Raw genomic sequence first — 71,349 nt, forward strand, 5'->3', positions numbered from 1 at the left:
AAGTGGAAGAGAATCTGCAATTCGAACTCATCGAGATCCAGTGTGGTGATTCTCTGAAGAATCAACATCAGCAGTTTTCCCTCCCCGAGTTCTACCGGAGCTTGAAAAGGAAGAGTTTCCTCTGATTAAAACGCCACGCAAAAAGAATTATCAGTCTATTTGGCTCAACATACATACATGAGCAAACATTTTCTCCGTTCACACTGAGCAAAAGCAGAATGAGAGCCAAAATGACCGACAGCCATCTCCATGATGTCCTTTGCATCTCAACCACTAAGTTTACTCCTGACCTGCCAGCCATCCTTCCTTCGGTCCAAAGCGAAGCATCTCTGCTGAGTGCAATGTCGCTCCCACTTTAGGTGAGAAAAAAAATATATTCCACAGTAGCCATGTGTTAATAAGCATACATGTGCAGATACACATGCGATGAATATAAATAATGCCATTCAATTCTGTGACTACTCTGCTTTTGCATTTTTCTTGTGAACACAGAATACACACCGCTGTGCACAGTGCACACACTGCACAAGCAAAGTCAGCTGATCTCATCTGATTTGCTCCTCGATCAAGTGACATTTTCCTGGATTTGTGGCACAACTGGCGTCGGATCAGCACCGCAGCTGGATGACTCGATTTACACACCCAGCACAGCTGATGCTCACCAGAATACGAAAATTATATGCGCTCCTGTTATTAAGTCCAGTTCAGTCTGGTAATGTTGATAAACAAACGTTACTAGGTGTGTTGCCAAGCCTAACAACTTAAATAACAAGCTTAAAATTTACCTGTCCAATTTTCCCCTTTATTTTTTTTCTCTGTACTGTGAATCTTCTGTCTAAGAAGAAATCTGAGACTGCTGTTCTGAGAATGAGATACCAAAGCTTTTTCTGAATAAATCAATAAAGTTTATGGAGTTTTTTTAAAAAATTACGGAAAGCTGTGATGAAGGCAGTTGTGTCTTTAATTATATTCAACAATACAGTATAGCATATTTCACCACTATTAACTGATTTTTCTAACTTTAATACACTAAAGTTAAGGCTGTATACCTAGTTTCAGTGGGCCAGCCCCTATGTATGTGGGCCTCAGTGAAAAAAGTTTGGACACCCCTGATTTAGAACATGCTACGCTAAAACTTTACTCTTCAGAATAAGACCTGCTAGAGCAGGGATGGGCAACTTAATTGATGGCGAGGGCCACACTTTGCTATCCGGTGCATCAGCGCGGGCTCCTGGGGAGTTGTTGGGGGGTGGGGGATTCTCGGGATTTGTCATTCTTTTTCGCCATGGCTGATGTCTCTCTCTCTCTTCCTCACTGGTGGAGGACCCGGCTGGAAAACCGACGGGCGTGCCATCTGGTGGCCAAAGTATTTCATTGCAACTGAATCTGTGCAGCAAAAAGCACATTTTTTTTTCTTTTTCAAAAATCTGAGGGCCGTATGGAGTGAGGGTGCCAGTTGCCCATCCCTGTGCCAGAATGTAAAAATTATAGACCGATAAGTTTGACATCATGTGACAGCAAAATTATGTCCAAAATTTTAGCAAATTGATTCGATAAGGTGATAACCTGCCTGATTCATCTCGACCAGATGCAGGACGAGCGGACGGGTCACTCCGAGGCTCGGGAGCGTGGGACCGTCTCGGCTGGTCAACGCCCCGGGGAGTCGACTTGTTCTGAGCGGACGCCGGGGAACTCCAGGAGGCTTGTCTGCGCTGCTCCGCTGGACGCCGACACTGCGGGGCCTCACGGCGGGGCTGCAGATGCTGCACGAGCTGTCGGGAACCTCGTGTGGCAGCCTCCAAGCGCTCGATGATGGCCTGGATGTCCGGACCGAAGAGGGAGGAGGTGGACAGGGGGAGCCCCAGGACTCCCCGCCGATCCCGCTCAGAGAGTGACGAGAGACCAAGCCACAGGTGCCTCATGGCGAGCTGTGCATTGGCCATGACGCGGCCCCCGTTGATGGCAGAGGCACGGCACATGCACATCAGGGCCTCGGCTGCATTCTGGATCTCCTCGATGTCTTCGGGAGATAACTGGGACTTCTCGTGGTTTTGTCGATCTTGTCGATGGAACTCAGAAGAAACGTCATGTTGTTCGCCAGGGCAAACGATTGATTGCCGCTAGCGTATGCTCTGTCCAGGAAGCTCGCCATGCGCCTGTCCCTTTCTGACGTCAGCATGGGCTTCCTGCCGGGCCAGGAGGAGGATTTTGGGAGGAGGCATAGTCTCATGGAGTCCTCAATCACAGGCACTCCGGTGACTGGCGGTCAGCCGTCCACGCAGCAATATTCCCGGTAGCCTTTCACCGCCCTCTTGGTGGTGAGCAGTGTACTCCAGTCCCACTGCACGTTTGCTTGGAAAGATGGCACGGTGGGACAAAGCACTACAGTCCATGACCTAGTGCGTGACTGGGTTGCCAGCCCGAGTGCGAAATCGCGCTGAACCGGGTCTGGAGGCTGCGGCAGCAGTGCGAGGCCGGTGCGCTCAGCAGCGGATGTGAAGAGCTCCGTGAGGTGCTCCACCGGCTCAAGGGAAGCGCTCTGGCGGCTGGCCCGGGAGAAAGTGGAGCGGGAGTCTTGCTGGGTTTATCTCCCCGACACCGAGATGCTGCTGCTGCTGCTGCTGCTGGTGACGCTCCTGGTCTCGGCCCAGTCGTACGGCGTGGGAGCAGGAACCTCTTTGGCGGCGCCATCATTCCCGGAAGGCGGGGATGCAGCGTCCATGAAAGCTGCTCGCCGCAGGGTCTCCTCTAACGGGAGGGCGAGGCAGGCAGGACAGGAAAAACCGTTGACGGTGATGCTGCCAGCTGAGGCAGATGAAGCAGCGCTCGTAGTGATCGTTCTCCTAGAGAACGGCGCCGCAGGAGCGGCAGGTGAAGGGCCCGATGCCCGATGGCGATCCGTCACGGGCCGGGTTGTCCATCCTGATCTTGAGCCACAGGTCTTGATCGTGAAGGTCTTGCAGGCTTCTGAAGGCTCAAGAGCTGAGTGAGAAGAAGGAAGATTAAGCGGCAGAGCCTGGTTTTATACCCTTTGAGAGGGGCGGGGTGCTGTGCCAGCACACGGGCAGGATTGGTGTGCAGGTTTCAGTTTGGTCTCAGGGGATTGGCTGGCACCAAAAAGGAATACCTATAGCAAAGCCCGTAGGCAGGCTAAGCATATCAAGATGTAGAAGTGGAGGTGTTGAAGAACCGTTCCTGCTATGGTTCTTCCGCAGTGTATTTTTCATGGGCTGGAGGAGTGGATCCTGGGCCCAAGTGCCAATCAGAGGCTGGGGCTGAGTGGTGCTTGGCTTGGTCGGTCAGTCTGCCATGTGCTTATGGTTGGAGGCCAGAATCCTGCTTCAGGCAGAAGGAACTGGTCGCTTTACCTGTGGAAGTCTGAAAGAACAGTTTGTGAGAGTAGAGGTGGTGCTCCTCTGGCCTGTTCTTATGGTCCTTGGTGGGTGCTTGGATCCTGGTATCCCCTTTCTGTTAGCCGTTAACAGTGCTGGCTAGCCGGCTAAGGGACCAGGGGAAGGTCCCGTCCTGCCTCCTCGAGGGCGGGCGAAAACTCTCTGCTGAAGAAACTTCCTCTTCGAAGGTTCGGTTCAATTCTGCCGAAGAGGGGGCCGAGGGAACCAGGGGACTGGGCAGTTTCTGTGAAACCTGACCTGTAGAGGTTTATGTCTTGTGAGAGATTGATATTACTTACGCTGGGTCTCTTCAGCAAAAAGATACTTCCACAGGCAGTGTTCAATTAATCCAGCCTCAATCCAACAAATCCACTCCGGACAAGATGAGGTAAAAAATATAAACTTTCCATTTATTTTGATTCCAAAAAATAGTTCCACAGACAGGAAAAGTGGCTGGTTAATACACTAATTGTATCTTTGCTGAAGCGCAGGTAAGAAAACTGTATGCTCCTCTCACTCTCTAGCACAGACAGACAAAACCCGGAAGCACCACAGTAAACATAAAAAAACCTGTCTCTGCATAAAAAACGTTAAAGAGAAACTATGCATTTCTGTCACTATTTTAACACACAATATGAATTCTCAAATCAACATATAACATGAAAATCAAATCATGGATTTACCAAACTGCTTCTTATTAAACTGCCACTACATACCCAGCCCCTAATTGTTTTCTAGGATAGAAACAATTACAACTTATCTGAACATCTTTCATCTGGGTATCACTCAGGTACGTAACAGTCCATCTCAAATTGCTTCTTGAAGTAAGCAGAGCTTCATTATTGGTCTAACAAGCTCCTTAGTCTTTGTTTTCACTCGAACCTTACAGACCATTCCATGCTTATCCTCCATAGTCTTGATGATCCTTCCCATCAGCCAGGATCCCCTCGGCGATGAGTCATCAACGAGTTTGACGAGGGTGAACAAAAATACCATCCACTTCCATTGTGTCCGTCCCGAAAACCTTCCCCGATTCGCCTCTGAATAAACAACAGCTCGCCCTCACAAAAAAAGTAAGTATGCTATTCGAAATGACTAAGGAATTGCGCTAAATGGGCCAATTTGCCAAAATGTTGAAGTATCGCTTTAAGCTTTTGTATCAAAAGCTTGTAATTTGCTTTGTAATTTGTTTCACATCCCTGAGGTTCTTGATCTGAAGCCTCCTGCCCCGATCTACTTGCAGTGAGTGGAGCAATGCTGAGCTGATTGAGAGAATCAATCTGTTCGTCCTATCCTTTTCTCTCATTCTATCCCCTCAGCCCAACCGGGACAGCAGAAAGCCGCCACCTCTGAACCTGGCTCTGCTCCTTTTAAAAAGGAAGTTTTTCCTTTCCACAGACGCTTCAGCTTTCTCATGTTGAACTGTTGGTTTTTCTCTGTAAATGTGCCGAGAAATTACTATATTGTCATTGACGCAATATGAATAAAGCAGAATTGAACTGGAAACAGACACTTCAGGACCAGATGGGTCTGCATGTGTGGTGTTACCCCAAAGCCAAGGAGCGACCGGGAAGCACCATGAAATTCCATCCTCCACTCCAGCAACACAGTCACACCAAAACGTTTTGAAAGATAACAAAGGGAATATTTTATTTACAACATAAATGATTGAACAAGGAGCAATTAAAGTGAAAGTGAGTGAAACTAAACAACCCAAAAATCCACACTATTCTTACGTGTCCAAAACTTACCTATCAAAAAAAACAAGAACAGAATCACACAGTCTGGCCTCCCTGACTAGCATAAATATGAGAAAACAATTAAACCCAAAAGGTAACAACAAACTCCAATATGTCACACTCTAATCCAAAGACACACAGAGCTCTGTGTTGTGCAGTTGTGGCTGCTTGCATGCAGTAAAGGATGGCCCACCCCTCTGAGTCTCTGGCATCTGGTAATGCCAGCAGTCCTCGGTCTCCTCCCAATCAGCCAGTCCCGTCTCTGGTACGGCACAGCACCATTTGCATGCAGAAATGGTGGGAAACAGAAGACAAACACAGCAAGGAAAAACTACGCAGATACACACACACACACACACATACACACACACACACACACACACAAAACAGACGACCGCAGTCGTAACAGTAGGGTTTGCATGTTCTTCCTGTGTGTGGGGGTTTCCTCCGATTTCCATCTGTATTAACATATTAACACAGGTTTTCTACCTTTTTCTGAACTCAGTGGAAAGAACTTGACTTTGTATGTGGAACTGGGTCTTCTTGGTCACAGCAAGATTTTTCAGTTTCAGATGTGAACTCTACGGTTTACCAATGTCCACAGTAACGTTCACATAAAGAGGAAGTCTGTCTAATGACAGAGTCTTATAGGAGCAGCTTGTCAGTCCGTCATTCCTCCAATTCTTCGGTGTTTGTCCTTTCAGCGTCTTCCTGGAAAGAAAACATGAAATTCACACCACAAATCAGAACATGATTATTAATCATCCTGTAACATTATGACAGACAGTATTATGTTATTCCTATCTTGACCTCTACTGACCTGTCTTTGTTAACTTCATTGCCCTTATCCCGCTTATGAAACACCATGGTATATCGGGCTACATCTTCAGGAGGCCGCACAATCGTCATCTTGTGCTGCCTAACTCTAAGTAAGACAGCGTCATCAACAAAGAAATATTAGGAAACGTCTACAACACTAAGGTCTTGTAATTTGTACTAAAATTGTGTCTCACCTGATACGCAGATCATCATCCTCGCAGCCCCAACCCCAGTATGAGTTTGAAAATCCATTCACTTGAAAAAACTGTTCTCTGGTCAAAGCTGTGACTCCTCCAAAGTAACTTGGGGACATCAACCTTACAGAGCAACCAGACAAACAAATGAATATACTTCTGATGTCAGATACAGAAGTGTGAAACACAGGGCTGTAGGATTTTAAAAGTCCTTCTTCCGCACTGCCATCAGTCTCCCAAACAGCTGACTGGAGTCACACACATTATGTCACCAATAAAGTGCTGATAACTTCCTTTTGTCCTGTTTTCATATTGCATGCAGTTTTTTTAAAAACCTTTTCTACATGTTCCTTGATTTACTATTTTAATGTTGACATTTTGTGGAGATAGCTAATAAGAATTTCATTGTGAAAGGAAACATGTTTTCTGAGGTACAGATGAAAGAAAACTTGGTCATTATATAATGTTTTCCTTCAGATCTTTCAAAGTGATGTGAGGCCTCAGGGGAGTGCCATGTGTTTATTCACTAAGGAAGTATGAAATTTAATCAGAGTTCCAGGATATAAGCATTAGTCGTGCACGTACTTATATCTTGTTGAGTTCCGGGCAACCATAAAGTGTTTGGGCTGGTCCTCGCAGACGTACAAGTTATGATCATTTTCTGGAATAAGGTCCACATCATGGAATATGAAGCAGTCCCAATTGTAGTCCTTCAACGCCTCCAAGTATCCAATGTTTAGTAACTTGGCGCGGTTAAAGGTTACATTGCCAGCCTGTGGAAAAAGAGAACAACAAAACCAAACATTTCCATTAGAGGTGTCCTCAGATAGTCGATGATTCGATGATTGGTTCGAAGGGGCCTGATTTGACAACCAATCACGCAGTCGAAGCATCGAAAAAATGTGGTTATTAAACGAGGACCATTCCATTACAGCTGTATGGGGGTGCTGAATGACTGATTTTACATAGAATTGCTTGTTTTTTTTTTCCAAATAAACATTATATAAAGCCTATTTGATATACATGTTAACCTATCTAATACACTGTGGAAAAATTTACTTAACTTGTAGTTTTATTCAATATCTATTTAGTGTTTGTGAATGAACCACCATGGTGAGTGTGGCACAATCCGATTTTGCGCACAGCTCCGTCACAGAGCTGCATCTCCGTGGTGATTTGGCTTAACTTTAAAAGGCTCACAATGTCGGAAAAAAAAGAAAAACAGAACTTCAGACCAAGTCAAAGATGATCCCAAAAAAGTCAAATGCAAATTGTGTCCTTTCATATCACTTCACAACATGGCTTTCCACCTTAAACGGGTAAGTAGCCAGATAATTGGGCTAATAAAAGACAGTTCTGTTACTCAATTCTCATTTTTAATGCTGACTTTTATTTCGTTTGATTGTAATATTTTAGGTTATTATTATATTATTATTTTTATTTATCTAAAAGGCTAATTCTATTTAATTTAGTGTTTGTTTTTGCATGGATGTTGCGCAGTGCAATTAAGCCTATTTCATTTAATTTGAGCAGATAATGTGAGAAATTGTTTTGCCAAAAAATATGAGCTTATCTGCAGAGATTATAGATACAAATAAATTACATGCTTTAGCCCGCTTTTTAGAAGAGGGTTTGGTTCTGGTCATTTGAACTATACTTCATTTGTCTGATGTTTTAGAGTTACCGACACTTTGTTCCAGTCTGTGTTTCAGTGTGTAGGAAAAAAATAAGTGTTGTTTTACCTGCGTTTTTTTTTTTTTCAATTTCAATTGTTTATAATTATTAGTGCAATCAATAGGCATAGGTGCCCAGATGTCCAGTGACGCCCAGTGTAGGCACGCCCCCCCCCCCCAAACAAGATGTAAGATTCGACTGTCAGTCGACTATTGGCAGGATCGAACGAATCAGATTCGACGATGGAAATTCTTAGTCGGGGACACCTCTAGTATGCATCATGTTGACGTTTATCTCCCTTGTCGTGTTCTGACTGGTGGAGCCTTGTGGTAATTTTTGTGTTCTGGTTGGCACTCATAACTGTCTATAAATGTGTGTAAATGTCATCCCACTGCTGAACAAATCTACCTTTGAGTTTTAATAAAGTAACCAGAACCTGAACCTGAACCTGAACCTGACACTCCGGTCCTCGAAGGCCAGCCTCCTGCATGTTTTAGGTCTCTCTCAGTTTGCAACCCAGCTGATTGCTATGAGGAACTCATTATTGGGCCTTTTCCAAGATTGAAGATGGCATCAATATGAGATTCAGGTGCGGTGAAGCAGAGAAACATTGAAAAACCAAACCTGTGCCCAAACCTGTTCTGTGAAAACCCTGCCCTAGCATGATTTAGCTCTCTTACTGCTTCAACACACCTCAGTTTCATGTCTGTGTAGGCACCAAGCACCTCGCACATGTACACATGTGGATCTGGTGGGTTTAGAGATGATTGTGTTGTAACTGACGCTGTATAAATAAAGCTGAACTGAATATATTTGCATTAGACACAATTACTTTGAGCGACAATCTTTCTAATAATTCAAATGGCAGAGATGAAAACATTCTACTGATGCAATACTTAATTTTTTTCATATAAGAAAAAATGAAAGCAAAGAAACATCAGAGAGATCAACCACTAAAGTATGTTTCAGCGGATTTCATTCAACACCAGTGTGTGATGTAGAAAATACCTGATTGATGACATAAATGGCGTAGTGTAGTTGCTGCCTCTGCAGAAATGGGTGCAAGTGATGCAGGAAGTAGACGAGATGTCTTTCCCGATTGCGAAATGGAATGAGGATCGCCACGCTCTGCCTCGCTGCACAGTCCGGGGGCTCGTACTCGCCCTCTCTCACTTTTTCATTTTCAGTCACCACATCGTTCAGAGTCAGAGAGGAATCAAAGGACAGGTTCTTGGCTCCCTCTGTGGAATTTACAGTTTTCATCAAAATATAATTAGGGACGCTCTATATTGTAATTCTAGTGGGTTTTTTTTTTTCTTCGTCATTAATATTCCAACACGTACAAAAAAAAAAAAAAAAAAAAAAAAACTAATTTGATCCTCTAAACATGCTCCAGATCTCACAAAATTTGACATGCACATTATGACTGGTGAAAATTTGACAGAAATGAAAAATGAGCCCCATCAATTCCAAAATGTGCTCTCCAGCACCACCTCGATACACTAAAATGGCCGCCACGGCCCGTGGGAATGTCAGAGAGATCAAACCAACACTCACCCGTTTGTCTCACCAAGACCCAAAAGCTCACGCACTGACACCCCTGACCTAAACCCAACAGGAAAGCTGTAATTTTCCTCTCAAAGTAAACGTTTGATTGAAATCTCTCTTTGTGAAAGGAATGATCTTCTCCGAACACCACGAGATGACAGAGGAGAAGCTGATCTACAAAAATAGAGAACAACTTTGTATTAAGTCACATTGTTCGGACTTTCTTAGCCGTCAAAGTTTGAGTTCTGAAATCTTGTCGCGCTCCTGCCCTCAAACACTATAATGGAAAGAAATTCCTTTTTGAAAGCATCTCGAGCAAGTGGCGAGTGTGGCTAAAATGTGACTCCTATCAACAAACCGAGCACACGTGAAGCGTCACAAGGTCCTTTCAAACAATATGATGTAAAATATGTAGGGAAAATTCGATGATATGTGTCTGTTTTGATGAGAGAAAAAAGCTGTGCCCTCCGCCAATTTTTGCTGTTGGTTATAATGGAGCTGTAGAATCTTGAGATCTTTGAGAAAATCTTGCGTTTTTCAAAAACTGCTGAGTGATGAACACTTTAAAATCACACTTGCCTCATAAAAAAAATTCACCTCATCAATTTACACTCTTTTGTAAGCTACAAAAGGACGTGTGAAGAAGAACATCAAGAAAGTTGCTTCTCAGATTTGACCCTTTGCAGTTAGTGCGAAAAGAGATAAAATACAGTTACAGCAATATTGTATGCAAATAGTACATTTGTCAGCTCCAACCTGTCATTTAGTGTGTACTTACGGAGAAGAGGAGAGACCTTGGGGCAATCGACCTTTTGTGGTGAAGTATTTAGGTCATCAGGTGCTCCTGTCATTGAATGGAGTTTTTCCCTCAGACCGTCTCCTTTAACAAGAGTTTGTGTCGTGGCAGAAGAAACTCGAATTGATTTCAAAGTTTCACCTGGAAAGGCTGTTATCCATGCGACGACCGACAGCGAGAGAATAAGCAGCACACAGTACTTTGTTCTCCACAAAATCTTGCAGGCAGATGAACAGAAGCCCATGGCTGTGCCACTTTATAGTAGAAGCTGTTGCTTATTGTTTAAGATAATTTTCTGGGCACATCAGCAAAAACACTAGCCGTCTGAGATTCACTGAGTTGTCATCTAATGTTGCTGGAAAATTCAAAAGCAGCTACTTAGTGGCGAAATTCCTTAACTGAATCCAGATGATCCTGATAATCCACTGTCAGGACATCCAGTCAAAAGTTTGAACTCTCCAGCAGCTGTGAAGAAAATGAGAGAAGTTGCCACCAAAAATGTACATAATAGGCAAGATTCAGGCTGTGGAAATGTATTTGTACAGCTGTGTACTGCCACAGTTTTAACATAGATAACAAGATGCAATAGGCAAGAAATGTACTGTAAAAATAAAATCTTTCCAATTCACCTGTCATTGAAGAAAGATTCCCTTTAAACAATCTGCCGTCTCCATCAGCAATGTCTTTGTCTACTTTTTTTCTTCCCAGATGAGATGTACAGACCGGTGTGGTGTAGTTATTCCTGAGAAAGGGTTTCTCCAGTCAGGGGAGCGCAGTGAAGGTGGAGAGACATCCCTGTGCTTCAGTTCATTAAAGTAAATCCAAAGTAAACAGATGCATTGTTGATGCTGTCATCATCTACGAGGTCAACAGCATGATCCACCCATCAAAAGAATTGCTTTCATTCTGTTGTACATTGTAAAGTCGTGCTGCCAACTGAATAGAAAATTCCAAGCAATGTTTTCCTTGTGTGTTAACACAGGTCCTTGCAGGGAAGAGGTCAAATTTGATAAACATCCACATGCAAAATCAAGATCATTGTGATGGTTTTCTGACTCCAATTAACTCTATTAAAGTTTACTTGACTTGAAATGTACAGTAATAGACAGATGATGCCTGGGTGGTGTTGTCTAGAACAGTTCCTGTCTGTTCGCCACCAGGGACCATGCATTGACACACATTTAATGAATACGAGGAGGTACCCAAAAAAAAAAAACGGAATTTGGTCAGAAAACAATAATAATAATGAGTTCCGACTTCTGGCCGTCAGATGTGCTGCAGGTAAGCCTCATGCACATCTGTGAGAAATCTGAGCTCCGAGAGTGACACTGACGCCTGTCAGGCGCTATTTATAGGAACAGAGTGCAGAGGCGATCTGCGATTTTTTCCAAAATGGCGACATTGACTGGGAAGCCAGAGCAGCGCGCAAACATTAAATTCTGCTTTTTGCTGGGAAAAAACAGCAGCAGAAACACTCACCTTGTATCAGCAAGCCTACAAGGATGATGCTCTGGGGAAGAATCAGGTCCATGAGTGGTTCGGGCGGTTTAAAAAGGGCCAGATGTCCGCGCGTCAGGTGCGCTCAGCCGTGAAAACAATGCTGAGCTGCTTCTTCGCTGTCCAGGGTATCGTCCACAGCAAGTTTGTCCCTCCAGGTCAGACTGTAAACCAGGACTACTGCATGGAAGTCCTCAGACGGCTCCGTGAGGATGTGAGGAGGAAGCGGCCCGCGGAGTGGCGGAGTGGAGCCCGGTTGATCCACCACCACAGTGCGCCGGCGGACACGGCGCTGCGCGTCAAGCAGTTTCTGGCGAAGAATGAGATGAATCTCCTCTCCCATCCGCCTTATTCGCCAGATGTAGCCTCGAGTGACTTTTTCTTGTTCCCCAAGTTGAAGAAGCAGCTGAAGGGACAGCGGTTTGTAGATGTGGAGGAGGTGACAGAAAAATCGCAGCCGGCAAAAAACGGCACTTTTACGCGCGGGTCTGACGACGCATTCGTGAAGTGGGAGACACGGCTGGAGCGCTGCATGAATGCAGATGGGGATTATTTTGAAGGCGACGGTGGTGTTTTATTTTGAAATGTCATAAATAAAAAGTTATAATCAAATTCCGGTTTTTTTTGGGTACACCCTCGTACTTCAGGTACTATGTATGGAAGCCCATATCCACCACTTGAAAAAGAAAAACATGCACATGGTGTGTCATTATGAGCTCGTAAGCCATAATTATGAGATACTAAGTCATAGTTATGAGATACTAAGTCAAAATTATGAGATAGTAAGTCATAATTATGAGATAGTAAGTCATAATTATGTGATAGTAAGTCAAAACACGCCCCACGCAGAAACCGCTTCACCAGCGGGTGACTGTGGCCTGAAAAGCGGCCGAAGCCCTCATGGCCCGCCGCAATGGCCGGTGCAAACACCGCGAGAGTGGATGTAGTGCGACCACTGTCCAGCAGAGCCTGCAGAAATTACAGCACCCCGCCGATAGCGCAGAAGACCAGGTCCCAACACTTCTCCAAGCACCATGACGCGAAGAGGTGCCACCGAGACCTGTAAGTCTTGACAGTAGAGGGGCCCTGGCGCTCCGGATGTTGGATACCACAGCCAGGGGGGAGATCTAGTCCCACTAGTCTCACCCTCTTAGCTTCCAGGCCAAGAATCTCCTGCACAGGATGGGACGAGACCGAAGGGCGCCCCCTGCCTGTAATAAGGCGTCGGGCCCGTCGGGGATCGGCCACAGATCCCCGACTGCCAACTGGACCAGGTCCGGGAACCACCTGGCACTTGGGGTGTCCAGGGCCACCACTATGACCTGGAGGCCCTGCATCCTCACCCTGCACAGCAAAGGGGTCAAGAGGCGGGTCGGAGGAAACGCATACAGGAGGCCTGGGGGCCAGACCCTGTGCGCGAAGGTGTCTACCCCAAGAGGGGGTTCGTCTGACGACCTGAGTGAGAAAACAAAGTGGGCACTGCATTCTCTGCACTGGCGAAAAGCTCTGCCACCGGGTGGCCAAACCTGTGCCAGAGTCGGGCTGCCACCCCCAGGCACAGGCCCCACTCGTTGTGGAGTGGGCCTCCAAGTGACATTCTGTACACCCCGGGCATGTGTCGTGCTTTGAGAGAGGACAGGTGCCGGTAGGCCCACAGCAGGGTCTCCACCGCCTTGCGATGTTGGGGGGTAGACCGTGTCCCCCCCTCCTTGTTCAGGTACGCCACCACTGTGGTGTTGTCCGTCCTGACGAGCACATGGCTGCCCCGCAGCCTGGCTTGGAAATGGAGCAGCACCCACTGCACCACGGTCATTTCCAGCACATTGATGTGAATGGGTGTGGAGTCCCAGGCACCGCCCACCGCAAGTTGGCCAGGGTGCCCCCCCCCCCATCCTGCGAGAGACGCATCCTTGAACACCTCGACGTGATGTGACACGTAGCACATGGGAACTCTTTGCAGAAGAAGAGCAGGATCCATCCAGAAGAGGAGATCCTGAGGCACCCAGGGCGGGATCGAGGCTTTTATGCATCTGTTCCATTTCCCCGAGAGGCGGAGGCGACTGAACCACCGTTGGAGCCTGTGCATGTGCAGAAGGCCCAAGCGAACCACAGAGTGGGCCGCTGCCATCAGTCCCAGGATGGTCCTGACCAGGTGGACCCGAACTGCGGGCACCGCGATCAGGGACCTCAGGGTTGACAGGAGAGAGACTCGCCTCTCTTCAGAGAGGTGGGCTGTCATGGTGAGAGTGTCCAGCTCCAAGCCCAGATAAGCCATCTACCGAGCTGGGATGAGCGCGCTCAAGTCTCAGTTCACCACGAACCCCAGGAGCTCGATGTGGTGCAGGACCAGGGCCGTGTGCTCCACTGCCTCCTGGTAAGAGGGCCCTAGTATCCACCAGTCGTCGATGTAGGTGAGGATCCTCAGACCACAGAGAGGCTCCAGCGGTCGCAGCGCGGCGAGACCGCCGTGGAGGGAGAGCCGGCATGGAAGCGGGGGCCCCGGGGGGCCTCCGACGGAGCAGTCACGGCGGTTGAGAAGCTGCAGCCAAGCTCCGTACTGCTCCGCGATGCGGGCGTGGTGAGGAGCTGTTGCTTACTGGGATCCTCGGGCATCGTCGCAAGTGCGCCGCTCACCTCGACACTCTGCTTTATGAGGCAGCGGGGTGGGGGGGCTCTGCCGGGCTCGACATGCTTCAGTCATGCAAGCACTGTGAGACAGGGAGGACTGTTGCTCTTTAGTGATGTAACGGGCCTGACGGCCTTTGATAACCACAGTTTTTACAACAGGTGCAGAGGGACAAGAAGACGGGGTGCTCTGCGACTCAGGAGCGTGGGTCCGTCTCGGAGCCCCGGGAGGATGAGAACTGGCGGTCAGCTGAGCGAGCCTGGTCAGGTGCCGCGGAATCCCAGGGGACAGACCTCCGTTGCTCTGCAGGACGCCGGCGCTGTGGATTCGGCGCATGGCGGAGCTGAAGGTGGAGGGGGAGCTGCTGTGAGCCTCGGGCCACCGCCTCCAGACGTTCGATGATCACCTGGATGTCTGGACTGAAGAGGGAAGAGGTAGAAAGGGGGATCCCCAGAATACCCTTCTGGTCCCGTTCTGCGAGGGAGGAGAGGCCAAGCCACAGATGTCTCATACCGAGCTGGGCGCTCGGTATGAATTATTGAATTTTCTATAGAACGTTAAAGTTTTCATAATGAGGGGGCATGGCTACTTGATTGACAAGTCTGTTCTGGAACGCTTGACAGATTATTCTAGCGGCTTTCAGCAGGTTTACATTAAGAAGTCTGACATTAAGATTATGTTCTCCTCTAATTATTATTTTCCACAGTGACTCAGTTTGTTGACTAGTTTTAGTTAGTTGTTGATTCATTGTAACCATGACTAGGTCCTGGATAAACTACTCAAAAAGATCCTCAAAGGATTTTATAATCCATTTTAAAATCAATTTTTTTTCTGTAATTTCTGCATTTATATATAGTATTAACAGTAAATATGATGTGTTGTGTTCACCAAAACAAATATTTTTTTCAGGAGGTGCTGTGTTTTGAACATGAAGTTTAGAAAACTTTAAGCAGCACCAGGTTTTGTTTTCCTGGCTCTCATCGGTGCTGCTTCTTTTTGGAGCCAGGCTGCTTTGTCCAGGTTTTAATGCAGCCTCAGGCTTGGGGCTTCACTCATTAACCACAGCCGAGCCGCAGCGTCACGGCTCGGTTCAGGAATCCACTGGCTGGAGGAGTTGCGGAGAGAAACCCAGATGGAGAGGAGCTCCACCGCTGGCTGTGCCTGGCGGCCGGGAGCGGGGAGCACCGCCCGCGGCCGGGGGGAAACACCACGGACAGCCAGGTAGCTAGCGGGTGGCTAGCGGGTGGCTAGCGGGTAGCTAGCGGGTAGCTAGCAGCCGGGACAAAACACCACGAACAGCCGTGGAGAAAGTGCCGCCTGTGAGAAACAGTGTGAGCAGCCAGGAGGGAGCACCGTGGGGCTGGCTGGCCGTGCTGGCTGGCCGGGGACAGAGCGCCGCTTGCGGCTGCTGTCAGCGCTGAGCGGCGGCCCGGCGCACTTCCCTCCATAAACCCTCCAGCCTGTGAATCCCCGAAGACAGCCAAGATATTGCTAGCTGCCAGCACGGTGGGGCGGTGGACAATCCCCGTGTTGCTTGTGATTCTGGTCAAATGCATAAACACTGTAAACGTTATTATTGACAAGTAAATGATCAGAAACACCATGGAAGCCGTTCACAGCAGAACGCCACAGTCCTGGGCTCTGTCAGCGCCGCCCCTTGTTGCTCTCCGGCCCCGCCCCCTCACGTTCTTTTTTCATCTGTGGCTCCAAATTTCCAACATGTCAGCCTCCGAGGGAGCCTCATTTGATGATAATAGAAACAAACGGGTGACGTCACTAATGTTACCTACTTGGCGCACAGGCTTGCGTCGCCCATCGCCTCCTCCCTCTCTCGGCCCCGACTCTCTCTCTCTCTCTCTCTCTCTCTCTCGCTCTCTACACCGCGCATGCGGACACCTATGGGCCGACCCGTCAGCGATCCGAACACTCACAAACACCCAAGTCTCCTTCATGAGTGACTCAGGATCGACTCCCCCTGTCGCTTTGGGTGGCCGCTTCGCCACACACACACACACACACACACACACACACACACACACACACACACACACACACACACACACACAAAAACCCACAGCTCGCATACACTCACCCGGGCAGAACCCGAGTTCTACCCCTCCTCTTCCTTCGGGAAGGAACACACACACATTGGATTGTGTTTTGTGACAATGTTCATGGTTGGACAGTCTGGGCTCGATCTCACATCTGCTCTGATAACTTGTGGCTCTTTGCCACTGGTGTTGCCTCGGCTCCGCCCCGCAGGTCTCACTTGGCGTCACTTCTGTCGGCCTTGGCCCTGCTCGTTTGCCATTATGCATGGTTCGCCTTCCAGGGGGTGGAGACAAGGTTGTGTCGATCAGCCGTGCGACACGAACCTGAGGTGGCGTCAATTATTATGCGACATTCGTGGGCCGCTCCCGTCTTTTACCGCCCAAAACCTTTTCATTTCACCGACAACAATGGACCAACTTGAGGCACTCATGTATCTGCTGCTCGGTTTCTGGCATTTTGTCAGGCACCGACGAAACGTGGTGAGAAATGGACACTCTCAAATGTCTTCACTGGTGAGGGAGCGGGCGAGGTTGCGGGCTGCGATAGCCAAGAGCCGCTGAACAGCGCCGTCGCATTTGAAGAAGCCTTGCGTGAGCTCATATTTGACGACCGCAGCAGAAGATCAAGGCAGTATCATCTCGTGGTGAGTTAGCTGCAGTAGCCGTGAATTAAATCTGAAACTCGTGGTTAGTGTAATGCACTGTATTGTTTTGTGTGTGTTTCAGCTCGTTCAGCTGCACAGACGAGCCATCGGTCTGGGCTTTCCCACGGTCCTCACAGTGGTGGGATGTTATAGTTCCGGGGTTCACGAGCGCACAGTGGCTGCAGAACTTCAGGATGTCCAAGGAGACGCTGGACTTCCTCTGCGCCACACTGCGCCCAGCCATGGAGCGCCAGAACACCACATTGTTGGAGTGTGTGCCTCTGAAGAAGCGAGTGGCCATCGCAGTGTGGAAGCTCGCCACAGGCTCTGAGTACAGGAGCATTGGGCACCTTTTCGGAGTCAGCATCACCACAGTGTGCAGGTGTGTGCAGGACTTTTGTGCTGCAGTCGAGGCACTTTTGATGCAGGCCCTAATCTGTTTCCCTGATGCTTTGAGGTTCCGGGAAATAGCAGCCTACATGGAAAACAGGTGGGGCCTCCCACTCTGTGTGGGTGCAGTCAATGGCTCCCACATCCCACAGGGTGTAACACATCAGACCGATGATCCTGGCATACTGTGGACCAGCTGGCCCAGCACTCCCAGGAACGCCTGGTGGAAAGTGGACTCATTGTCCAGCTGCCGTGTCCGCAACTCCATCTACCGTCGCTGCAACTCCAACTCCTCATGGCGCAGTGCTGCCTCCTGGTCCCATGCTGCCCTGTACTCCCGAAGCATGGACTCTACGTGGCGCTCCCTCTGAGCCACTGCGGTTTCCTCCATCGACGCTCAGCAGGTCCAGCACCGCGCGTGTGTCGTTGGACACCCAGTTCCCTCCTACCTAGACACAAGCGGAAGAAGGAAATAGGACACATAAACACATTAAGGGGAAAAGAATGTGAAGCTGGTGGCCATTTCTCACAGCTGCGGGAAAAAAAATGCAAGTGGTTCAATCAATCAATCAATCAATTTATTTTATGTATAGCCCGTATCACAACAACAGTTGCCTCAGAGGCTTCAAGATGTGACATTTGTCGGTAAAAAGTAAAAACAGTGAATAAGCATAATGGTAATATGTCAATATTTACAGTAACGAGACAGAACGAAGCAACCACCGCCTTCGACCCCTCACATCCGGCAAGAAAAACTCCAAAAACCCAGTGGGAAAGAAGAAATCTTGGGGAGAACCACAGTATGGAGGGATCCCTCTCCCAGGGACGGACAGCTTTGGCAACAGCTAGCATGAGACAATAAGAAGTAAAGCCTAGGACTATGTTGAGGACAGTCCGTTGGACGGTCCAGCACAAGAACCACGGATCCCAGCAGTAGAACCGAAGCCAGTCCACGGGCAGGACCGACAGGGGTGTCCTCCCGGTCCGGACGGAGCTTGTTCATAGGCCTTCGTAATAGTGGAGTCAGCAACTGAAACTGGAGAAGACTCCCCCTCGAAGGGGGGGACAACAGGTGAAAAGCAATGAACGGACTAAAGGGAATAACATTCAGACATTAGAGGAGGACAGGGCTCAGTGCACCGTACTTCCCACAGCATTCTAGCTCCTGGGGCAGCTTTGTGGATACTTAACTGTTTAAACTAGTATTTAGTTAGTATAGTTTAGTTTAGTTTAATTTAGTTTGGTTTAGTTTAATTTTGTTTAGTGTAATTTGGTTTGGTTTGGTTTAGTTTAGTTTAGTTTAGTTTAATTTAATTTAATTTAGTTTAGTTTAGTTTAGTTTTGTTTAGTTTAGTTTGGTTTACTGTAGTTTGGTTTGGTTTACTTTAGTTTGGTTTGGTTTGGTTTGTTTTAGTTTAGTTTAGTTTAGTTTAGTTTGGTTTGTTTTAGTTTAGTTTAGTTTAGTTTGGTTTACTTTAGTTTGGTTTGGTTTGTTTTAGTTTAGTTTAGTTTAGTTTAGTTTAGTTTAGTTTAGTTTAGTTTAGTTTAGTTTAGTTTAGTTTAGAATCCCTAGCTGACCTGATCATAGGCTGCATCGAAGAGAAACGTCTTGAGCCTAACCTTAAATGTGGAGACTGTGTCTGCCTCTTTGACACCACTTGGAAGCTGGTTCCATAAAAATGGTGCCTGATAGCTAAAGGCTCTTCCACCTAGTGTCCATTTAGAGACTCTAGGAGTCACCAGTAACCCTGCATTTTGAGAGCGAAGTGCTCTGATTGGTTGATAAGGCGTTAAAGCATCTTGGAGATAGGTTGGAGCCATCCCATTTAGGATTTTGTAAGTGAGGAGAAGGATTTTAAATCTAACTCTAAACTCGGCTGGAAGCCAGTGAAGAGATTTTAGAACGGGAGTAAGGATGGACTGTGTGTGTGTGTGTGTGTGTGTGTGTGTGTGTGTGTGTGTGTGTGTGTGTCTGTGTGTCTGTGTGTGTGTGTGTGTGTGTGTGTGTGTGTGTGTGCATGTGCGTGCGCGTGCTTGTTAGCGTGTGCGTGTGCGTGAGAGGGTGTGAGTGTGTTGGAATGTGAGTGTGTGTGTGTGTGCGTTTGGTTTAGGGATGAGTGGTTGTGTGTGTGCGTGTGTGCATGTGTGTGTGTCAGTATGAGTGAGTGGGTATGAGTGTTTGGTTGTGGCGGGGGGGGAGTGAGGCGGGAGAGGACAGGGGGTGGGAGGGGTGGGCCGGGCGGGGGACGGGCGGGGGGGTGGGTTCCGGTGGGGGTCGTGGGGTGGGGGGTGGGGTGGGGTGGGGTGGGTTGGGGGCGGGGGGGGGGGGGTGATGCCCTGGATCTCGGGGTGCGTGGCCGGAGCGCAGGGGGGTGTACTGGCCCGGGGTGGGTAGCCGCCCGTGTGGGCTGGTTCTCCCGGGTGGGTCATAGCCCTTCGCCTGGGTGGGGGGTTGGCTCCTGGGCTCTTGGGCCTTGGGCTCTCGGCCCTGCCCGCCCCGGGCGTCCGGCGCCCGGGGTGGACCGGCTCCTGCCGGTCATGGCTCCGCGGGGCCCGGGCCCCGGGACTGCCGGGGTCCCCGGCCGGGGCTTTCCTCTGCCCCGTTTCTGGACTGGAGCGTGGGCGTCTGCCTGGGGGGGCGGCTTGGATCCGGGCTCTGTGATGTCCGCCGGCTGTCTGGGCTCTGAGGGCCTCTCTGGCCTGCTTCTGGCCTTCTCAGAGGTCAGAGGTCATATATGCATGATCACTATCACCATCACTGTCACCATCATATTCACATGATCACGTTGATCTTTAATCACTCTTTACATACTGGGTTACCTTGTCTTCTTGTGGTGGTTAGACTAATGGTGATCTGTAGCAGACCTCTCTTGATGCACGCCCCTAGCTTACTACTAGTTACGACTAGCTATATTCAAAAAAAAAAAAAAAAAAAAAATACGGTTTGTGGTGTCCTTGCATTTCCCTCCTCCCCTACACCTCCTTTTATTTTTGTGGCCTGGTCTGTTCACTAATATGGTTTGGAAAAAAAGGGGGGGGGGAAAAAAAAAAAAAAAAAAAAAAAATGTATGTATGGTTCTGTAATTTTCTGTGTTGGTTGTCGGCTCTGTTTTGGTGTTGTCTAGATTGGGGGTTTGGGATTGTTCTAGGTTGCGTGTGGTGCGTCGACAACACTGTTTTGTATTGTGACTTTGTACATAGGTTGTGCCCCCCCCCCCCCCCCCCCCCCCCCCTTCCGTTCTCCCTCTCTTTATCTTCTCTCTTTCTGTCCCTGCTCTCTGAGCGTTTCCGTCCCGGTCCTGTCCGGTAGCCCATGCGGATGCCAGCTTTAATAAAGGCAGCAGCAGGAGGAGACTCAGTCTCATCCTGCTGCTAATATTAAAATCTGTTCGGATAGTAAAAGGCTACAATCATACAATATTGCACGCCCCAGCTACCGAACAGGACAAGGGAAAAAAAAAAAAAAAAAAAAAAAAAAAAAAAAAAAAAAAGAACGGGAGTAATGTGTTCACGTCTTCTAGTTCCAGTTAATAATCTGGCGGCTGCATTTGAACCAACCTGAAAGTTTTAATACACTTTTGGGCAGGCTGCGAGAAGGGAGTTTGCAGTAGTCCAATCTCGCAGAAACAAATGCATGGATGAGTTTTTCTGCATCGCTTCTAGGTAAAATGTTTCTTATTTTAGCTATGTTGCGCAAGTGGAAATATGCTGTTTTACAAGCCAGGTTGATGTGTGCTTTAAATGAGATATCCTGATCAAATAAGACCCCGAGGTTCCTCACAGTAGAGGAGGAGGATACACTGACGTTATCTAAGGTAATAATCTGTTTGGATAGACACTCTCTCAGTTTATGGGGGCCTAGTATAATGACCTCTGTTTGCCAGGATTCAGACGGAGATAGTTCGTAGTCATCCAGGTTTTAATTTCTCTGATACAGTCACTGAGTCTGTCTATTTGATAGTTTGATCAGGTTTCATAGATAAATACAGTTGTGTGTCATCTGCATAGCAAGAAATTGATATCGTGACTTCTAATTATGTTCCCTAAAGGAAGCATATATAACAGAAATAAAATTGGCCCGAGCACGGACCCTTGAGGAACCCCATAACTGACCTGGGAGCACGGTGAGGACTGTTGGTTAACGTGAACAAATTGGTACCTATTAGATAAATAGGATTTGAACCAGCAGAGGGCTTTTCCTCTGATGCCAACCTCACATTCTAACCTCTGCAGGAGAATATTGTGGTCGATTGTATCAAAAGCTGCACTGAGGTCTAGGAGAACCAGGATTGAGACTAGACCTCTGCGTCAGCCGCCAATAGCAAGTCTTAGTGACTTTAACTAACGCAGTCTCAGTGCTGTGATAAGCTCTAATCCTGACTGAAATTTCTCAAATAAACTAGTGTCCTGTAGGTGGCGGTAAGCGTTTAACCACAACTTTTTCCAGGACTTTTGAATAAAAGGCAGATTTGATATCGGGTCTGAGTTAGCTAGAATATCAGGATCGAGATTAGGTGTTTTTTCAGCAGTGGTTTGATTACTGCGAATTTAATGACTGTGGCACATAGCCATTTTCTAGAGAGGTATTTATTATAGTTATGATCGTTATTTAAGATAACTGGAAGGATATCTTTGAAAAGCTAGTTGGAATTGGATCTAGGAGACAGGTTGAGGTTTTAGAAGACATTACAATTGAAGTAATCTCAGCCCCATTTACTAATGAGAAACTATCTAGTATTTCAGGTATTTCAGGTGGAGGCAGTGGCTGGATTCCCTGAGCTTGATCTGAGGAAAGCGCTTCACTGATTTTACCTCTAATGGTTATGATTTTATCATTAAAGAATTTAAGAAAGTCATGGCAGTTTAAAGATTCTGGGATTACTGGTTCCACTACAGTATGACTGGTTGTCAGTCTGGCTACAGTGTTGAATAGAAACCGAGGGTTATTTTTGTTTATTTCTATTAAACGAGAGTAATATAATGTCTTGGCTTTAAAGAGAATTTGTTTATAGCTTAGCAAGCTACATTTCCAGGCCTTCAGAGATTGTTCTGATTTAGATTTACGCCACAGTCTTTCTAATTGCCGAGTTTTTTGTTTGAGAACACGGGTTTCAGAATTAAACCATGGAGCAACGCGCCTGGGTCGATTGGTTTTCAGCTGCAACGGGGCCACTACGTCAAGGGCAGATTTTAGTGAGTGCATAGCACTGTCAACAAACTGATCACTATTATCACCACTGGCCAATAAGCTCATTTCTGTGAGTTCACAAGATAATGGAGCAAATGCAGGCTGGATCAATTCTTTGTACCGAGCCACAGATTTTTCAGATAATGTCCGTATCAGCTGAATTTTATCTTTTTGAGCACAGTAGTCTTCAATCAAAACCTGAAAAGTAATTAAAAAATGGTCTGAGAGAATAGGGTTCTGAGGGAGAACATTTAGGTCACTGACTTCTATCCCATATGTTAAGACCAGATCCAGGGTGTGCTTGTGACTATGAGTGGATTCATCAACATTTTGAGTGAAACCGATACTATCTAATACTGCAATAAACGCATTACTCAAACTATCACCAGAATCATCCACATGGATGTTAAAGTCACCTATTATAAGGATCTTGTTATGAGTCAATACTATATTGCTTAAAAACTCTGAGAACTCAGTTAAAAAGTCAGAGTAAGGACCAGGAGGTCGATACACAATAATTAATAGCACAGCTTTTTGATTCTTCCAATTTGGACAAGTAAGCGTTAGTATTAAGCTTTCAAAAGAGTTGAATTAACATTAGTTTTGGGTTTAAGAAGAAGACTGGAGTGGGAAATCACTGCCACACCTCCACCTCGACCTGTTGATCTAGCTGTTTGGAAATTAACATAGGTGGAGGGGTACATTCATTGAGCCTCACATAATCATCTTGCTGGAGCCAAGTTTCTGTTAGAGCAAGGAGATCAATGTTATTGTCACCGATAAGGTCATTAACTAACAGAGATTTAGTGGAGATTGCTCTAATGTTTAGTAGACCACATTTTATGTATTTCCTACTGGAAAAGCTATTCTGTCTTGTACAGATGTTAAGCTTTTTACCCATTGACTTTTTTTTAATGCTTTGAGCACTTTGGACAGACTCAGTCTCTGTTAGCCTAGGTAAACCTCCATGCTTGACTTGTAAAAATCAAGCGGTGTGAGCACGTGTGCAGCAGTGTGTGTATACAGGTTTGGTTGTTGGTGGTTTTCCTGTGACTTTATTGTTATTGCGTGTACACTATGTATACACGTGTATGTGCGGGTGTGTATATGTATGCATGTGTGTGTATGTGTATATGTATGCAAGAAGGACATGTATATGAGGTTATCTGTACATTTATAAATGTTATAAGGATTTGTATATGAAGATCATAACTATCTATTACTGTTTATTGCATGCTGCTGGAAGGGGAGAATTCTCCAGTTTTTGGAAGTGAGAAAGTAAATCTATCTCTCTGTCCATGTGTAATATGCTCTTTATGTTTCTCATTTTGGTTATGTACTTTGTGTTGTATTTAAACCTGGAATGCAACTTATATATGAAGTGAGACTGGTTGATTGGTAGATTGATGATGAGTGCACATATGTGAATGATGTGGCCGAATGTACTTACTGCTGGTCTGATGCCCGTTGCGACTCGATGTCCGTGGCTCCGAGTCAGCCTCTGATGCCGCCGCTGTTACACCAGATAGGTCCGTGCCACCATCCGGGTCCTCTTCGGTCAGTGAAACATCAGGTGCAGCACTGGGTTCTTAAAGGGACAGAAAAACAAAATGTTAGGACAGGATTCATGCTCGTGCTTAAATACACACTTTACAAACCACGCACTCCATGCTGCACTCAAACATATGTGTATAGATTGCTATTGCTGTTACACAATGCGATTCATGTTGTGCCTTCGCAATTGTTTGTCTGCCATTACTGGATCTGTTAATTTTATGTAAAAAGCTGTGTGTATTTTCTAACCTTCCATCAGTTGAACCACCCCTCTGTGTCTTCGTCCGAGCTTCTGTACTAAATCTCTACAGCAGGGGTTGTCAGTTGCACTTGGCAGTGGGCCAATTTTTTGGGGGGGCACTTGAGTCATTGAATTGAATATAATGTTTTCATTCCAATCTAAACATTGAACGTTACAACAATGATGTCTTGTGTTTCTCACAGAATGCTGCCAATAACTGCTTCACTCAGTGGAGTAACAGAAAAAAATTAATGAGCAATGATTCAACTTATTAACAACACCAATAAGCTGGATAATGAAATACCTGACAACAACAGCCTGGAGTCACTGTGGCTGCTGTCTGTAATTACCAACGTGACAAACAAACCATCTTTAACGACAAGGGTGTGTGTGAAATGTGGGAAGTACAGCACAATAATCATTACAGCACAATAATCATGTCTGTATAGCTAACAATTTAGGACAACTTCAATATTGCAAATATAGGCTTTTCCTTTGAAACAAACATATACAGGTGCCGACTGTGTGTATTTAACACGAGAACTACCAGGTTTGAAACCGGGGTGAAAGCGGACCCAGCATCGTGCGCCACCTCTGGAAACGTAGCGTCAGTGGCTGCACCACGGCCTGAGGGGACGGCCCTCCCGTCCTCGGGAGACGAGGGCCCCACGGTGAAAGGGCTGTGAAGGGGGCGTCCCATGAAAGAGCGTGGGCGGCCCCGCTGGGGCCGTGAACCAGTGCTTTGATGGGGACAAACTCAGCGGCGGCATGAGCTCGGAGCTCCGCGAGTCACTGGCCGAGGCGTTGAAGCCAGAAGCGGGGCGCCAGTAGGCGGGAACCCGAGCTAGCACTGGACAGCTCCGCTTGGAGCTTTCATGAGCCATGGGCAGGACCTCCACTGCTTCAGTGTGATGCACGGCAGAAAAGCCAGCGGCTTACGCCCGATGATGCGCTCCATCTCCACGGCCGCGGCGCGGGAAGACAGTGGAGGAAGAGCCGGGGACGGCGCGGCACATCCCGGCGGCTCAGTCTGCGCCCCGCTCACCGGTCTCTGCTTTATCACATAGCGGGAGACAGGAGGGAAGAAACTCTGCCTCTTCTGACATGCCTCAATCATGCAGACGTGGGAAGAGGCGATTGTTGCTCTTTCAGAAATGTAACGGGCCGGTCAGCCTTTATTGAAAAGTTTAGCAACAGATGCAGGACGAGCGGACAGGTCACTCCGAGGCTCGGGAGCGTGGGACCGTCTCGGCTGGTCAACGCCCCGGGGAGTCGACTTGTTCTGAGCGGACGCCGGGGAACTCCAGGGGGCTTGTCTGCGCTGCTCCGCTGGACGCCGACACTGCGGGGTCTCACGGCGGGGCTGCAGATGCTGCACGAGCTGTCGGGAACCTCGTGTGGCAGCCTCCAAGCGCTCGATGATGGCCTGGATTTCCGGACCGAAGAGGGAGGAGGTGGACAGGGGGAGCCCCAGGACTCCCCGCCGATCCCGCTCAGAAAGTGATGAGAGACCAAGCCACAGGTGCCTCATGGCGAGCTGTGCATTGGCCATGACGCGCCCCCGTTGATGGCAGAGGCGCGGCACATGCACATCAGGGCCTCGGCTGCATTCTGGATCTCCTCGATGTCTTCGGGAGATAACTGGGACTTCTCGTGGTTTTGTCGATCTTGTCGATGGAACCCAGAAGAAACGTCATGTTGTTCGCCAGGGCAAACGATAATTGCCGCTAGCGTATGCTCTGTCCAGGAAGCCCGCCATGCGCCTGTCCCTTTCTGACGGCAGAATGGGCTTCCCGCCGGGCCAGGAGGAGGATTTTGGGAGGAGGCATAGTCTCACGGAGTCCTCAATCGCAGGCACTCCGGTGACCGGCGGCCAGCCGTCCACGCAGCAATATTCCCGGTAGCCTTTCACTGCCCTCTTGGCGGTGAGCAGTGTACTCCAGTCCCACTGCACGTTCGCTTGGAAAGATGGCACGGTGGGACAAAGCACCACAGTCCATGACCTAGTGCGTGACTGGGTTGCCAGCCCGTGTGCGAAATCGCGCTGAACCGGGTCAGGAGGCTGTGGCAGCAGTGTGAGGCCGGTGCGCTCAGCAGTGGATGTGAAGAGCTCCGCGAGGTGCTCCACCGGCTCAAGGGATGCACTCTGGCGGCTGGCCCAGGAGAAAGTGGAGCGGGAGTCTTGCTGGGTTTATCTCCCCGACACCGAGATGATGTTGCTGCTGCTGCTGCTGGTGACGCTCCTGGTCTCGGCCCAGTCATACGGTGTGGGAGCAGGAACCTCTTCGGCAGCGCCGTCATTCCCGGAAGGCGGGGAAAGCCACTCGCCGCAGGGTCTCCTCTAACGGGAGGGCGAGGCATGCAGGACAGGAAAAACCGCTGACGGTGATGCTGCCAGCCGAGGCAGATGAAGCAGCGCTCGTGGTGATCGTTCTCCTGGAGAACGGCGCCGCAGGAGTGGCAGGTGAAGGGCCCGATGCCCGATGGCGATCCGTTGCGGGCCGGGTTGTCCATCCTGATCTTGAGCCACAGGTCTTGATCGTGAAGGTCTTGCAGGCTTCTGAAGGCTCAAGAGCTGAGTGAGAAGAAGGAAGATTAAGCGGCAGACCCCGGTTTTATACCCTTTGAGAGGGGCGGGGTGCTGTGCCAGCACACGGGCAGAATTGGTGCGCAGGTTTCAGTTTGGTCTCAGGGGATTGGCTGGCACCAAAAAGGAATACCTATAGCGAAGCCAGTAGGCGGGCTAAGCATATCATGATGTAGAAGTGGAGGTGTTGAAGAACCGTTCTGCCACGGTTCTTCCGCAGTGTATTTTTCATGGGCTGGAGGAGTGGATCCTGGGCCCAAGTGCCAGTCAGAGGCTGGGGCTGACTGGTGCTTTTTCTTGGTCGGTCAGTCTGCCATGTGCTTATGGTTGGAGGCCAGAATCCTGCTTCAGGCAGAAGGAACTGGTCGCTTTACCTGTGGAAGTCTGAAAGAACAGTTTGTGAGAGTAGAGGTGGTGCTCCTCTAGCCTGTTCTTGTGATCCTTGGTGGGTACTTGGATCCTGGTATCACCTTTCTGTTAGCCGTTAACAGTGCTGGCTAGCCGGCTAAGGGACCAGAGGAAGGTCCCTTCCTGCCTCCTCGAGGGCGGGCGAGAACTCTCTGCTGAAGAAACTTCCTCTTCGAAGGTTCGGTTCAATTCTGCCGAAGTGGGGGCCGAGGGAACCAGGGGACTGGGCAGTTTCTGTGAAACCTGACCTGTAGAGGTTTATGTCTTGTGAGAGACTGATATTACTTACACTGGATCTCTTCAGCAAAAAGATACTTCCACAGGCAGTGTTCAATTAATCCAGCCTCGATCCAACAAATCCACTCTGGACAAGATGAGGTAAAAAAAATAAACTTTCCATTTATTTTGATTCCAAAAAACAGTTCCACAGACAGGAAAAGTGGCTACACTAATTGTATCTTTGCTGAAGCGCAGGTAAGAAAATTGTATGCTCCTCTCACTCTCTAGCACAGACAGACAAAACCCGGAAGCACCGCAGTAAACAACAAAAACCTGTCTCTGCATAAAAAACGTTAAAGAGAAACTACGCATTTCTGTCACTATTTTAACACACAATATGAATTCTCAAATCAACATATAAACATGAAAATCAAATCATGGATTTACCAAACAGCTTCTTATTAAACTGCCACTACATGACCAATCACAGTTCATCACCTCTTCTCAGAGGTGGGCTTGGAAGCTTGGCTTAAATTTCAAATGCTTTCCCCTTGAGGTGGCCTCCCCACTGCAGTACGCGTGCACACACACAGCAGTCATGGCAAATGAACAGCTTCCTGGTGATACCTGCGATCCCCAACAAGTTCCAAGGTCACACTCGTGGCATTACAGGCTGCAGTAAGGTGGAAGACAGCGCCATGATGGCTGCAGAGCAGAACGCCAACATGGCCACAGAGGAAGTGCGTATGGCTGCAGACAGTAAAATTGGTTAATGGCTGATTGCCCAAATAAAAAATATAGTATATCCATCATTTAATCGGGAGAGGGAGTGGCCAGATGATCCCCATTGAAATGTCTTAGCTTCGAATACATCAGTTGAGACATGAAAAAAGTGCACGAAACATGCTCCTGCACGTTTCAATTGATCAATTCATGTGACTCATATCAGGTATTGCCCATCAAACTGGATTGTCTAAGCACTCCTCCATGCAGTGCTATAATGCTGCAGGCACATTAATCAGTCCAAATGGAATCCTTAATGTATATCGAGCTCTCTGTAGTTGTTACAAAAGTGCAAGGTGTTGTCTTTTTTTTCTTACACAAACAACTAAAGAGGAGTATGAGGAAGTAGATTCCTGCTTTTCCTGCTTTAAAGCGATACTTCAACATTTTGGCAAATTGGCCCATTTAGCACAATTCCTTAGTCATTTCGAACAGCATACTTACTTTTTTTGTGAGGGCGAGCTGTTGTTTATTCAGAGGTGAGTCGGGGAAGGTTTTCGGAACAGACACAATGGAAGTGACCGGTATTTTTTGTTCCCCTCGTCAAACTCATCAAATACACAATCCAACAACCCCAAAAACACTTTGGTGGACACGTTATAATCCGCACATTCACTACGCTGTGAAATATTAATGCAAAATTACCAGATTGAGTTGTTTATGCGAAGATTGCTAAGACGGAACTACTTACTAAACATGGCATCTGGGCGTAGTGATTTCAAAAGAAAAAGTAGTTTCCAGTATTTGCTTCAGTGACACACACACATGGTCTATAAGGGCTAGACGGACAGTTTCGACAAACCCGCCCGGTGGTGGTTTAGGCCGGCTGCCCTTTCCCAAAGTGCTAGAGCAACGGGAGGTGGATTAAAATGCTGTAAAAAATCTGAAAAAATTTTAGCTCACTTTAGGTTTCAGGTACGAGCTACGTAACTCTATACACACCTACCTAAAATTATGGTGGTTTGTGAAGACATTTCTCTTCTTGACAAATATGTGACTTGTAAGAACCAAAATAAAGCACTATGGGGACTTTAAAGGGAAAGGGACAATGATGTCAGTACCTCATTAGCATACATACACACCCACCTCATACACCAGACCTGACTGGATACAACATTAATGGAACAGTTGGTTTATTATCCGAAAAAAGTAAAATTGCACTTAAACATCTGTCTACAAAACTTAAAACACATAACAGTCAAAATCCAAGAAAAGTGCGAAAAAGTGGGCAGACAAATGAAAACAAGTGCACTCAACTGACTGTTACGAAACATTAAGGCAACAGAAAAATTACAACACAAGAGAATAACTGCAAATGAACTTAAAGCTAATGCTTCTGTGGCTGCCTCTTTGCAGCTGTTCCTCGGTGTCTCACAACATCTCTGATATTTTGCACTGTTCTCTGGGCTAACACAGGGTCGTTATTCTTCTGGAATCCCATTGTTGAGCAGCATCGTTTCCTGGAAGACATAAAATGTAGAAAAACACTGTCACAGAAAGAAACCAAATGTGTTGACCTGTTTAAGCCATTAAAGCGATGCTTCAACATTTTGGCAAATTGGCCCATTTAGCGCAATTCCTTAGTCATTTCGAACAGCATACTTACTTTTCTTGTGAGGGCGAGCTATTGTTTATTCAGAGGTGAGTCGGGGAAGGTTTTCGGGACGGACACAGTGGAAGTGAATGGTATTTTTGTTCCCCCTTGTCAAACTCATCAAATACAAAATCCAACAACCCCCAAACACTTTGGTGGACACGTTATAATCTGCACATTCACTACGCTGTGGAACACCAACAAATAATATTGTAGCGTTACGACACTGAAGCAAATTCTGGGAACTTGCAAGTTTGCATGTTCTCCCCGTGTGTGCGTGGGTTCCCTCCGGGTACTCCGGCTTCCTCCCACGGTCCAAAAACATGCATGGTAGGTTAATTGATCACCCTAAATTGTCCCTAGGTATGAAGGTGTGAGTGAATGGTTGTTTGTCTATATATGTTTTGGTTTGTCTGATCATGCAGTGTCCTGGTTTGCAAATTATTTGAGTGACAGGACTCAGTGCATTAAATATGAAGGGTTTTGTTCTGACTTTATGAGTGTCCACAAAGGGGTGCCACAGGGCTCAATACTGGGACCCCTCTTGTTCATAATGTACATTAATGATTTGGGTCTCAATGTGTCAGATGCTAATATGCACTTTTATGCCGATGACACAATTATTTACTGTTATGGACCAACCCCGATGAAAGCTGTTGAATCCTTGCAGAAAGCTTTTAATGTGGTCCAGAACACACTTCTGCAGCTAAAGTTAGTCCTCAACACTGACAAGACTAAACTGATGTTGTTCTCAAACAATAAGAAGGTGCTTCAAACTGTCCCGCCAGTGCTTACGCTTGAGGGACATGTCATAGAAGTGGTTCATGTGTACAAATATCTTGGTGTCTTGCTTGATGAGGGCCTCTCCTTCAAGCCACACATTGAAATCTTGTGAAGAAACTGAAACTCAAATTGGGCTTTTTCTTCAGAAATAAATTTTGTTTTTCTTCCAATGTGAAAAAGCGGCTTGTCACTGCAACATTTTTATCAGTTTTAGATTATGGAGACCTGCTGTACATGAATGCCTCAGCTCAATGTCTTCGGAAGATTGACACTGTTTATCATGCATCATTGAGGTTTATTACCAACTGTAGAGCTTTGACTCATCATTGTGATTTGTATTGTCGTGTGGGATGGCCGCCCTTGTCCACCAGGAGGTTGGGACATTGGTACATTTTTATCTACAAGGCCATGCTTGGTCTACTGCCCTCCTACATATGTAACTTAATCACACAAAGAAGTGTTGATTCTTACGGCTTGCGTTCAAATGATCATTTGTTGCTCTGTGTTCCTTTTGCCAGAACAGAACTGGGGAAAAGAGCTTTCATCCACTCTGCTCCCACTACATGGAATACGTTACAAAAAAACTGGAGATTAACTGAGCTTATCCCATTGAACAAATTCAAAGCCAGACTGAAAGCACTTGAAATGGACTCTTTAAATTGTAATTGTTTTATGTAATTTGTTATGGATTTTGTTTGATGTTTTTATTGTAACAGTTGTAACTTTGCTGCCTCTTGGCCAGGACTCCCTTGAAAAAGAGGTTTTTAATCTCAACGGGATTCTCCTGGTTAAATAAAGGTTAAATAAATAAAATGTCAGCCCTGCGACAGACTGGCGAACTGTCCAGGGTGTACCCCGCCTTCGCCCACAGCAGCTGGGATCGGCTCCAGCCACCCGCGACCCCGAAAGGGATAAAGCGGCAGAAAATGAATGAATGAATGAATGAATGTTCACTTGATATGACTTCACCACCGACATAGACAGGTGCAGTATAGGGGTCAGGTGAGATCATGCTGAACCCGAGCACTGTGGATTGGTTCTGGGGATTTGAAAATCCACCTCTCTGGTAGGGAAATAAATTTTACTGGTGTGTGAGGTAGAGCAATACCAACTAGAAATATCTGGGCTCACTGCAACATGTTAGTTCTTCCTTGCTCAAAAAGAGACGATACTTTTTAAAGATTTAGCTCCAAAATGCTCTCAAATTGACTTTTTATCTGTGGACACTGAACATTCCTAAAAGCAGTTAATTACCAACTATTTTAGTTTTGTTTTTTTCCTTGCCTCGTGGTTACATCTGGTTTTATTAATGTCTGTTGTTCAGTCTCTTATTAGCACTATATTTTCTTTTTTATCTATTGTGTCATACTTAACATATTGCTTAAAAACTTGCCATACCTTCAGAGGGTAGGGTGGTCTCATCCACTGTGGATGACACTGTGGATGCCAGTCCTGTTAAGCACATAATATGACAGAAGTTGAAAAAAAGGAGGTTTTTTTTTTTTATCAACATACATCTGGAAAAAATTTTTTAAGCACCTGTAAAGTCCATGAATATCATCTCAGTCTCGAGTTTCCAGTGACTCCTACAGTTCTAAATTTTCCTAAAAAAATAAAATGATTGAATCTTATGCATCTTGGTGACAAAAAGCAATTGTGCTTTTTTCTTCTTACATATTAAAGGTCTTCTGGAAATATGATAAAATCTGCTGGGTCTAAAATATACAAACAACAACTTGACCTATCAGTTTTGAAGATGTAAAACATCTGTTAAACAAAATGTTTTTAGTTGCATACCTCCTGAACTTCTTGTGAGTGAGTACGATTACCATGAAATAAGAGGTAGCAATGCAAAGAGAAACTCTCGAGAAGCTGAATCTTAAGGCTCGACTGAAATATGCTGCTGATCACATGGAGAAACAAATGGTTTCTGAAAGAAAGTTCTGTCGTCAGATGAAAGAAAAATTGTGCTGTTTGGCTACAAGGACCCTAAATATGAGGAAAAAAAGCTGAAGCCTTTAAACCTAAGAACATTAAACCGATCGTCAACCATGATGATGGTTGTATTATTGCCCTAGGGCTGTTTTGCTGCCAGTGGAACTCGTGTTTTACAGTAAATGGAATCATGTAAAAGGGTTAATTCAATATTATCCAGGAAAACCTAAAATCATTAGCCAAAATGTTGATCTTGGACACAGTTGGATGTTTCAACAAGACAATGGTCGTTTCTCAATATGCATACTTCTCTGTACTTGTGAACTCACAGACTCGTGAAACGTCATCAGTCGGAGACCAAGTACTGTTCCAATTCAAAGTGCGCATCAAACCAAGTATGCATGAAATACCTGATGTGGACTAACTCCGCCCACTTTACCGAGTCTGCACCGGACCAGACTTGTGTAGACTTGAGGTGAAATTACCCAGAACGCATTTCGAAAGACATGACAGGGGAGTGAACACACAGCGGTGAGTAAAAAACTCTGAAATATTAGCGTTATTGGTGAACAGAATGTAGTTTTAACGGTGTTTTAGGCGAGAATATAGCTGTTTAGAATATTGGTATGGGGTCAGTCTCTCCACATCAAGCTTATTAGAAAATTTGTTTGGACAATTTCGGACATCTGGGGACCAAACGGCTGACCAAGGTGACCTGGGGGTCTGAGGCCATCTGGCGCTCAGCTGCTTCATGACGGCTGCAGCTGGCTATCACTCTCCACCATGGTTACACAGGAGATATGGATCATTTTGTGTGAATCCAATGGTGTCATGGTCCAGTTTAATCTGTTTCAGAGTAAATCTGCTCAGCTGAAGGAAAAGTTCATGTTTATAGCTGTTTAAGTGAACTTGAATGTTTAAATGAGAGGTGGATGTTAATATTGACCATAAAATTCAGTCTCGGTGGTGTAAATGTCTTCTACTGGTGAATATTGTGCATTCAAAGTTTCAAACTAAAACTATGAACTATTTCAATCAAGGGGCCACTGAGGAACCAGAACCTGATCCAGAGGTGATCTGCAGCCAGATGTGGATGGAGTAAGGTTTGTTTTTCAAAGCATGAATTAATGCATGCCATGAATAAAATTGAGTTGGTAGTTTGTGATTCTTTTTGTGTTTTTGTCCCCCTCAGAGTCTTCAGGGTTGGCTGTGACGCCAAACAAGTCAGGAATAAAAGAGGCATAATTTGAAGGCTTAATCCAAGGTATCTGACCTATTTTTTTTTTTTTTCTTTACTTTGATTGACACCAGAGGTGCTTCCTGTGACTGATATATTGTGATCTTAGAATGCTCTTAGAATGCTCAGAATGCACTGTGTACATATTTATGTGTCTGATTATTGAGATAAAGCTTTCTTCCTGACAGGTTGTCAGTCTGTGGTCATAAAGGCTCCTGGTGCTGGATGAGTCTGCACCTCCACCCAGCAGAAACCCAGTAGTGGAGACAGGACCAGCTGGTTCATGGGGGATATGAGCAGGACCAAGGCCTCGTCACATCCCAGGTTGTCAATATAGACATCAGTAAACCTCCCCTTTGCATCACAAACATTCTGCAGTATGATGGAGGGGATAAACTTTCTGTTTAGGTAACAGATGTTCCTGGGTTCTGCAGGAGGAAGAATTTTGATCTGGCTCCATCAAGAACTCAGAAGGATGGAGAAATGTCTGATGGCCAGGGCCAGAAGAGCAAAGCTCCAGGTCCTCCACCTGCTCCTGTCTGGAAGTGGATCACTCTGAGATGATGTTCATCAGCTCATCCACAACACTGAGAACGGTCCAGAACCCTGCCGGAACCAGACTGAAGCTCCTCACTCCAACCAGGGGCTTTTTCCTGGAGCAGAATCTGTAACAATATAACAGTGTTCTCCCTGGAGAACACTGAAGACTGGAGTCACATGACCTCCAGGATCGACATCTTATCATTGACCTGTGCATATAGTTGTTGTTGTTGTTCCTGGTAAATAAAAGAAAGAACTGTAGAATGTTTTTAAAAAATGTCCTTTTTTAACCTTAGAGATGTTTCTAACTTATTTTCGCTTTTGCTCTTGAAGGTTCTGTTGAAGTTTGTTAAAGTTTCCTTAAACTCCTGACTTTCTTTGTTGGACATCTGTTTATGATTAATATCTCTTTGCTTAATAGTGTAACACATTGATGTATTTACTGAAGAGAGAACTTAATAGTGCTGATGATGTGTTTAACTATATATGTATATGGGGGGGGGGGGTGGGGGGTTGCGCCCACTACTCTTCCACATACGCCCCCCCCCCCCCCCCCCTCCCCCCCCACCCACCAGTACAGCGTGCCTAGCCGGCCGCCTAGTTGACCTATGCCCAGAGCTAGCCCTGAGTATGACTAACAGTGTGTTCTCGCTAAGTACATGGGTACACACTCACCATACTAAGAATTGAGAAACGGCAAACGATTCCAAACACACATCAAAGCAGTAAAGAAATGGTTCAGTCAGGTGAAATTAGAATTTTAGAACTGTTTCCCCTAAGCCCTGACTTAAATCTAATCAAATTAATTTATTTGAAAAAAATAATGAACATTTTTGTTCAACAGTACCAATTATGTCATGAGGAGTAGTGAAAGATACAACCAGAAGTTTGTAAACAGCTACCAAAATTACCTAGTTGAGATGAAATTGCATATTTTGATTACATCTGTTTTAATGATTTCATCATAGAATATTTTCAGTGATGGGAGTTACTGGAAACTCAATACTTCATTGATATGCATGGTCTTTAGTGCATGTACGCTTATGACCACAACTGTAACTATGTGGTGAGGTAACTTACCAAAACCTTCAGTGTTATGAGCCTCCTCTGCTAATGCAGAAACAGATGCAGCATCCACAGCTTGATATTTCCACAGTGCGATGTGAATGTTGTACGTTGTCATCTGACTCGCTTCACTATCCTGGGCCTCAGCATCACTCAACGCAATTTCCTCTAGGAAATAAGTATTAGTAAAATTCAGATGCATTACTCCACATTAAATACAGAACTTTATTGGAATATTAATTCTGTACAAACCTTCAAGTTCAATCTCATCCAGGATTTTCCTTGAAGACCAGAGAGTGTCCTTTTTCCAATTGACAGAAGCAGTTTGGAAACCTTGGCAAGCTGTGTGGTGGGAACTGGTAATCTGTAGAAATCTCTGTGAACTCGGTATCATGACCCAGAAAGTCTGGAACTTGATCAAGTTCGTGTTTTTAGATTAAGGACTTGTGATAGCGTGGCAACATGTTTCCTGAGTTGTGTGGACCTGAGGTGCTCAGGGGCTTTGCTCCCACACATGTCTGCATGAATACGCAAACAGTCCTGTCTCTGTAGTAGCTCATTTGCCTTGGGTCTTGCTAACAGGAAGACATTTGTTCGACTAACGCCATTCAGTTCTTTTACTGGTCAGGAGTGACAGAGCATCAACCACACTTGGTGTGAGCAGAACTGCAACTTTTCTGCCTCTTTTTCCCATGATTTCAATTCTCCTGAAATAGTCGCAGAGCTTTTGTTCAATCTTTGACAACCCCATGGCAACATCTTCATGAAGCTGTGTGGTGTCTCCCTCCTGAAAACTTTTGAGGTGCATTTTTGAAACCTCCCCAGCTCGTCGACGATTGAACACAATTTTTGCCAGAGTAACTTTTGCAAGCTGAGCATAATTGGGTGGTGGCCTCCTCCTTGAAGTCGCAGACAGCTCTTTCTGCAGTTTTCTCCAAGTGCTTGTGAAGAATCTGAACATCTTGAGTGAAGGGTACTGTAGATGGTTTGTTATACTTTGCATCAGTCAGTGTACTCAGGGCCTTGTGAGACACTAACTCTGACCATTTGGAGGTGTGCAATTTCTTGAAAGTTTCAGTGGACTTGATCAATTCATCTTCAGCCATGACGGCCCGGCAATGGATAATGTCACAGATTTTGCGTAGTGTATGTTCCAATTTCAGGGCAAGGCTTGGTGTTTGGATAGAGAGACATTCTTCATCAAAACCCAAAACTTTCTTCACTGCTTGCACAACTCTTTGGAAGTTAGCAGGTTTGATAGCCCTCCTCCAGATATGTATGGAAAATTCTGTCCGCAGACATAACAACAGACGCCCAACTTCACGGAGCTTCTGTCGTATGTATTCATACTTTGTGTGGTCTTGTCCATGCCTGTTGTAGAGTGACTGGGCAAACTGGACGATAGAGAAGTCATTTCGCACAACTGAGGCGATCTCATCCTGTTTCATGACACTAAGGAGCTTCACACTCCACCCTGACATCTGCTGACAGGATGCGGACTCTTGTGCTGCAGCTAAACCCAGTACTTTGGTTCTACCAGGTTCTTTATCCAAGTCTTCACTTTCTGGCTTGCAGGAGCATTTGCGGACATGTCTCCACAGTTCCTTACTAACAAACAGTCCTTGGAAATACATACAGTGAATGAACTTTCCCGTCATATCTGAAACTTTGGTCTTCTTTTCACTTTCAGTGGCCCTGTCCCATCTTGTAAAACTGCAGTGTTATGTTGAAAATTTCCCTTATTTCTCATTTTTTCGAATAACATTTTACGCTCTTCGGAGTTCTCAGGGAGGGAGAATGCATATGCTATTTCAGCATGTGTTGTATGTGTTTTCAAGTGCCGTGAAATTTTGCTTTGTGGTTACCACAGACATAACAATAATTTTTAGAGCTCACTGTCAGAAGTGTTGATTCTGGTCTCTGAAGCTTTTCTTCACCCTCTGGTTTATCCTTTGATGACTGTTCGACACCATGAGCTGAATCTGATGTTTCAACACCACTGGAACTCGTACAATCTTCGAGAGGTGGCCAACATTTTGATGTAGTAGGTACAACTGTGATGCTTGTGTCTTCTACATTTGATGTTGGCTGTTGGGCTTTCAACTGACGAGACATAAAGGGCATCCTTGCATCTTCATCTTCATCTTCTTCCATCTGCTGTGTCTGGTACGTAATCCTCATCAGAATAGTGTTCATCATCATCTGATTTTGGCTCCTGTTCTGAACATAATCTCTTGATGTACATATCTGATGACAACTGATCCCCGGAACATTCAGCAGACTGTTGATCCTGAAATGATGAGAAATGTATTTATTATATGCGCAAAAGGACACTGTAGACAGTGTAAAGGTTCAAGAAACATTAAAGGGGCTGTATCATGCAAAACTCACTTTTTTTTTTATATCAACCTTGTTATATAGTTATTTACTCATCAAACACACCCCCAAAGCGAGTTTTTCCTTCGTGCCTATGTGTTTGAGCTTTCCTTATTTTTCTCCTGCTCAGACAGGCAGCCCCTCCCATACCCGTGAAAATGATCTGTCTGTTCTAGTGACGTCACTAGAGCAGAGCGCTCCCCTGAGCCCACCTCTCTTCCCCCCGCTGTCAGTCAAACTCCACAGGGGGAGAGGTGGGATTTTCCAGTGAAACAGAGCGTGTTCTCTTCCGGGTTTCAGAATTGGCCCCAGAAAATCTTTTATTTCACACAAAATGGCTTTTCCTTAGCGCCAAAAATAAAGTATTACCATGTTAATGCCTATACTAGGGTTTGGACGAGCTAAAAAAGCATGATACAGCCCCATTAAGGTGACACTCACCTGTAACAGGTCTGGATGATTTGTAATTTGTCTGATACAGGATTTATGCCAGACCTGTGAACAAACTGCAACAGATTTTGAGTATCAGTTCGATTTCAACGTGATGGATCACATTGTGTTAAATCATTCACCGATCAGAACTCTGCAGCAATCTACGTTTACAAAAAAAAAACCAACATAAACTTGAAAAGGGCAAGACAACTGGTGTCACTCAGTGACTCCCACAAAGATGACCATGATACACACAACCTTGTGTATGTAAACTTTGTTTTATGACTGTGTATTAAAACTCTAGGCATGCATTACTGACTACCTGTCCATCACTTAATTACATATCTCACCTCTGCATTATAGCCAAGCCACTTGAAGGAAGATACAGGGCCCAGACACTGCAAGCACTTGTCTAAGGAGGACACTCTTGTGCACACCAGGCGATGTTGTACACACTGTTGGCAACAGATCAGAGGAGCATCCGCTTGTCAGTTTAAGGAAGAAAAGCATTTCATACTAATTTGCTTACGTGTATTAAGTCTAATGAGAGATTAAAATGTTTTCACACCCGTGCCAACATATTCGATAGTTTACCGTTTCAATGTTGACAGCTGGAGCCAAATGACTTGCGGTGACTTGATTCGTAGTGCTCACCTGAAAGAACAACACCAGACAAGATAAAAATGACAAAAGTATTATTGACAGCTGTCTTTTCAAATACCTTTCACAATACCTTATGTTATCTTATGATCTTATATTATAAAGACCTACAATGTCTTATACTTCTGGTGGGGTCGTCCCTCCTTTCCACTATCCATGTAAGTGCAGTGCACTCACACTGCACCGGCAACCATGTTGGTATACAAAACTTTGTGCCACAAATTCTGACACTGATTGGCACCCTGGGTTTAACCTACCTGTCCAAACACAGGGAGGACATCCAACACTGGACTTGTCTGATTCAGGCCACTCGCAGTCCTCTCAATCTGGCTTTTCTCACTTGTCACCTGTAGCAGATAGTGCATGGAAGAGCGACACAGTAAAAACACAGAGAATCTAACAGTCAGGAGGATATCTGAAGTTTGGACAAAGAAACATTCTGCTGTTAATGCAAAGTAATGGTGGCAAAACACTGTTGTGAACCTCTCTGGAGAGTTTGGCAAGATGTAAAGTCCAAGATAAAAATCGTTCTTCCATTAAGACACACCTGTTCAACAACTTCTTTCATTGATGAGGAATTTGTGGTCTCTGGACTTTCCTGAGGCATTTCCTCATCGAGATCCTGTAAAAAGAACATGATAATATTATAATTCATTTCAAGAAAGAATGTTCTCTGTGTAAGATTAAGTGAAGGTCATCATGGCTGCGATTCTGAATATTTGGTAGGGAGGAAAATACATTACAGAAGTAATTTCTATCAACTGACTAGTGAACCGACTGTAGTCTGCAGACCACTAAACTACAACATTGTAGGATAATTGTAAGTGATGAATTTGATATTTGATTCTGTCTTTACATCTAACAATCATTTGGGTAGAATGGTCCCATTCTATCTAAAAGAGGTGGCCGGCAGCTTGTTGCAAGGAGAAGCTGCACCTTTATAGCTGATGAATTTGCACTGATTCATTCTAAACAGCATCTTTTAATAATAATGACTGGTGTCTGGGTCCACAGCCTGGCAAGTGTCTAACCACACTGACCGTAAACATTTAACTAACATACAGATCAAATGCAGGTTGTCCAAGCCAAAGTGATTCCACTACCATCCCCCCACCAGAGGAAGGAACCTTTAAACACTTCAGTCCGCCTAAGTCATAATTGGGTGCTTCACAGTGTAAAATGCACACACACACACACACACACTCAGAAGCTATATTGACTCACACTTTGAAAAGCATCTTTTGAGACTTTCCTCATATACCACTGTCCGCATAATCAACACTACATGCATGTGAATTAACACACACACTCCAAAAATGACCATGGTAGAAAGCATAATATTGTGCCTCAAGTGATGACATTAATTGGAAAACCAAATGTAATTTACCTTTTCAACTCTGGTGACTAGGTCAAGCACTGGCCTCGACTGGCTCACGGCGCTCATGATCATTTCAGTCTGGCTTCTGTCACTGGTCATCTATAGCAGGTAATGCATGAAAGAGAGGCACAATAAGAAGAAAATGTTCCTGTGAACCACTCTGGACAGTTTGTAAGATGCAAAGCACAAGACAAATCTATTTTCCATTGAGACATGGAAATACCTGTTCAACGGTTCCATTTGTTGATGTGGGATTTGTGGTCTTGGGAATTTCTTGATTTGTTTTCTCGTCAAGAGCCTGCAAAAGTTGTAAACAGTTTGACAGCATGATGTTCTCTGTATGACATTAAGTTAGGTTCAGAACTCCGTGTGCGGTGCTTCCGCGTTCAGTGCATACCGAACGCGGCATACTCCCGTACGGCATTCGCTGCAGCACTCCACTGTGTCCCCCCCCCCCCACCCCACCTCCACCTTAAAACAAGGTATGAGATTAAGGCTTCCGACTACATACCACACTACAATGGACCTTTCACTATCGTAATGAGAGCAATCAAACAAAACATGCAAAACAGTTTCTGGAGCATTATTATTACATTTCTCACAATACCCAGTCATGTGCTTTCCAATTAGATGCAGAGAACTATTTAAATAGGTGTGACCCAACATTATTCGATTGACTACTGTTTGCTCTTTTCTTGTTCTTCCAATGCTCGGAACTGATTTTAACACACTGTTGATAATAGTGAATAGAAGTCTTCCCCGAGTTTCTGTCCTCCATCTCATTTGCCATTGTTCCATAACCTTGGACCATATCAGTGATTTCCCCTCATTCTTAGACAGAGATAAATTTACATCGATGCTATTCCTAAAAGAGCGCCCTTTGCCACCCTATCTGCTGATTCATTCCCGATGAAGCCCATATGACCTGGAACCCACATGAATGTCACAGACATCCCCCGCTGAATGAGAAAAGTATATAACTGTAGAGCTTCAAACAAAATATCTTGCCTTGCAGATTTATAAGAACTCAGGCTGTTTAGGACTGACACAGAATCTGAACATATGAAAAAGGCCTTTTGTCTGGCTTTGCTAGCCCATTTTAAAGCTTTCACAATAGCCAATAACTCAACGGTATATACAGACGAATAGTCAGTAGCTCTGGAGCCCTCTGAATATTTAAACTCAGGAACAACTACAGCAAGACTAGATCTCTGCTTATCAGGGTCTTTGGATCCATCAGTAAAGATTTGCACACAGTCGGAATACATTATCTCAACCCTTGAAGAAAAAGCAGTCAACAAATCTGCTTTCCCCTTGTCTTTAATCTTTAGATGTAATAAATAGAGATCCACCAAAGGAGATTTTATTGTCCATGGCGGCGTTTCTGGTATCGTTACAGTAGGACAAAAACGTATAAGACTGATACCCAAATTCCGTGCATATTCTGTACTATAAGCCCCAAATCTGTTAACTTGTCGTGCATCCTCCCAACATGGCTGAAGTCCAGATTTCATTGGATGATGCTCACTGTGGCCCTTTAAATTTATCAGATAATTAGCCACAAGCTGCGTTCTTCTCAGGTCAAGGTGCAATTCTTTGGCCAAAACTAGGAGAGCTGGAATAGAGGTAGACTTAACAGTGCTGTACACCGTAAAAAATAACTCGTTTCAACTTAAAAAAGTTAGTGTCCAGGCTGCCTTAGAATTTTGAGTTGTTTTAATTTAAGAAAATAATTTTAAGTAACTTCAGACCTATTCAAAATAAATGGTATTTTCAAATTGAATGAAATTGATTCCAATTCAGTTATACTCAAATTTTTAAGTTTTCATAACTTGAGTAAAAATCAGTTCCAATAGAATTCTATAGTTTAGTCAACACTATCATTTAATCCCTTTCAACTGAAATTACAAATCTGAAATAACTTAATTTACTGTTCAGTTTACCTACAATGTTGAGTTAATTTAACTTTACGTTTTGTCAGCTGAAAATTACATTACATTGGAGTCAGCTTCAACAGGACTCAATTCTAATAAAGTTTAAAGTTCTGCATACATATAATTCCTTACATGTTTGTTGAACTTAATCTTGTCTCTATACATTTGCAGAAAAAATAAATAAATCAAGTTCTGTCTTTTCACCATTGCAACATTTATTAACAAGTTATTTAGCAATGACATTACAGATTCCCATCAAACATTTTATCAATCTTTGAAGCTTGGCATCACGGTAACTATCTCAGGAAAAAAAACATTTCTTTTGTTACCATGCTCACATATGAAAAAAAGTTTGCAGTTAAACTGAGCACTGATACTGAAAAACGGGAGTCTTGCCAAATGCTTGGACTGAAGGGAACTGTAAACTTACAATACTGTAAAACTGTTCAAGTCATAATACTGAAAGACCTATTTCATGAATGACATTCTACAAAACTAGAGGAGAATGTTGGGCCCACACACAACACAATTTCCCGCCTTTTTTAGATTGGGCTTGTGTGGAAATCTCTTAATTTAGCAAAATTTTTACAAAATGGTACCCGAATAGTGTTCCAAGAACAGTACAACAAAGACTAAATGAAACCTTCTGGCACTGACATACTTTGCAGCAATGGTCTCTGTGTGGTTCCTACAGTCTCACAGAGGACTCTGTTCCTCAGTCCATGGACTCTTGCTGAGCAGTGGTCACTTCCGATGCCCATCACAACCTTCTGAATGACTTCAAAGGTATATTTTAGCTCCGTGGTGTAGTCGATGTTGAGCACATACAGCAGTCCAAACAGCTGAGTAGTGTGAGTAGTCCTTGATGCAATGCAGGATGATCTGATCCTCCAGCACCACAGCCAGGTCAGTCAGATCCTCCCCTTCTGGTATTCTGAGGATTCCCGCGTTCAGTCCCCTCATCATGTTGTTCTCCATGTCTGTGGGCTTCTCTAAGATAAAAAGAAAAACAAAAAAAGTACTGTTAGAATTTTTAATTGTCTGCAGGTTCCTCAAAGTCACAAAAGAGACATTTAACTTCAAGGTCCACTTGTTTGCACCTGCTAAATCCATATTGTCTCACATGGGTTTGGAGAGACTTTTGACACTTAAAAAAACACACAATCACTGTATATGCAAGAGAGCATGACAATGGCTGGTTCTGTAGTGTTCAAGTGTTCTTCTGTGTTTCTGTGACAGAAGTGCAAAACTTACCTGTCCATCTCATCCATGAAGCAGCCAGGTGGAGCAAATACGATGACCTACAACAGAAAATCTCATATTAGTACAGTGACAATGCTTACAATATACTCAACAGTCATAATAGTTTTAATGTTCTAGAGGCGTGCACGTACACTTGCCTAATCAATGCATAGTTTTTGTGTCAAATTCAACAGTTTAAAGGATTTAAAAGCTGAAAAATATTTTAGGTGGGCTCAGGGCAGCAGCACTGTACTGTTTATTCCTCAACTAAATTGAAGACTTGGACCTTGAAGGGAAAAAAGTAAACACCATAAACACACACACACACACACACACACACTGTTTTCGCTTAAAATTGAAAAAAAAATGCTTGTTTTTGTATTAGACTTTTAATGTCAGAAACATGTATGGAATCTGTACTGACAGGTTTACAAGATTGACAGAACAACCCCCACCCCCACCATGCACTCACAAACGTCGTCAAACTTTGTCTGCTGCAATTCAACTTGCGTTTTCACCGTGCAGTCTGCACAGAGCAGACTGGATTCATCTCATTCAGAGTGGCAAGTTGTGAATTAACATGTTTAAAATCGCAAAGTGTCTCACTCGTCCTGAGAAGCTCCATTTAGCATAGCTAAAGGTCTCACGTTTAGCCTTCTAATAACTTAACAAGTTAAAATCAAGAAAAAACCTCTAGGTAGTATTCATAAAGAACGGTGACTTACCTTTTATGAATATGTGAGCGTGACTAAACCCTTACTGAAGGAATACGTCGGCGTGCAGCTGCTGACCATGAACTGTAATTTCAGAAATGGCGGACAGCAGAACCACTGGGCTGTTTGAATGCACGTTCAACATGCTGACGTCATCAGAAATGTCCAATGAGGAAAAGTATCATCGGTTAATCGTTTTGACTCAAATTCCTAAGTCCACTGGAATCGTTTTTCTAAGTCTGACAAATTTTCTTTAGTCAACACAACATAGACACATCTTAATTTATCACAACTGTTTCAATAGTTTGTAGTCCTGCTGACTAAAATTCTTAATCTATCATGACTAAAAGGTAGAATTATTTTTTACGGTGTAACACAGCCTCAATGCCTGGGCCTGTACTCGATCCAATCTTTCAAGCTGGGTTCTAGAAGCAGAAACAAAAACCACACAACCATAATCAAGTACTGAACGGGTCATTGCTGTATACACCATCTTCAAGGATGACTGACTAGCTCCCCACTTAACTCCACATAGACACCTCATGATATTAATGACTTTTTGGCACATAATCACAATTCTGCTAATATGGTCACTCCAGGTCAATTTGGAGTCAAACATCACACCCAAAAACTTGAACACATTTACTTTTTCTAGATTTCTTCCATATAATTGAAGAGTAGCATCAGGTATCCTTCTTTTGTTTGTGAACACCATTGTGTTTGTCTTCTCAACAGAAAACTTGAAACCCCAGCTATAACCCCACTGCTCTACTTCAAAAATGGCTTCCTGCATCCTTCTGTTAACATGATCCAAACTTCTTCCTCTCCCCCATAAAGCCCCATCATCTGCGAAGAGGGATCTTCCGATATCTGGACGAACACTGGAAAAGACATTGTTGATCATTAAAGAAAAGAGCAAAGGACTTATCACGCTTCCTTGTGGTGTACCATTATCCACCTCAAAACAGTTTGATAAAGTATTACCCACTCTTACTTAAATAGTTCTACCAGTCATGAAACATCTGATCCGTCTAAAAATCTTGCCACCCACACTCATTTGTCTTAATTGTATCAACAGCCCCTCCCTCCACATCATGTCGTAGGCTTTTTCGACATCAAAAAATACTGCAACTACAGATTCTTTACTTTTAAGAGCTTTTTTAATTTCATTTTCCAAACAGATGACCGAATCCATTGCTCGTCTGCCTTTCCTGAAGCCACTTTGATTTTTTGAAATATAACCATTCTTTTCAACAAAATACGTCAATCGTTCAGTAACCATCCTTTCCATAACTTTACAGATATTTGAGGTCAGCGCTATTGGCCTATAGTTCCCTGGATTAGATGGATCTTTACCTGGTTTCCTTATTGGTACAATCACTGCCTCTCTCCATGCATTAGGAAGCTGTCCTGTCTCCCACACTTGATTATACAGTCTAAGAAGAGACCTCAATCCTTGCTCTCCGAGATGCCTCAACATAGCATAGCACACTTGATCTTTCCCAGGAGAAGTGTTACCTGACTTGCTAATTGCTCTATTCAACTCTTCTGCAGTAAATGGGTGATTAATGGGATGGATTCCCATGTCATCTATTTCATTTAACAGGTGTGCATGACGTCTAAGTGTTTGGTCTCTTTGCCTTTTACTCTCTTCAGACAGATTTCCAGACCCATGGACTTTCACAAACGATTTGACCAACATTTCCGCCCTTTTCCACATTTGTAACTGCCCGAATTCCATCCACCTCAAGCACTGGGTACCCCCATTCTCTCATATTTCCCCCCATTCTTTTAATCATGCCCCATACACTGCTGACAGGATTTGTTCTTCCAATTTTCTCACAGAAAGACTGCCACCCAGCTCGCTTTGCTTGTCTAATAGTCCGCCTGACAACTGCCTGTGCTTTCTGATAAGCAATCATATTATCAAAAGTATGTGTAACAGCTTAAGAATGTTACTCATTATTATAGTTAAATTCCTGTTAAACTGGGACCGCAAATATACTGTTTCCGTTTTGTATTTTATTTTGAAAACCCTACAGCGGAAGTTTGCCTCTCGTTAAATGCAGTGCACTTTCGCAAGTTTTCAGTTTCGGCCAATCTTTTGCTGTGGGTAAGTCGCTTCTCTGTTTTCTCAGGCATTAATTCATTACTTCATGCAAATACTGCTGATTTGATGCAGGAAGCTACTCAGTATTGTCGCTCGGATGACTGTTGAGCAGAGTGTTAGAAGGAATAGTAGCTTTAGTTTCTTTTTGTGCTCGTTTTTGGGTCAGTTTGTTGGAGTTAATGATATTGGCCTGCCGCCGCTGGCTCTAAACATGGCCGCTGCATCTTTTAACACGGAGCTTTTCCTTTCTAGTTCGAGCGGAAACAGATGCCGTTGCCATTTTTCAATGCTTCTGTTTGCTGTCCCATGTTTGCAGTTTGCAGAATAAATCACACCAAGAGCATCGTCAGTCCAGCTTCCTGTCCTCTTTATCACAAACAACCGACCACCATAGGAGAGGTTACATATGTGTTCTTTTAACAACTTTAAGTGCTTTATTCCTCATCTTAATAACATCTGTACATTCTGCTGTCCACCAAGGCACTGCTGCTCTCTTCATTATTACCTTTACTTCTGGGGATTGCAGCTTCAAGGATACTATCACAAAACATCTGATTATTCACATTAACATCCTGTCCCTGACTGTTCAGATCAATTAGCTGTTCACTTACTTGAGTAAATTTACTCCAGTCTGCTCTTTCGAGAACCCACCTTCCTCCTCCACCCCCACTCATCTGCTCCATTTCTAGCTGTAATGAAGTCATAACTGGATAGTGATCACTGCCCATAGGATTGTCTTCCAAGACACGCCAATTACACTTATTTGCTAGAGTATTAGAGACTAATGTGAGATCCAACCTAGACTCATTCCCCGTACGCACATCAAATCTAGTACCATGGCCATCATTTAAACACACCAAACTTCCCTCCTCTAGAAGATCTTCCACCACCTGCCCATTCGCATCCACATTAACCCCACCCCATAAAGTGTTGTGAGCATTAAAATTCCCACACCACACAGTGTCACGCCTGCTTTGTCCTTGTATTTGCATTAGCTTATTAAACTCCGATCTTTGACATGGATTATAAAAAGTAATGATAACCACCTCCTTATTCCTGATCCACACCTCAACAGTTAAAAACTCAAGCTCCCCATCCTTCTCTACAACTCTATAAGGTAACCCATTTTTAACAAGTGTCGCACACCCACCACCATTGCCATCTTCCCTATCCTGTCTTGTAATGGAATACCCATGCACCACAAAGTCCAGATGAGGTTTCAGAAAAGTTTCCTGTACGCATATAACATCGGGCTTCTCTGTCAAGCCATCCAAAAAATGCTTAAATTCCTGTCCATTAGCAATAAGTGACCGTGCATTCCACTGTAAGATTAAAAACATAAGAATTAGCACTCTCATGACGCATGTAGCCCTAATGCATGGAGCTCATCCATGACATCCTTCCATCTGTAATCAGTCAGCCCAAGGTGATGTATAGCCGCCTTAACGATTATCTTACACTTAGCAGTCTTGGAATCCACGCCAGCCGTGCAATTAATAACATGGACAATAAAAGTAACCAACTTCTTCTTTTCTACTGTAAACTCCTCCTTTGATACTGTGTTCATTCTCACAGCCTGTGTCACAGGGCTTGGCTGCCTTTCTCCTCTCACTTGCTTTACAGCTTCAACATAAGTTAGCTTCTTTTCCACTCTTACTCTCTGAATTTCACTTTCTTGTTTCAGCACTTGACACCCCCTGTAAGCAGCATTATGAGCTTCTCCACAATTGCAGCATTTAAGTTGGACTCCGGCTTCACATTTGCCATATTCATGCTCTCCACTGCAACGTGCACATCTCTGTTTCCGAGTACATGACGCTGCAACATGTCCAAACTTTTGACATTTAAAGCACCTTACTGGTCGAGGCACAAATTCCCTCACGATGTAGCTCATAACTCCAAGCATAACTCTCCCTGGCAATGCCTCACCTTGAAACTCAAGCACCACAGTTTCTGTGTCCTGTCGGACCCCATCCACCCACGATTTTATGCGGTAAGCATCCAGAACTCTTCCACCTTTCACATTTTCCTTTATATCTTCAATTCCAATATCCATAGGTACCCGTGCAATAACACCTTTTCGTCCCTTAGTTTTATTTCCTCCAATTCTGTTTGCACTCACAACCTTGATTCCACAAACACTTTTTAGCTTTAAAGCCCTACCTACCTGCTCAAGATCTGTGCACCCCACCAAGAGATTTCCATCCTGCAATACTTTGGCAAATTCAATACGGCCAATCACCTCATTTAAACATTTAGTTAACTTCAAAGGATTTATTATACTCACTCCCCCAGTCTTCTCACCAAATCGTAAGACACATTTAATACATTCTTTCTCTTGGCGATCAACATCCTCAGACCTACTTCCCTTCCTCTTCTTCTTGACAGTCTGCCAGAAAAACAAAAGAAAGAGAACTACTGCCCGTGCAATTTCCCTGTCCCTCAATCCCTCACCTAGTATCGTAGAAAGAGAAAATACTTTCAGACTCAACTTTTCAAGATTTATAAATAATGTTCTCCTCTGATCTGTGTATGCTGGACATACCATTAAGACATGGCTCACAGACTAAGCATTCACAGTGATTACATTTCCCATTAGGATGTTTCCCTATTAGCATCAACCCACTGGCTAATCCACAGTGCCCGAGCCTAAGCCTTGTTAATTTGACGTCCTTTGCCCTCTTCATATATGCTCTCTTTGTGGGATGTACTAATGGCTGTATCTGAAACAGCTTCCTCCCTCTGCTGTCTACCTCCCACTCCTGCTGCCACTGGCGATGGATTCTTTTATTAATAAAGTTTCAGCACTCCATTTTCCCTAAAGGGACTCTAATATCCACCTCCTTCTTACCTAAGCTGCACTTTGCTACCCTGTCTGCCACCTCATTTCCTTCTATCCCTACATGTGAGGGCACCCACATGAACCTGACACTGCATCCCCTTCTCTCCAGGTTGGACACCACCATTAGTATGTCCCCAACTATCTCCATTCTGGCATGTCCTCCCTCAGCTCCCCTTAGAGCCATCAGAGATGAAAGAGAATCTGAACACAAGACCACCTTGCGAAACCCCCCCCTCCTCAACCCACCACAGGGCCCACAGTAGCGCTATCAGCTGTGCTGAAAAAATAGAGACTCCATCAGACAATCTCTTGCTTAGATGTGGACATGAGGGATATATATTCCAAAACCTACTTTCCCACTTTCGGGGTCCCTTGACCCTTCCGTGAAGATCTTAATAAAGTCCCCCCATCTACTCTCGAGGTATCTACCTACCCCTTCCACCACATTCCCTATTATTCCCTCTTGAATTAACTGTTTAACTGACATATCCACATCTGCCTCAGCCCAAAGCCACCGTGTGACAGGTGGCCAGCACACAGAGGGAGATATACTGACATTTCCAAGGCCTAGCTCTCCTGTGCATTTCTGAACAGATTCCAAGTAACTGACCTTATTATGCCTACTTTGACACTTTCTTAAATTCCCAGCATTGAGACAGCAGAACACTTGAAGGTAGAGCTGATGAGAGTCCTTTCAATTTCACCCACAAATTTGTACCATGTGTATCAAAAATGTTTAAGAAGATGCAATTCAGGGACTAACACTAGGGGACACTGCTCTATACACTGGGATACACTGAAAATCAGGTCAAGTGGTACATAAGAACTGTCAAAGAAAATGAGGAATTTTGTTCTTTAGACACTCACAAATGCAAATACACTCTCCGAATTACAGGGACATCGGCATAGTCCTCATAATACCCTAAGGTCCCTGTAATGTCGGTATGTAGTCAGGTCAAACGTCCGGCCAATCCACCCACCCACACCCACACACACCCACACACACACACCCCCACACACCCACACACCCACACACCCACACACCCACACGTAACAGTAGGGTTTGCATGTTCTTCCTGTGTGTGGGGGTTTCCTCCGGTTTCCATCTGTATTAACATATTAATACAGGTTTTCTACCTTTTCTGAACTCAGTGGAAAGAACTTGACTTTGTATGTGGAACTGGGTCTTCTTGGCCACAGCAAGATTTTTCAGTTTCAGATGTGAACTCTACGGTTTACCAACGTCCACAGTAATGTTCACATAAAGAGGAAGTCTGTCTAATGACAGAGTCCTATAGGAGCAGCTAGTCAGTCCGTCATTCCTCCAATTCTGCGGTGTTTGTCCTTTCAGCGTCTTCCTGGAAAGAAAACATGAAATTCACACCACAAATCAGAACATGTTTATTAATTATCCTGTAACATTATGACAGACAGTATTATGTTATTCCTATCTTGACCTCTACTGACCTGTCTTTGTTAACTTCATTGCCCTTATCCCGCTTATGAAACACCATGGTATATCGGGCTACATCTTCAGGGGGCCGCACAATCGTCATCTTGTGCTGCCTAACTCTAAGTAAGACAGCGTCATCAACAAAGAAATATTAGGAAACGTCTACAACACTAAGGTTTTGTCATTTGTACTACAACTGTGTCTCACCTGATACGCAGATCATCATCCTCGGATCCCCAACCCCAGTATGAGTTGGAGAATCCATTCACTTGAAAAAACTGTTCTCTGGTCAAAGCAGTGACTCCTCCAAAGTAACTTGGGGACATCAACCTTACAGAGCAATCAGACAAACAAATGAATATACTTCTGCTGTCAGATACAGAAGTGTGAAACACAGAACTGCAGGATTTTAAAAATCCTTCTTCCGCACTGCCATCAGTCTCCCAAACAGCTGACTGGAGTCACACACATTATGTCACCAATAAAATGCTGATACCTTCCTTTTGTCCTGTTTTCATATTGCATGTAGTTTTTTTAAAAAACGCTTTCTACATGATCCTTGATTCTCTATTTTAATGTTGAGATTTTGTGGAGATAGCTAATAAGAATTTAATTGTGAAAGGAAACATGTTTTCTGAGGTACAGACGAAAGAAAACTTGGTCATTATATAATGTTTTCCTTCAGATCTTTCAAAGCGATGTGAGGCCTCAGGGGAGTGCCATGTGTTGATTCACTAAGGAAGTATGAAATTTAATCAGACTTCCAGGATATAAGCATTAGTCGTGTACGTACTTATATCTTGTTGAGTTCCGGGCAACCATCAAGTGTTTGGGCTGGTCCTCGCAGACGTACAAGTTATGATCATTTTCTGGAATAAGGTCCACATCATGGAGTATGAAGCAGTCCCAACTGTAGTCCTTCAACGCCTCCAAGTATCCAATGTTTAGTAACTTGGCGCGGTTAAATGTTACATTGCCAGCCTGTGGAAAAAGAAAACAACAACACCAAACATTTCCATTCAGTTTTAGAACAGGGCCACATCATGGTGAAATGATGGGGGGGGGGGGGGGGGGGGGGGGGGGGGGGGCAGTAGCGACCGATGCTGAGCGAAAAACCAGTGCGCTGCTCACACGGGCCATCACAGCCTCAGGCGCCCCCTATGGCTCGGCGCCATGGGCAAGTGCCCCGGATGCCCAGCCTAATTGCCGGCCTGGGCCTCTCAGAGGAGTGGAGGATGTGACACTCACTCTGCTAAACATGCTTCTCAAACAGTGGAGTCTAATGGGACACATGTCAGACTTTTATTTGTGGGCTTTTCATCTGCTTCACATAAAATCCAACCACACAGTTTAACCAGAAGGCTCCTTGAATAGTTTGTAAGTAAAAATCTAGTGGGTTGGATTCTCGACTTTTTTAACCAGCAGGACACAGAGAGTCCGAGTAAATGGTACCCTCTCAGATCTTAAGTGCAGATCCACTGGTTCAAATCGAGGCTGTGTGCTGTCACCTTTATTATTTATTCTTTACACAGATATGTGACGTAACAGGTGTGACAACAGATGCATTATAAAATATGAAGATGATTCTGTTATTGTCAGTCTGTTTCTGGAAAATGAGAGCAGCCAAGACTGTGATTGATGACTTTGCACATTGGTGTGAGGAGTCTTATCTTCAACTTAATACTCCAAAAACGAAAGACATGGTAATTGATTTTAGAAGGAAAACTCATATGCATAAGGCCACTATAATCAAAGGTAGACCATTGACTTTGTGCAATCTTACAAATATTTAGGGAATGTCATTGATGAAAAACTTAACTTTGAAGCCAACTTCGAAACTACGTGTAAAAAGGGTTCCAGCGTCTGTTTAAGGAAGCTCTCGCACTTTCACACTGACTGAACTATAATGACCATGTTTTATCGTGCTTTTATTGAATCCGTTTTATCATTTTCCTCGGTGTCATGGTTTGGTCATGGTCACACATCTCTGAAGACGAGAAATGCCTTAAATGATCTTCTCGACTGATTGGTGAGTCACAGCTTTCTCCACCATCCCTGTATACCAAACAGCACTATTTTATATGATGACTCCCACCCTGTACACAGCGAGTTCCAGCTTCTTCCCTCTGGGCGGAGGTTTCTAGTCCCTAAAGGTAGAACAAAACATTCCAGAAACAGCTTTGTTCCTGCTGCTATTATTGAACGGAACAAGCTGTAGAGATTTTGCACAATAAGACTGCAGAGGTTTTATTTGTTTATTTACTTTTGTTTATCTTGGTTTTAAACTTGCTGTACCTTGGCTTTTATCTAGAGGATCTTTTTTGGGTTATTTATTAGTATTTTGATGTATGCATCATGTTGATGTTTATCTCCCTTCTCGTGTTCTGACTGGTGGAGCCTTGGGGTAATTTTTGTGTTCTGGTTGGCACTCATAACTGTCTATAAATGTGTGTAAATGTCATCCCACTGCAGAACAAATCTACCTTTGAGTTTTAATAAAGTAACCAGAACCTGAACCTGAACCTGAAACTCCGGTCCTCGAAGGCCAGCCTCCTGCATGTTTTAGGTCTCTCTCAGTTGCAACCCAGCTGATTGCAATGAGGAACTCATTATTATGGCTGTGTTCGAAACCGCATACTGTCTACTACATCCTTACATACTCATACTATCCATCCTGCATCCTGCTTACTCAGTCCATCAAACAGTATGCGAAGCGTTTACACTACAGCATACTACATAATAACCCACAATGCATTGCACTTCTTCCATGAGCAGAAATCGATCTGCTAAAGCTGATTTCACTTTAGCTCTAAACTCGTCAAATGTATAACTTCGAGATTTTTTTTTAAATTAGGTGACAAAGTGGTGGTTTAGAGCCCGAGTGTGTCGTTTATTTGTCCGAATACCAGCCGTTTATGATTTTGTTCGGACGAATTCGGCGAAATTCAAGCCAGCCGCAGTGAGCAACGCACTTCCGGTTATTTTCACCAAAATAAACCACCCCTTTCCCTTTGTCATGCAAAAAGCCTCAGTGATAAATCTGTGCTTTTACTTTGAAAACAAAAAGCCAATCTTTCAGCAATATATCTCGCTTAACATCCCCGTTTGGACCGGTGTCCCGTTAACGGACCACTTATTATGCCAATTATGATGCTTTACCGACGGAGAGTTTTTTCGGCTCTTCAACAAAGATCGGCTCGCCGTCTTCGGTACATCATGGTTGCTTTCAGCATGGACTTGTTCTCAGATGTAAGTGTTTTTTTTTTTTTTTATTTTACTATTTTTAATCATTGTCAATCCAATCAGAAATCTCGTAATATGACATACCTACGAGCACAAACCATTGAGGGAAGATTAAATCTAGAACCATACTCAGCTTGTTAAATGTACATCAAGAAGAAACAGTCATTGTGAACTGAATAAAGTTTATTCAAATGTCCGTCGCGTTGCATCTTGGGCAATTTCAGTATGAGTAGTGAACACACGATGTATACTCAACATTTCTGGCGAATGCAGTATGCATCCGGGAACTTCTCGCATACTCAAAATCGCATACTGCCAGTGTAAACACACTGCATACTCAATAAGTTAGTATGAGTAGTAGGTAAGTATGCGGTTTCGAACACAGCCTATGTCTTTCCCAAGATTGAAGATGGCATCGATATGAGATTCAGGTGTGGTGAAGCAGAGAAACATTGAAAAACCAAACCTGTTCCCAAACCTGTTCTGTGAAAGCCCCACCCGAGCATGATTTAGCTCTCTTACTGCTTCAACATACCTCAGTTTCATAACTGTGTAGTCACCAAGCATCTCGCACATGTAAACATGTGGATCTGGTGGGTTTAGAGATGACTGTGTTGTAACTGACGTTATATAAATAAAGCTGAATTAAATATATTTGCATTACACACAATTACTTTGAGTGACAATCTTTCTAATAATTCAAATGGCAGAGATGAAAACATTTTATTGATACTATTGATGCAATACTTAATTTTTTTCATATAAGAAAAAATGAAAACAAAGAAACATCAGAAAGATCAACCACTAAAGTATGTTTCAGCGGATTTCATTCAACATCAGTGTGTGATGTGGAAAATACCTGATTGATGACATAAATGGCGTAGTGTAGTTGTTGCCTCTGCAGAAATGGGTGCAAGTGATGCAGGAAGTAGACGAGATGTCTTTCCCGATTGCGAAATGGGATGAGGATCGCCACGCTCTGCCTCGCTGCACAGTCCGGGGGCTCGTACTCGCCCTCTCTCACTTTTTCATTTTCAGTCACCACATCGTTCAGAGTCAGAGAGGACTCGAAGGACAGGTTCGTGGCTCCCTCTGTGGAATTTACAGTTTTCATCAAAATATAATTAGGGACGCTCTATATTGTAATTCTAGTTTTTTTTTTTTCTTCGTCATTAATATTCCAACACGCACAAAAAAAAAAAAAAAAAACTAATTTGATCCTCTAAACATGCTCCAGATCTCACAAAATTTGACATGCACATTATGACTGGTGAAAATTTGACAGAAATGAAAAATGAGCCCCATCAATTCCAAAATGTGCTCTCCAGCACCACCTCGATACACTAAAATGGCCGCCACGGCCCGTGGGAATGTCGTGGAGAGATCAAACCAACACTCACCCGTTTGTCTCACCAAGACCCAAAAGCTCACGCACTGACACCCCTGACCTAAACCCAACAGGAAAGCTGTAATTTGCTTTTCAAAGTAAACGTTTGATTGAAATCTCTCTTTGTGAAAGGAATGATCTTCTCCGAACACCACGAGATGACAGAGGAGAAGCTGATCTACAAAAATAGAGAAAAACTTTGTTTTAACGGTTGTATAGAAGATCTTTATTACTAACAAAAATGAATTAAAGCTAAAAAATGGCGTTACTAAGCTGCAGCAGCCTTGTTTTTATCATGATCAAAAAAAATAAAACAAAAATTAATCAACTCTGGAGGTTGTAAAATCAATATTACTTTAGCCAATCAATAACGAGGTAGCCTCGTTATCTATTGGTTTTCTAACGTGTCAATCAACCTCTCTACATTTTTAGCGTACCCCCCCCTCCTGTTGTCGGCACAACACTCCCCCATGCGCTCCACCCCACTCCCCCATGCTAAGCTCTGCTGCCGCAATCGACACCTTTTCACATGTAGACTTGAGACAATTTTTCTTAATCATAGCTACAATGTGCTGCCATTTGGCGAAAATGTATGTTTAATCTTAAAACAAGACTTGTATGAAAAAGTCCGGAGAGAGGGTGGGTGGGGGGTGGGGGGGGGGGTGGGGTTTGTTCACGTCTGCCGGCTGCAGCGCACACAGACCCGCTGTGAGCTCCGAGCGTGAGTCTGCTCCAGTCCTGCAGCTCCACACAAACCTCCCCGTCCTCCTCTGATCCACCCGAGAGCAGGGACGGGTCAGGTACAGGATTTGGCGCAAATACATGATTTTACTCATATTCGCTGTGTTTTATGTTGTTCAAAAGGACACGTTGGTAGCTATGTGTTAGCGCCATGATGCTAAGTTGCTACTTGCTACGTGCTACTTTCTGCGTAAGGAGGAGGCGGTCCTCCGGAGAGAGCAGGGGAGGAGGGGGTGTGGGTCACGCATGCGCAGCATTTCAAAAAGGACTAACTGTCACTGGATTTCTCCCTCCGTGGAAAATCCTCTATACAACCTTTAAGTCACATTGTTCGGACTTTCTTCGCCGTCAAAGTTTGAGTTCTGAAATCTTGTCGCGCTCCTGCCCTCAAACACTATAATGGAAAAAATTTCCTTTTTGAAAGCGTCTCAAGCAAGTGGCGAGTGTGGCTAAAACGTGACTCCTATCAACAAACTGAGCACACGTGAAGCATCACAAGGTCCTTTCAAACAATATGATGTAAAATATGTAGGGAAAATGCAATGATATGTGTCGGTTTTGATGAGAGAAAAAAAAGTATGCCCCCTGCCAATTTTTGCTGTTGGTTATAATGGAGCTGTAAAATCTTGAGATCTTTGAGAAAATCTTGCGTTTTTCAAAAACTGCTGAGTGATGAACACTTTAAAATCACACTTGCCTCATAAAAAAAATTCACCTCATCAATTTACACTCTTTTGTAAGCTACAAAAGGACGTGTGAAGAAGAACATCAAGAAAGTTGCTTCTCAGATTTGACCCTTTGCAGTTAGTGCGAAAAGAGATAAAATACAGTTACAGCAATATTGTATGCAAATAGTACATTTGTCAGCTCCAACCTGTCGTTTAGTGTGTACTTACGCAGCAGAGGAGAGACCTTGGGGCAATCGACCTTTTGTGGTGAAGTATTTAGGTCATCAGGCACCCCTGTCGTTGAATGGAGTTTATCCACCAGACCGTCTCCTTTAACAAGAGTTTGTGTCGTGGCAGAAGAAACTCGAATTGATTTCAAAGTTTCACCTGTAAAGGCTGTTATCCATGCGATGACCGACAGCAAGAGAATAAGCAGCACACAGTACTTTGTTCTCCACAAAATCTTGTCGGCAGATGAACAGAAGCCCATGGCTGTGCCACTTTATAGTAGAAGCTGTTGCTTATTGTTTAAGATAATTTTCTGGGCACATCAGCAAAAACACCAGCCGTCTGAGATTCACTGAGTTGTCATCTAATGTTGCTGGAAAATTCAAAAGCAGCTACTTAGTGGCGAAATTCCTTAACTGAATCTGGATGATCCTAATAATCCACTGTCAGGACATCCAGTCAAAAATTTGAACTCTTCAGCAGCTGTGAAGAAAATTAGAGAAGTTACCACCAAAAATGTACATAATAGGCAAGATTCAGGCTGTGGAAATGTATTTGTACAGCTGTGTACTGCCACAGCTTTAACATATGTAGCCCTTCCAATCCTACTCTTTAAGAGGATGGGCCCTCGGTTCGGTTCAGTAATACTCTTGTATATTTGTGTGATATTTTTGGATTTAGCAATTGAGTAAATGGCACCTCAAATCACAACAGAAACCTTAGTATGGAAAAAGCAGATTCTGAATTTAATAAAAGAAAGTAATTATAAACAAAAACAGTATAATAAAACAGATATGAGCACCCTTGTATAAAGTCAACACAAATGCAAACACTTCAATAACCAAGGTTTTTCTCCAGCAAATAAAATATTATACACCAGCAGTGTCTCAGTTTCAGTCTCAAACCTTTTATCAAAATAAAGCCGGCATCCCCTCAAAATAAAAAACGTTGCAGGCATGAGTCGTGGCTTGAGAACGTTGGAACCCACACTTAAGGGTCCGAGCCATCCACAGATGAAATAAAATAAAGAAGAAAAGTACCTTTTTCCAGAGCAATGTTCCAGTCAGTTCACCTCAGTGCGGATGAGAATTGAAGCACACACACAGTGATGGTTCTCCAACGCTGCCAGAGGAACTCTGAGCATCCCAGGCAGCTCAGAGCGCTATCTGGTTGTCCTCTTGTTTCCAGACCCGGAACGGACTCACAGCTACGTGGCTAGCTGCGTTAGCTAACAGCTGCATGCAAACAGTCCCAAAACGTGTCGGCTCGCTTTACCCTGCACTTAGCCAGTGAGGCAGCTTCTGACTGAAAACGGACAGAAATAAACTTCAGGCCGAAATTAACTGCCGCTCCCACTTCTACCTGTCGCTTCCCAGACTGTCAGGCCGACAATCTAGCGTACAAGCACTCAAAAACTCACAGAAATGAACTGTTTTCCTCTCTTTCCTCGAGCATTTCTCTCTCCTCTTATCCCGCGTGCCGCAGCACTTCCTGTATCCCTCCGCCGTCAGGTCACATGACCAAAACATCCCGGTTTTAACAAAATCAATCTTACATTAAAATAAAATAATGCTCTCTCTTTTTTGTGTTTACATCATGACATGAAACATTCTCTTTTTCAAACACAATTTAAAATGAATTTAACAATTTTTTAAAACACAATCAAAACAAATGACTTTTTACATCTTCTTAACATTTTGTTTTTTAAATCAACCATGAACTATTTATATGAAATGTATTTCAACATTTCAGCAGGGTTACACATAGATAACAAGATGCAATAGGCAAGAAATGTACTGTAAAAATAAAATCTTTCCAATTCACCTGTCATTGAAGAAAGATTCCCTTTAAACAATCTGTCGTCTCCATCAGCAATGTCTTTGTCTACTTTTTTTCTTCCCAAATGAGATGTACAGACCGGAGTGGTGTAGTTATTCCTGAGAAAGGGTTTCTCCAGTCAGGGGAGCGCAGTGAAGGTGGAGAGACATCCCTGTGCTTCATTTCATTAAAGTAAATCTAAAGTAAACAGATGCATTGTTGATGCTATCATCATCTACGAGGTTAACAGCATGATCCACCCATCAAAAGAATTGCTTTCATTGTTTTGTACATTGTAAAGTCGTGCTGCCAACTGAATAGAAAATTCCAAGCAATGTTTTCCTCGTGTGTTAACACACAAGTCCTTGCAGGGAAGAGATCAAATTTGATAAACATCCACATGCAAAATCAAGATCATTGTGATTGTTTTCTGACTCCAATTAACTCTATTAAAGTGTACTTGACTTGAAATGTACAGTAATAGACAGATGATGCCTGGGTGGTGTTGTCTAGAACAGTTCCTGCCTGTTGCCACTAGGGGCCATGCATTGTGTAAAGGAGGGGGGTGGATCTTCATTGGGTGGCAGCACTACGGACAGACTCCGGTCAGAGAATCTTCAACCAGCTTTATTGACATGCAGCAGGGAACTGGAACAGGTCATTTGGGGTGTATATTTACATGAACATGTGTATATACGTGTGTGGTCTGGAATAAAGAAATAAAAAAAAAAAAACAGAAAAGGTGTCATGGGGGTGATTCCGTAACATTAGCAATCAGTATAATGTGTCTGGTATACAATAATATCACATTAAACAGGAAACATACAGTAATGCAAATAATCACTACTAAACAGGGGGACACATGGCGAAAACACACAGGACATTCATATACAGGGGGTTTAGGTCATTAAAGGATAAGTAAACATGGTTAACATGGTGCAAAAGTAAACACAAACACAGGCACGTGACACAGATGAGACATTAGGTGGGCTGCAGTACACATGGGTCACAAACACGATCATAGTTAACTTCTACTCTTCCAAATAGACCCAACGGGGTAATACCACACAATTATCAAAGTTAGGAACTTACTTCAACTTCAAATAACGCACACGGAACATGGAAAACTGTCCAGTCTCTCCCTCGTCTGCGCTAGAGTGGAGCGGAGCCGAATCAATTAAGGGCAGTGCGCTGCTCGGCTGTTCATGCTCTCTCTGAGTGCTGAGGCGTTCAAGGGAGCTCCGTAAAGAGCAGTGTTCATCGCATAGGCTTTCAGACACATTGACACACATTTAATAAATACTTCAGGTACTATGTATGTGTGGCATGGTGGGGAGTTGCACTCCCCTCCACTTGAGGCAGTGTGGCTTCTAATTACTGGGCGTCTATAAATATCCCTGCTCCGCCCTTCCTCTTCCTCTTCCTCTTCCTCCTTCATGGGACTGACAGACATGTGGCTGCTGTCCTGACAGCGTGTCTGTGCAGGATAGTGTTTGGCCTCCCACAAAGGTATGCATGTCCTGTTTCTCTTTAGTCCGCTTAGCAGCCTCAGCAGTGTATTTACCCCAGCCCTGCGTTTCACAGCTGTGAATTGACTGGGAGCTGGACTGCCCTGGAGTCTGTGTGGGAGCGGTGTGTTTCCTGCAGCCACCGCCACTGCTGTATCGGGCTGTGTATGCTCTCCTTCATGCTGCCAGTGGTGCAGTCATCAGCTGCAGTTGACCCCAGGCTTTACTGCTGTTTTGGCTCTCCTTCTTTGGACGTGCTTGACACCTGCTCGTCGCACCACGGCCTCCTCAGTACCCCCTGCTGCCCTAGGGCCTGATGGACCACCCAGGCTCCTTGAGAAGTGTGGCTCTCCTGCATCGAGCCTAGGAGCTTGGGCATGCGCCGTGCTCGGGCATTTTTAGAAATGCAGACGCACTTTTCCTTCTGATTTTCTTCTTTTTTTCCTTCTTCTGTTCGATTGCGTTTAATAGTGATTACGTTGCTTTATTGTTTTCTGTTCTATCCCTTTGGTTCTTGTTATTTTGTAATGATTTGTTTTTTTCATTTCGTATAAATTACATTGTTCCTCTTTTCGTTTGAATATTTAGGTATTGGGTTTTTGTTTTCAGGGTATGAGGGCTGCCATCATTGTGTGAGTTTAATTGTTGATTTTCTTTTCTTTTGACAGGTGCTGGGGGCCCCAGAGCGGCAGCGGTTCCCTGGTGGTGGTTCCGTTTTCACTTTTTGGTTTGCTGTGTCACGGGTGCTGTGTGTTTTTGGATCCTCCCCCCTTTCTGTTACCGCTGTCGTGGTAAGCCCCAGCCCTGTCCAGTTTGGTTTTGTTTGGCAGGCCTCAAACCCCATTTATTTTGAGTTAGTCTGTTGATTTTAACATTAGGAATTTAATAAAGTTTGTTTTAATTTGAACTCACGTCTCCCGTCCCAGTGAATCCTTTGAACCTGCGGGCCCTTGTTTTTTTTGGTTTGATTTGGTTTAGCATTTGAGATCCTGGGGTGCAAGCCCCCAGGTGGCGTTGTCTTTGATTTGGTTGAGTTTTGGTTATCCCCCCCATTCATTCTGCCACATTCTGGCATTGTCGGCAGGATTCGCAATTAAAGGACGGAGACGTGATTTCAACTTTAAAATATATGTATTTATATTTAAAAGTCTTAATTGTGTTTTAATCATTGTCTGATTTGTGTTGGAGCCAAAACAGCAGCACTGCCTTGGAGGATCACCCATTCATTTAACCATTGTCATTTTTTTGGTTATTGTTCTGTTAGAGGCACCTAATTGAGGTGGGGTTGTCTGTCGGTATGGAGGAGGAAGTGCAGCAGCTCCGAGAGCTTGTGCAGCAGCTGAAGGCGGACAACGAGCGTCTGCGTGGGGAGCGTGCTGCGTCTCACTCGGACCCCAATGGGGCAGCGTCAGCCTCCACAAATCCAGCTGGTAGTTCACCTGCTGTTGTGGCGGAGCGGCTGGTGGTTATACCAAGGGATCGCAGGTGTCCCATGTTTAACGGTAGATCAGGTATGGGTGTAGCTGAGTGGATTGAAGAGATACAGGCATGCGTGCGAACTCACCACCTTTCTGTTGCTGATCAGGCCCTTTTCATTGTTGACCATTTGGAGGGGGAGGCACGGGAGGAGATAAGGTTTCGACCGAGGGTGGAGCGTGACGACCCGGCCCGCATTTTTTCCATCTTGCGGGAGTTGTACGGCCACACGCACTCTTATGTCACTCTACAGCAGGCTTTCTTTGCAAGGCAACAACAGGAAGGTGAGACCTTGCAGGAGTTTTCATTAGCCTTGCTGGCCTTAATGCAGAACATTAAGCAGTGTGCACCTGATGGGATGCCAAACTCTGAAGTGTTACTTCGAGACCAGTTTGTGGAACATGTCCTCGACAGTTCCTTGCGCCGGGAACTGAAGCAGATGGTCCGGCATCAGCCCACCGCTTCGTTGCTGGAGGTGCGTAGGGAGGCTATTAGATGGGAGCGAGAGGGTCTTCCTGGCGGTTCGCGTGGCCGTAGTTACACTCTACCATCTACACATGGTCTTCAGTTCAGAGTTCAGGGTGGTTCCGTTTCACCTTCTGTAGCTGCTTCCCAGGGTCCTAGCTTAACTGAGCTGATGGACCTTCTGAAGAAACAACAAGAGCAGCTTAACACCCTTACCCGCACAGTAGCTGCCTTGCAGGCCCCTCGACCCCAAGGTCGGATGACACGTAATAACCCTGTGATTTGTCGCCGGTGTCAGCAACCGGGACATTTTGCTCGTGAGTGTGATGGTGAACGCGTCTCTTCCCACGCTCGTGCCCACTCTGTTACAGGACTAGTCTCCAGCCCCTCCAGACCTGCCTCGTCCACTCAGCAGCCGGAAAACTGAAACCCGCTGAGTCACTGAGCCATGGCCCAGTGGGGGAATTTGCAGGCTCCATAGATGGTAAGGCTGTTGATCTGATGTCTTCCTGTCCAAAGATTGATGTCTCGATAGGGGGAGTTTCCGTTTCTTGTCTGGTGGACACTGGGTCCATGGTTTCCACCATAACTGAGCAGTTCTTTATGGAGCAGTTTGCCCCTTGGGGCCATGACCGCCTCCAGTGTTGTCACTGGCTGCAGCTGCGAGCGGCTAATGGGCTCGCTATACCCTACATGGGTTACCTGGAGCTAGATGTGGAACTGTGTGGCAAGGTTATCCCCCGTTGTGGTATTTTGGTGGTTAGGGACCCCCCAGCCCCAGTGTCTTCATCCCCAGGGATCCTTGGGATGAATATCATCTGCCGTTGTTACAAAGAACTCTTTGGCGAGTATGGTGATTCTCTGTTTGATGCCCCACTGTTATTAGATGTCCCCCGCCCAGTCCGTGAGGCCCTCCAACAGTGTCACGAGGTTGCAGGCCAGGCTCAGATAACCCTTAGTGGTACCGTCAAGGTCCAGGGAAGACATGTGGTGCGCATACCTGGTGGGTTCATGAGACTGGTGACTTGTACGTGCCCGGAGCAGTTTGCTGGTCGGGATGCCCTGTTTGAACCCGCTGAGTCAGGCCTACCAGCAGGGTTATTGGCATCTCCGAGCCTGATTCAGGTGGTCAGGGGTACCGCTTATGTCCCTGTGGTCAATGTGGGAACTACGGAGGTCCTTCTCTACCCACGCACCAGTCTCGGCACTTTAAGTAGTGCACAGGTCATTAGTCTCCCGGCGGGGGTCACTGAGTTGACGTCGTCCACTGCCATGGTATCCTCCCAGGTGGTGTCTGATCCTGTCCTGGACATGGTGGAGGCATTGGATTTGTCGGCATTAAGTGAGGGACAGCAGTCTGAGGTGAGAACCCTTTTTCAAAAATATAGTTCAGTCTTCTCTGCTCATGAGGGCGATTTAGGCTGTACTAACGTCATCTCTCACGACATCCCTCTTCTTGATGATATCCCCCTCAGACAGCGATACCGAAGAATTCCTCCATCCGAGTATGAGGAAGTGAGGGCCCATATCAGTCAGCTCCTTGAGTCCCAGGTGATCAGGGAAAACAGCAGTCCATATGCCTCCCCTATTGTCCTGGTTCGAAAGAAAGATGGAACCCTGCGGTTGTGTGTTGACTACAGGCTCCTCAATCAGAAGACCAGGAAGGATGCATTTCCCCTTCCCCGTATTGAGGAGAGTTTAGATGCACTCTCCGGGGCCCGCTGGTTTTCTACGATCGATTTGGCTAGTGGGTACAACCAGGTCCCAGTCACCGAACAGGACAAGCCCAAGACTGCATTCTGCACACCTTTCGGCTTGTTCGAGTGGAACAGGATGCCGTTTGGGTTATGCAACGCACCAAGCACCTTCCAGCGCCTGATGCAGAGGATGTTTGGGGATCAACAATGCCAGTCCCTCCTTTTGTATCTGGATGACATTGTTGTGTTTTCTTCCTCTGTCTCACAGCATCTGCAGAGGCTCGAAGTTGTTCTGGGTCGTCTTCAGAAAGAGGGACTGAAGGCAAAGCTTGAGAAGTGCGCTTTCTTTCAGAAAGAAGTGAAATACTTGGGCCATGTGATCTCTAGCCAGGGAGTGTCCACCGATCCGGACAAGATCAAGGCTGTGGCCCAGTGGCAGCGCCCCCAGAATGTTTCAGAGCTACGCTCCTTTCTGGGCTTTGCCAGCTACTATCGGCGTTTTGTGGAGGGATTTGCCCACCTGGCTGGCCCCCTCCATAAGCTGGTTGCTGAGCTGGTGGGTACGAAATCCAAAAAGGGCTCAGGGAAGCACCTGGGTGCCTCCTGGACCTCTCAGTGTGAGGAGAGTTTTGAGGCCATTAAGGCGCGACTGGTCTCAGCCCCGGTTTTAGCCTATGCCGACTTCTCCCGTCCCTTTATATTGGAGGTTGACGCTAGCTACAACGGCCTTGGGGCAGTCCTTTCCCAGGACTTGGAGGATGGGGTACGCCCAGTGGCATATGCTAGCCGGGGCCTCCGACCCACGGAGCACAACATGGAGAATTACAGCTCCATGAAACTTGAATTCCTGGCTCTTAAGTGGGCCATGACGGAGAAGTTCAGGGAGTATTTACTGGGACACAAGTGCATTGTCTTTACAGATAATAACCCGTTGAGCTACCTCCACACCGCTAAGCTCGGGGCCACAGAACATCGGTGGGCTGCTCAGCTTGCAGCATTTGATTTTGAAGTCAAGTACCGGTCAAGCCGAAGTAACAGGAATGCTGATGCCCTTTCCCGGCAGTACACCTCTGGTGCGACTTCAGTTGAACACGCTGTGCCTGGAACATCTGTCCCTGTGGCCCTCCAACAGACTTTGCAACTTGCCCCTCCCACTGGGGTAACCCAGTCCCTGGTATCCGTCCTCCCAGGGCATTCTCCCTCTGACCTTTGCTCTTTGCAGGAAACTGACCCCCTTCTGGCGGCGGTCCTGGTGTTTTGGAGGAGACGTGCCCAGCCCTCCCGAGCTGAACGCCAGCAGCTTTCAAGACCAGCGGTAGCACTGTTGCGTCAGTGGGACCGCTTGGTGGAGAAGGAGGGGGTTCTCTACCGTCGATTCTTCCACCCAGATGGGGGTGAAGAAGGTCTTCAGCTGCTCCTACCTGCTGTCCTTAAGGAGGAAACCCTGAGGCAGCTCCATGATGAACATGGCCATCAAGGCATCGAGAGGACCTCTGAGTTGGTTCGGGAACGCTGCTACTGGCCCAACATGACCACTGATATAAAACAGTGGGTCCAGGGGTGTGAGCGTTGCCAACTTGCAAAAGACTCGTACCTGGTGCCTCACAGCTTTATGGGTCATTTACTGGCGTCCAGGCCCAATGAAATTGTGGCCATGGACTTTACAGTCTTGGAACCATCTCGAAATGGCTTGGAAAACGTCCTGGTGTTGACCGACGTCTTCAGCAAGTACACTGTGGCCGTTCCCACTCGAGACCAACGGGCTTCCACTGTAGCCCAGGTATTGGTCAAGGAGTGGTTCTTTAGACTGGGGGTTCCCAGTCGTATTCACTCAGACCAGGGGAAGAGCTTTGAGAATTCCATTATTCAGCATCTCTGTAGCCTGTACGAGGTTTCAAAATCCCGCACCACACCCTATCATCCTGCAGGCAATGGGCAATGTGAAAGGTTTAACAGAATGCTCCACAACCTCCTGCGCACACTCCCGACTTCACGGAAGCGTGACTGGGCTTCTTGTCTTCCACAGGTTCTGTTCTGTTACAACTCCACCCCGCATCAGGGCACTGGGGAGTCCCCCTTTTTCCTGATGTTTGGACGTGAGCCGCGGCTCCCTGTAGACTTTCTCCTAGGTCGCGTCCGTGATCCAGTTCCAGGAGAGGTCCAAGACTGGGTGGCTGAGCATCAGGCCAGGTTAAGGTTAGCCTTTGAGGGTGCTCGCGAACGCTTGTCTGCTGCTGCTAGTCGCCGGAAGGAGCGACATGACCAACGCGTTCGTGATGCCCCACTGAGTGTTGGCCAGCTGGTCTACCTGCGGGATCATGGTGTCAGAGGTCGTCATAAGATCCAGGATGTCTGGAACTCTGCGGTCTACCAAATTGTGCGGGCACCTGTGGAAGGGCCTGTTTATTCTGTTGCCCCAGTGGATGACCTCCAGAGAGTGCGCCAGGTCCACCGAGACATGATCAAGCCCCAGGTCAGGACCCCCGGCTGACCCTTCCCGGGTCCTGCCTCCACCTGCACCAGTCCAGTTGGACAGTGAGTCCGCTGAGGAAGATCTATGGCTCCTGGTGCGAGGAAACCCCCTGTTACCTACCAGAGCAGCTCCTAGTGTTGCGCCCGCTTCTGCCACTTCACCTGTTGTCACCTTGGAGCCTCAGGCTGTGGACTGTGCATCTGGCGCACAGGCAGACACAGCCGAGTGGGCTCAGCCTCCTCTGCTGGATGCTCAACCTGGGCCCAATCGGCAGACCTTGCGCCGGACTGGTCGCTCTACTGCTGGTCGACATCCCAATGTGCACCATCTTCCCCGGTCTGTAGGGCAGGCAGATCGTGTACCAGATGGCCCTCAGCCATCTGCGTCCAACGCACAGACAGCTGTGTTCAGACCCTGGTGTTAGCCCCTTTCCCTTGGTCAGTCGTCGGGACGACGACACAAACTCCGGGGGTAGATGTGGCATGGTGGGGAGTTGCACTCCCCTCCACTTGAGGCAGTGTGGCTTCTAATTACTGGGCGTCTATAAATATCCCTGCTCCGCCCTTCCTCTTCCTCTTCCTCTTCCTCCTTCATGGGACTGACAGACATGTGGCTGCTGTCCTGACAGCGTGTCTGTGCAGGATAGTGTTTGGCCTCCCACAAAGGTATGCATGTCCTGTTTCTCTTTAGTCTGCTTAGCAGCCTCAGCAGTGTATTTACCCCAGCCCTGCGTTTCACAGCTGTGAATTGACTGGGAGCTGGACTGCCCTGGAGTCTGTGTGGGAGCGGTGTGTTTCCTGCAGCCACCGCCACTGCTGTATCGGGCTGTGTATGCTCTCCTTCATGCTGCCAGTGGTGCAGTCATCAGCTGCAGTTGACCCCAGGCTTTACTGCTGTTTTGGCTCTCCTTCTTTGGACGTGCTTGACACCTGCTCGTCGCACCACGGCCTCCTCAGTACCCCCTGCTGCCCTAGGGCCTGATGGACCACCCAGGCTCCTTGAGAAGTGTGGCTCTCCTGCATCGAGCCTAGGAGCTTGGGCATGCGCCGTGCTCGGGCATTTTAGAAATGCAGACGCACTTTTCCTTCTGATTTTCTTCTTTTTTTCCTTCTTCTGTTCGATTGCGTTTAATAGTGATTACGTTGCTTTATTGTTTTCTGTTCTATCCCTTTGGTTCTTGTTATTTTGTAATGATTTGTTTTTTTCATTTCGTATAAATTACTTTGTTCCTCTTTTCGTTTGAATATTTAGGTATTGGGTTTTTGTTTTCAGGGTATGAGGGCTGCCATCATTGTGTGAGTTTAATTGTTGATTTTCTTTTCTTTTGACAGGTGCTGGGGACCCCAGAGTGGCAGCGGTTCCCTGGTGGTGGTTCCGTTTTCACTTTTTGGTTTGCTGTGTCACGGGTGCTGTGTGTTTTTGGATCCTCCCCCCTTTCTGTTACCGCTGTCGTGGTAAGCCCTAGCCCTGTCCAGTTTGGTTTTGTTTGGCAGGCCTCAAACCCCATTTATTTTGAGTTAGTCTGTTGATTTTAACATTAGGAATTTAATAAAGTTTGTTTTAATTTGAACTCACGTCTCCCGTCCCAGTGAATCCTTTGAACCTGCGGGCCCTTGTTTTTTTTGGTTTGATTTGGTTTAGCATTTGAGATCCTGGGGTGCAAGCCCCCAGGTGGCGTTGTCTTTGATTTGGTTGAGTTTTGGTTATCCCCCCCATTCATTCTGCCACATTCGGAAGCCCATTTCCACCACTTGAAAAAGAAAAACATGCACATGGTATGTCATTATGAGCTCGTAAGCCATAATTATGAGATCGTAAGTCATAATTTTGAGATCGTAAGTCATAATTATGTGATAGTAAGTCAAAACACGCCCCATGCAGAAACCGCTTCACCAGCGGGTGACTGTGGGCTGAAAAGCGTCATGGCCCGCCGCGATGGCCGATGCAAACACCGCGAGAGTGGATGCAGAGCGACCACTGTCCAGCAGAGCCTGTAGAAATTACAGCATCCTGCCGATAGCGCAGGAGACCAGGTCCCAACACTTCTCCAAGCACCACGATGCGAAGAGGTGCCACCGAGACCTGTAAGCCTTGACAGTAGGGCTGCCACAAACGATTATTTTGGTAGTCGACTAATCACCGATTATTTTTTCGATTAGTCGACTAATCGCATCATATATAAATTAAATGTAAAACATAGTTTATCGCACCACCATGAAGCTGCTCTTATATAGCCACAAAATTAGATTTCAGCTTTAAGTTTTTAAGGTATATTCTAACTAAAAATAAAGACAATTCAGATGAGAGTTCATAAAACCTTTATTGAAATATGCAACAAACACTTGTTTAACTGTGTACCATAAAGTGCAAATACTTGAGTAAAATAAGGAAAAGGCACTTGCCTAAACAACACAAAAATAAATCCTTCATATTAATTTTTTATTCCTTAATTTGTGTTTGGCATCAAGCATAGCAACAATGAGATAGGCACCTGTAACTAAGGAATTAATAAAGTTTTTGTCTCACTGACTCAAATAAAACAAAAGTGCATTTTGTGTTCAGTGCTCAACTGTATACAACTTTATTACACTCTGACTCTACATAATCCCAAACTACACAGGGCTCTTCTTCATAGCCAGGAAAGTCAGCATTTCTACATGTTGGAGACAGGCTTCTCTCTTTTGGGAGCAGATGTTCTGCTGCGGAGAGAATCCGCTCCGATGGGGTGGAGCTCTGAAACATAACGGTAGAAAACATCAGCGCGACGTCACTTCTTATTAAAACACATCACTGTTAGAACGTTACAGAAAACATGAAATATGTGTCCCAAAGGCAGCTAATGAATCAAATCGTCACCGTTAATGTTAACATTGACAGCTATCAGTAAATAGCAAGTTAGCGCTCTATGCTAATAATATTAGTTTACCGAGACGACGGTCAATCATCGTTGTCACGAGCCACGACGTGCTTCTGTTTCAGCTGCTCATCCATCGCAGTTGTGCTGCCGTGGAAGGCAGGTTCTGTCCTGCAGATGCTGCATTGCACTTTTCTCTGAGGTTTTCTTGTCATGCTCCCACACTTTGGAGCTCCACTGCTGCCGGGTAGCCATGACACCAGTCTGGTGTCGTCGCGGCTGACACGACTGCGCATGTGTGTCAAATACAGAAAGGCAGACGCGGCAGTGGAAGGTGCCGCGGCAGTTTTGAGACAAAAACAATTAAAAAAAAAATTTAAAAATAGATAAATAAAAAAAACCGACTCGTCGACTATTAAATTAGTCGTCGATGATTTTAATAGTCGACATAATCGTGATTAATCGACCAATCGTGGCAGCCCTCCTTGACAGTAGAGGGGGCCCTGGCGCTCTGGATGTTGAATACCACAGCCAGGGGGATACTAGTCCCACTAGTCTCACCCTCTTAGCTTCCAGGCCAAGAGTCTCTTGCCCAGGACGGGGCGAGACCGAACGGCGTCCCCTGCCTGTAATAAGGCATCGGGCCCGTCGGGGATCGGCCACAGATCCCCGACTGCCAACTGGACCAAGTCCGGGAACCACCTGGCGCTTGGGGTGTCCGGGGCCACCACTATGACCTGGAGGCCCTGCATCCTCACCCTGCACAGCAAAGGGGTCAAGAGGCGGGTCGGAGGAAATGCATACAGGAGGCCTGGGGGCCAGACCCTGTGCGCAAAGGTGTCTACCCAGAGAGGGGGTCCGTCTGACGACCTGAATGAGAACCAAAGTGGGCACTGCATTCTCTGCATTGGCGAAAAGCTCTGCCACCGGGTGGCCAAACCTGTGCCAGAGTCGGGCTGCCACCCCCAGGCACAGGCCCCACTCGTTGTGGAGTGGGCCTCCAAGGGATATTCTGTCCGCGCAGACGTTGAGAGCCCCGGGCATGTGTCGTGCTTTTTTTTTTCTTTTTTTTTTTTTTCCCTTGTCCTGTTCGGCAGCTGGGGCGTGCAATATTGTATGATTGTAGCCTTTTACTATCCGAACAGATTTTAATATTAGCAGCAGGAGGAGACTGAGTCTCCTCCTGCTGCTGCCTTTATTTAAAGCTGGCATCCGGCATGGCTGCCGGACAGGACCGGGACGGAAATGCTCAGAGAGCAGGGACAGAAAGAGAGAAAGATAAAGAGAGGGAGAACGGAAAGGGGTGGGGGGGGGGGGGCACAACCTATGTACAAAGTCACAATACAAAACAGTGTTGTCGATGCACTACACGCAACCTAGAACAATCCCAAACCCCCAATCTAGACAACACCAAAACAGAGCCGACAACCAACACAGAAAATTACAGAACCATACATATATTTTTTTTTTCTTCTTTTTTTCCGAACCATATTAGTGAACAGACCAGGCCACAAAAATAAAAGGAGGTGTAGGGGAGGAAGGAAATGCAAGGACACCACAAACCGTATTTTTTTTTTTTTTTTTTTAATATAGCTAGTCGTAACTAGTAGTAAACTAGGGGCGTGCATCAAGAGAGGTCAGCTACAGATCACCATTATTCTAACCACCACAAGAAGACAAGGTAACCCAGTATGTAAAGAGTGATTAAAGATCAACGTGATCATGTGAATATGATGGTGATAGTGATCATGCATATATGACCTCTGACCTCTGAGAAGGCCAGAAGCAGGCCAGAGAGGCCCTCAGAGCCCAGACAGCCGGCGGACATCACAGAGCCCGGATCCAAGCCGCCCCCCCAGGCAGACGCCCACACTCCAGTCCAGAAACGGGGCAGAGGAAAGCCCCGGCCGGGGACCCCGGCAGTCCCGGGGCCCGGGCCCCGCGGAGCCACGACCGGCAGGAGCCGGTCCACCCCGGGCGCCAGACGCCCGGGGCGGGCAGGGCTGAGAGCCCAAGGCCCAAGAGCCCAGGAGCCAACCCCCCACCCAGGCGGAGGGCCATGACCTACCCGGGAGAACCAGCCCACACGGGCGGCTACCCACCCCAGGCCAGTACACCCCCCAGCGCTCCGGCCACGCACCCCGAGA

General features: G+C 45.5%; 2 protein-coding genes and 1 long non-coding RNA gene across 7 annotated transcripts; all 3 read right to left on the minus strand.

The window, feature by feature from the left end:
• Window positions 1–5,650: 5,650 nt before the first annotated feature.
• On the minus strand, window positions 5,651–10,464 carry LOC115395548 (beta-1,4-galactosyltransferase 4-like). Its single transcript, XM_030101125.1, has 6 exons — window positions 10,145–10,464; window positions 8,827–9,059; window positions 6,730–6,917; window positions 6,145–6,267; window positions 5,952–6,056; window positions 5,651–5,842 (listed from the first exon to the last, which is right to left on the minus strand). Exons 1-6 carry the CDS (start codon window positions 10,404–10,406, stop codon window positions 5,713–5,715), a joined length of 1,041 nt encoding a protein of 346 aa, XP_029956985.1. The 5' UTR covers window positions 10,407–10,464; the 3' UTR covers window positions 5,651–5,712.
• An 18,570-nt stretch (window positions 10,465–29,034) lies between these two features.
• On the minus strand, window positions 29,035–35,579 carry LOC115394924 (uncharacterized). Its single transcript, XR_003932197.1, has 3 exons — window positions 35,520–35,579; window positions 32,126–32,179; window positions 29,035–29,810 (listed from the first exon to the last, which is right to left on the minus strand). It is a non-coding gene; the product is annotated as an uncharacterized LOC115394924 (long non-coding RNA).
• Window positions 35,580–36,038: 459 nt separating this feature from the next.
• On the minus strand, window positions 36,039–58,388 carry LOC115394919 (beta-1,4-galactosyltransferase 4-like). Of its 5 annotated transcripts, XM_030100224.1 has the most exons (16): window positions 57,952–58,388; window positions 56,912–57,394; window positions 55,288–55,452; window positions 54,747–54,979; window positions 51,438–51,625; window positions 50,852–50,974; window positions 50,659–50,763; window positions 50,329–50,549; window positions 40,574–40,648; window positions 40,360–40,449; window positions 39,520–39,594; window positions 39,230–39,319; window positions 38,907–38,966; window positions 38,663–38,767; window positions 38,322–38,386; window positions 36,039–37,794 (listed from the first exon to the last, which is right to left on the minus strand). In XM_030100224.1, exons 2-8 carry the CDS (start codon window positions 57,171–57,173, stop codon window positions 50,420–50,422), a joined length of 1,206 nt encoding a protein of 401 aa, XP_029956084.1. In that variant the 5' UTR covers window positions 57,174–57,394; window positions 57,952–58,388; the 3' UTR covers window positions 36,039–37,794; window positions 38,322–38,386; window positions 38,663–38,767; window positions 38,907–38,966; window positions 39,230–39,319; window positions 39,520–39,594; window positions 40,360–40,449; window positions 40,574–40,648; window positions 50,329–50,419. The 5 variants fall into 5 exon arrangements, with proteins under 5 accessions (XP_029956084.1, XP_029956088.1, XP_029956085.1 ...); XM_030100228.1 differs by lacking the exon at window positions 55,288–55,452; XM_030100225.1 differs by lacking the exon at window positions 57,952–58,388 and having other exon boundaries at window positions 56,912–57,461.
• Between the last annotated feature and the right edge of the window lie 12,961 nt (window positions 58,389–71,349).

This window comes from Salarias fasciatus, chromosome 10 (assembly GCF_902148845.1).
Source record: "Salarias fasciatus chromosome 10, fSalaFa1.1, whole genome shotgun sequence".
Taxonomy (NCBI): Eukaryota; Metazoa; Chordata; class Actinopteri; order Blenniiformes; family Blenniidae; genus Salarias; species Salarias fasciatus.

Excerpts from the sequence above, each read along its gene's own strand:
- LOC115395548 (XM_030101125.1), bottom strand. The coding sequence starts at position 10,406 with ATGGGCTTCTGTTCATCTGCCTGCAAGATTTTGTGGAGAACAAAGTAC. Across the intron at positions 9,060-10,144 it reads CAAGGTCTCTCCTCTTCTCC|AGGGAGCCAAGAACCTGTCC; the intron begins GTAAGTACACAC and ends TAAATTCCACAG. Across the intron at positions 6,057-6,144 it reads GATGATGATCTGCGTATCAG|AGTTAGGCAGCACAAGATGA; the intron begins GTGAGACACAAT and ends TGTCTTACTTAG.
- LOC115394919 (XM_030100224.1), bottom strand. The coding sequence starts at position 57,173 with ATGGGCTTCTGTTCATCTGCCGACAAGATTTTGTGGAGAACAAAGTAC. Across the intron at positions 54,980-55,287 it reads GGTCTTGGTGAGACAAACGG|AGGGAGCCACGAACCTGTCC; the intron begins GTGAGTGTTGGT and ends TAAATTCCACAG. Across the intron at positions 51,626-54,746 it reads CCATTTATGTCATCAATCAG|GCTGGCAATGTAACATTTAA; the intron begins GTATTTTCCACA and ends CTTTTTCCACAG.